Raw genomic sequence first — 72089 nt, 5'->3', positions numbered from 1 at the left:
GGCTGTGCAACAGGGCACGTTTGTTGTAGGAGCCTTCTGAAATGACCTCTGAGAGTGTGGACCCTGTGATGTAATTCCTGCCAAAGTGCTGCAGGATCTAATCATGGAAAAAGATCTAACAAAACCCAAATTCCAAGGCATTCCATTAAACCACCAGCTTATTCTCTTCACAAAGTGTCAGTGCTATAAAATGCAAGGAAGGAACCACAGCCAGTCCAGTGTAAAGGAGAGTAAAAGAAGAAGCAAACAGGCATAAAAACTAAGTGAAACATATAGTCTTGGACTTTTCGTTATTATGTAAAGAATATTGCTATGATAATCTGAAAAATCTAAATAGCAGCCATTGATTAGATAACATTTGATTCATATTGTCTTGATTTTGTAAATTCTGTTGTGGTGATGTAAGAATATTCTTTGTTTTAGGAAATATCCAGGAGTGTTTAAAAACAAAGAAATACTATGTCCATACATTATTTTTCTAGAGAAGAGATAGACAGACTTTTCAACAGAACCTATGTAGAACCTACATAAAGTACCTGAGAATTATTGAGAATGGTCTACTGTTCTTAAAACCTTTTGTGTTTAATTATGAAAAAGTTGAAAATGTAACTAGTGTAAGTCGTTTAAAACATTGTCCTGTTTACCTCCATGAGGCTACCCTGTCATTATAAAACAAGTAAAACGACCCTGACGTTATGTCACCTTCTCTCTGTCTATATATCCATTGGGAAGCCAAGGATGCCTGTTCCCAGAGCAGAGTTTTGTCATCAAGAAACTGATGTCTTGTGCATTATTTCTGAAGGCCTTGCTACATCACCACTTTTCTTGACCCCAACCCATAACATTGAGTATTGTGCAAAGCAATCTTCAATCCCTCTAGAACATTCATTTCTGGTTTTTCTAACGTCTTTTGGGCATTTCAGCGATAATGTAATCTTCTAGACATGGTTTGTGATGACAACCTTAGGACAGGTTTCTCTTCACATGACACCATGAATTCACCCAAGAGAAATTCCAGGATAGGTTTTTACTGTTTAAGGGAGTTTGATCCTTAGAACACATGTAGTGGAAGGGGAGAGCCAACACTTGCAAATTATCTTCTGACTATGTCTGCTGTAATACATATACACCTGGACACACACACACACACACACACACAGATTGTATTTTTTAATTTTTAGGTAAATAAATGTCATATTGATGATCACAGAAAAAGATTTCTTTGACAACAGATTTCTTCAAAGTTGGAAAAGGACTGATTCATTTCCAAAAGCTCCAGGTGTGCTTTGGCCCCTACCTTCCACTGAAGCATGGGATATGTGGTCTGATGGGGAACTTAGGGCCAAGGGGAGTGAAGCTCTGCTTCAGCAAACGCCCTCCAAGCTCCTGAACAGTTGGCTGAAGGTGCTTCTCCAGTCACTGACTTCCCTCTTCCTTAAGTAGAGGCAATGAGGCTTAAACCTTTCCCTAGCCTCTCAGAGGTCCTGTGATGGATGGAAATGCCATTTGCAAACTGCTGTGAGTCCTTTGCTACAGAGGTATTTAAGTAACAAAGCACCCTCATCAGCATACAGTCAGCAACTGCTACAAAGCCAGTGCCAAGAGACTGAGGCTCTTCATGTTAGCAAGATTTAGAATGTGCTGTGGATAGCTGTGTATGGGGCAGTGGGGGTGGGGTAGATTATTTCCCTTTCCTACACCAGCCAATCTTATCTCAGCTCTATTTTTTCATAGCAATTATACACTGTAAATGAACTAATTACTTGTCTGTAGTAATTATAGACAATTGTCCTTTAATAATACAAATCGGAATGGGGCAGGGACCAAGTCAATTTTATACTCCTGATATCCTATGGCAAACTGTATGAGCTCAAAAAGGACTGAACTATATACAATCTATGATGAAAAAAACTTCAAACACATTTCTGTTTTCATTAGCATATATTCATCAGACACAGTACTGTATAATCTAAGGACATTTTTTTTATAGTGCACATAAGAATTTATTTATTTATTTATTTTTCCATTTTTATTAGGTATTTAGCTCATTTACATTTCCAATGCTATACCAAAAGTCCCCCATACCCACCCACCCCCACTCCCCTACCCACCCACTCCCCCTTTTTGGCCCTGGCGTTCCCCTGTACTGGGGCATATAAAGTTTGCGTGTCCAATGGGCCTCTCTTTCCAGTGATGGCCGACTAGGCCATCTTTTGATACATATGCAGCTAGAGTCAAGAGCTCTGGGGTACTGGTTAGTTCATAATGTTGTTCCACCTATAGGGTTGCAGATCCCTTTAGCTCCTTGGGTACTTTCTCTAGCTCCTCCATTGGGAGCCCTTTGATCCATCTAAGGACATTTTTTTAACGTAAGTGTATAATATATTTTGTTCATATTCTCCAATTATCTCTATTTCTCCCCTTCCTGTCCATTCTCCACTTCCATTGGCTTTTTTGTTTTCTTGTCAGGCTAGTTTTTACTTTAGTGTCATATATGCATACATAATATCTATGTAAACTTTAGGTACCACAGATGAGAGAAAACTGATGATATTTATCTTTCTGAGACTCATTTATTTCACTTAACATTATTATTTCTGGCTGTATCTATTTTCCTGCAAATGACATAACTTCATTTGTCTTTATGGCTTAAAAAAAAAAGCCACTGTGCACAAGTACCACACTTCCTTTATCTATTTCCCTACTTGTGAACATCTAGGTTGGCGCCATGATTTACCTACTATGAATAGTGAGGCAATAAATATGAATGTTCAAGTGTCTCTGTGATACTTGATGTGGAGTCTTTTGAGAAAATACCAGGAATGGCATGGCTGGGTCATATAGTATGTCTACTTTTAGATTCTTGAGGAATATCCATGCTGGTTTCTGTAGTGTTTGGAACAGTTTGCATGCCCACCAACAGAGAGCACATCCATACCAGCCTTGTGATTTGTTTTCCAAATGACTACCAATCTAATTGTCATAAAGTAAAATCTCATCATTGTTTCAGTTTGCATTTCTCTGATGACTGGTAAAGTTGGACATTTTTTCATATATTCATTAGCCATTTATACTTCCTCTTTTGAGAGTTATTTATTCTGTTAGCTCATTTATGCATAAAGTTGTTTGATTTCTCATAATTGGAGTTTTTAACTCTTGGTATATTCTCTTATTCCTCTGTCAGATGTATAGGTATCAAAGATTTCTTTTTTTCTCCCATTCTTTAGTCCATTTCTTTCTTGGTTGTTTTCTTTGCTGTACAGCAGCTTCTTGGTGGTACGAAGTCGTATTTGTCAACCAGACTCCGGAAACTGTGCTTAAGAATCCCTTGCCTATGTCTATAACTTGAATTTTTCCCCCTATTTTTTCCTTTAACAGGTTCCAAGTGTTGATCTCTTTAAATGCAGAATGGAACTAGATCCCTGTATAATATCTCGCCCTTTGTAAAAATCCATTCCCAATGGTTCAAAGACCTAGGGGAACCACAATACCTTAATATTTGTGATGCATTGGATCTCATTTTCAGGTTGTAGTTCCATAGACAAATCGGTAATTTGCAATAAATGTGGCTTTTAAAAATCTCAGTTAAGGACAGCAATAAGTTAAGTTGCAAGTGCTACTTTATAAGAGGATATCTTAAGTGTGATTGTGAGCTTCTTCAGGAAACACAGTGTGGTTTGGTAGAAGACAAACATATGAAGAAAGTTAATTCTTTTTTTATTAGATATTTTCTTTATATACATTTCAAATGCTATCCCTTAAGTTCCCTATATCTGCCCTGCTCCCCTACTCACCCACTCCCACTTCTTGGCCCTGGCATTCCCCTTTACTGGGACATATAAAGTTTGTAATACCAAGGGGCCTCTCTTCCCAGTGATGGCCAACTAGGCCATCTTCTGCTACATATGCAGCTAGAGACACAAGCTCTGGGGTTACTGGTTAGTTCATGTATCTGGAGGTTATCATCCTTAGTGAAGTAACATAATCACAAAAGAAGTCATTAAATATGCACTCACTGATAAGTGGATATTAGCCCAGAAACATAGAACACCCAGGATACAATTTGCAAAACAAAAGAAAATCAAGAAGAGGAGAGACCAAGGGGTGAATACTTCATTCCTCCTTAGACTAGGGAACTAAATACCCATGAAAGGAGTTACAGAGACAAAGTTTGGAGCTAAGATGAAAGGATGGACTATCCAGAGACTACGCCACCCAGGGATCCATCCCATAATCAGCCACCAAACCCAGACACTATTGCATATGCCAGCAAGATTTTGCTGAAGGGACCCTGATATAGCTGTCTTGTATGAGGCTGTGCCAGTGCCTGGCAAATACAGAAGTGGATGCTGACAGTCATCTATAAGATGGAACACAGGGCCCCCAATGGAGAAGCTAGAGAAAGCACCCAAGGAGCTGAAGGGGTCTGCCACCCTATAGGAGAAAGTTAATTCTTATGTTTGAAATGGAGTCTGTTTGTCAGGTTAGGTTGCGTTTTGTTATTGCATAAAATGCATCAGTTTTATTTTTAAAAGATCCTGGGCTCCTGCTTTACTGAAGAATAACATTGTTCAAAACCCTTTTGTAGCTTTTGTACAATACAGAATGAAGCCCAGGACTTCATTGTGGCCCTTAGTCTTCTTCACCATTGAATTACTAAATACTATAGTGGTTAGAAGCATGGGATGCAGGGTTAAACAAATGCCCTGCATTTTGGGTAACCTTGAGAAAATGGCTTAACTTGCTAAGCCTCCATTTTCTCCTGTATAAAAGGTGGCAGGGTATGAATGAAGTCCATCCCCTGGGATTACTTTGAAGATAAAATGAAAATTCTGCATATGAAGCACCCATCCTTGTGCACAGAATGTTGACAAGGCTCGTAATATTTATCTTTGCCACATGTCTCCAGGCCCAGAAACTGAGTTCCTGGTATAAACACGGCAGAGTTCTCCATACTTTTCCTTCTCCTTCAAACTTTTGTTGCCTTATACTGTCTGTTACTCTGTCTCCACTTTCTGAAGGTCATCTTCCTCATTTTTGCATCCCTACTGCAGTATTGCCTCCTCTATGGTTGTTTTCACAAAACTAAAAATAAACACCCTCTTTCTGCTCTTCACAGTTCTGACTGATTTTTTTCTATATTTCCTTAAAGCCTTTTCTGAGGTCAATGTGACAGCCATATGAATGGAGAATACTCTTCCGGACTCCCGCATAGGTGGCTGACATCCTGCCGTATGTTTCTTCTTTTTCTATGAACCTCTATGATGAAGTAATGTCTGTCAGCTTCTTTTCCCTGCCACTCATGCTGACCAGTACAGATCCACTCTGTGGTCATGTGCTACACACAGTAGGTGTTCAATAAGTGGGTGGCTGCAACATGTAGCATTGCAGTCTGAGAATCTGGCTTCATTCTAAATGGGACTTCACCAGAAAGTTCTGTTTCATATGTAGAAATGAGACTCCAAAATCCTGTGAGCTTTGGAGCTGGGGAAGATTAATTGCATGTCACATATATTTTATGACTCAAAACTTTGAGCTAGTTTTGGGGAATTCTGTCTGTAGATATGGATCTAGGTATTTCCTTCAGGTCATTATCACACTTATTTATCACAGAGGTTAAAAAATGACTGCGTGGTATTGTGTGTGCTAATTTGCTCGATTTAATCACTCTTCAATGTAAACATATTTTAAAATAAACACCTGTAGTTATTTCTTGATTGAAAAATAATTGCAGGGGAAGCAGCAGTGGTTAGTATTTGAAAAGCTTGGGAGAAATTACTTCTATCTTGTCATCATCAAAAGGTGACAAGAAAAAGATGAGGTCTGATGTGTTTTAAGTGGAAAAATGTCCTTTATCTGAATGTATATAAGTGGGCTGGGAAGGTGTTACCACTTGGGGTTATTCAACACAGCTGATCTAGGAAGAGTGGTGGGGTTAAAGTAGAAAGGAACTTCTCACACACGGTATAAGAACTCAGAGCAGGACTTTTATAGCCACCACTGTATGTGATCATAGTTTATACACCCTCAGGACTAACAATAACAAGGTTTTAAAAATTTCCATGATGTGTGCTGGAGAATTTTTGGTGGGGGGAGCCCTTACATTCCTATTCCTGGGATTAAGAACTTAGTTCCAGTTAAACTCTTCTGCTCAGTGGTCAGGAGGACTTGATCAAATTCTTTTGTTAAGGCCCCAGTTTCTCCATCTACTATAAAAGAAAGCTGTGTAGAACTGACTGGTTCACATAGATTCTTTTTCACTTATTATCACACCTTGATGAGATAACCTCCCACAGTAAACAAAGAAGCAGAACTCATGTCGGCACTGTAAAGAATATATCCTACCCTAAGAGTGCAAAGCAAGCTTCTTAAATAGAGCATTTATGAGCTGATCTGTGCCTTCTTCCAACTCATGACCCATAATACCTAAGAGTGTGCTTCTATTTGTAGAGGTGATCAAGTTTAAATGATGTCATTACATTGGGCCTCGTCCAAAATACTAATGGCCTTTTATGAAGAAAAAGGACAAAAAGGACACAGTGGAAGACAATGGGACCTCAGGAGCTCCCCCAACCTAGGTTATCCACGGCTGCCACTGTTTCCTATTCTGGAAATTTTAGGGAATTAGATGCCTGCTACTTGGTCCCCATGTGGCATTTTCTGTGTTTGCTATGCCACTGTTTGGGATTTCCACACCAATTGTTCAACTTTTTTTCCCATTCCTTCCTTGTTATCATTATTCTTCCCCAAACTCCTCCATTTCTATATGTGACCTGGCCACCCACTGCTGCAGAATGCAAAGGAGATTCTGTATGAATTCATACTAATCATCTTTAAAGTTCAGGAAATGCTGGCAGCACGAAGACGGCTGGCTGTTTTAAATAAGACTTTCAGGGTTTGTGGAACTGTAAGCACACCCCACAGAAACCATAAGGGATGCAGATTTATCTTCTGAGGGAGTTTTCATGTCTATAGAATTTAGCAAGACCCGCAGTATGGTCCAGAAGAGTAAGCTGTTTGGCTGTGAATTTGGAACATCTTGGGGCTTGAGCACCAATCTGAATAGTCCCTGTTCCCCACAAGTGGTATGACCTCTGCAGACCATGAAGGTGCTCTAGATGAATGATTCCTACGACATGGGAATAGTTCAGGCAGAATTTTCAAGTCATCAAAATGGAGGGGCTGAGGGAGCAAGTAAATTCAAGCACTGTAGCATGTCTCCCCAATCAACCAAATGCCAGCATGTTCGCTGCAACTGTCTAAAATATCTGTTATCAGACACAACATCAAATAGAAAGATACATCTGGTTCTAGCAAAGTTTTGTTATTCACTGCAAAGCCGAAGTCATGAGTGGCTTCACCCATTCAACAAACTCCTTGGCTTTTGGATTCTCTATGTGTATTCATGTGTGTGTGTGTGTGTGTGTGTGTGTGTGTGTGTGTGTGTGCATGTGTTCAAATGGTTTGTTTCAACTTAGTTAATGAGAAGCTAATTATGACTTATCTTTCCAACCAGAGAAATAGATGGGAATTAAGATATTTATTTAAATCTTTCTCCAAAGAGAAACTGGTAATTCAGAGAATGGGTTCATGGGATCTGCAATAGGATTTGGATTCTCTCTCTGTGATAAAAACATCATCTAGTATTATGGCTGACAAAACACTTGTTAAGATTTGCACTGGCAGACACAACATTTCTGTCAATCTCTGCTGTTATAATTTTTAGTATCAGGATGTGATCCAACTAGTAACCCTGAGGAGATGGCTGAGGCAATGGCTCAGCTGGTACAGTATTTGCTAGGCAAGCTGGAAGACCTAAGAGGTCAGTCTGCAGCCATGTAAAACAGGTGTGCCTTTAATTCTAGCACCAGGGAGGAAGACACAGCAGCATCCCTGGGTCTAGCTGAATTGGCAATTCATGATTTAGTCAGAGACCCTATCTCAGAAAATATGGGCATGACCTAGGGAGAATACTAGATGCCAACCTCGTGAGAGTACAGGGACATTCAGACAGAAGTGCACAGTACACACACACACACACACACACACACACACACACACACTACTAAGGTAACCCCACAAGATTAGAGTTTGGTGTCACAGGGTGTTGTGGTAGGCTGTGCTACAATGCATTTGCTTTATTTTATTTTGGGAAATAAAATGGATGCAATATGTGGGCTTGAGGTGCAGATATCAAAGTACACCTTGTTATTGTTACATCTCTCTCTCTCTCTCTTTCTCTCTCTCTTCTCTCTGTGTGTGTGTGTGTGTGTGTGCGCGCGCGCGCGCGGCACTGTACATGTGTGGACAACAAAGGACAACTTGTCAGAGTTGTTCTCTCCTTCCACCATGCAGTGCCTAGGGCTGGAAGTCAGGCTGTCAGGCTTGAGTGCGCTGACCTGCATGTGGAACCATCTCACCTTGATCTTTATTAGTATTCCTAGATCAGACCTTGTTTGGCACCACACCACCCACAAAGCAGAATTTTGTTCAAGCAAATGAACTAGAGATATTCTGAATGGACAAGGGACAAGTCAAGGAGAGAGTTGGTTCCTGGTTTAACAATCCCAACCCCATTATTTGTTTGAATTTTCCAAGCAAGCACTATCTCCTCCCCCAACCCCTGGGAGCAGACACTAAAGGAAACCTACTCTAACTGTGGGACACTGTCTGGGACAGACACAGGCAATTAGAAAAGCCTCACATCTGTTTGATGCTCGTGTTTTACATATCACCGCTGCAGAGATTCCATGTGGATGCGCTAGGGCTTAGAAAGGTCAATCAAGCTGCTTTTGCACGCCATCTCTTTTCTCACTAGGAAGGCATGCCACCAGTGATTATGATGGATGTGAAAAAGGAAAGGGAGCATAGGTTCACTGGGACCACAGTCATTGTGACCCAGCTTCTCTTCATCATGGCACAGCTTGTTATAACGTCACCCTTATCTCCCACTCTCTACTTCTTGAGTCCTTTCTTCTCCCAGGAAAGCTCCAGCCCAGGCCCAGGCAAGCTGTAGCTGGACTGAAACCTGTTTAAACTGTGAGCCCAAGATGATAATCTCGGCTGTGTGTTGCAAAGGCTGAAGCTGAATAAAGCCTATGGCTGTATGTCCCCACTCCTGCCCCTGGATGTTTCTTAATGGGACTTTTACTATAAGTTTCAGTTCTGAGTTTCCGTAGCTCAGTTTGTAGTTTTATCAGGGTGTATCTTGTTTTGCATGTTATTTCATCTTCCTTTGGTTGGACATCTTTCTCCATGACTGCCACTGAAGGATATGGAAAGCTTAGATTCATTTTCACCCACCTAGAGCTTGATGTGAGATGCATCCCTAGAGTTAGTTCCAGGGGAAGGAATTGTGTGTGTGTGTGTGTGTGTGTGTGTGTGTGTGCGCGCGTGCGTTCACACACACACATGTGTTTATCTGTATATCTGTGTGTCTGTTTGCTATATGTGGGTATGAGATGCCTATGATCATTAATACCCTACTCTGCAAGAGAACTTAGTTATATAAGGAGATACTTGTTTTTTTGTCTAATAGCAAAAGTATATGATACCATGACATGATTCTAATTTTATATTCCCATGAGTGCATATTTTACAACTCTGTGTGTATATGAACTTACAGATGCATATATTCATGTTCAGAGAAAATGAGCACTGCACCAAATGCTCATTTTTTTGAGCCATGGAATCACATACTATTACTATTAATATGTTCTCCACAGTGACCATGCTACAGTTATGATAAGAAGAAATAGAGATCCACTAAATGGCTCAGAGGTGAAAGGTGATTGCTTCTAAGCCTGATGACTTGATTCCAATTCCCAGGACCCACATCATGAAAGAAGAAGAACTCCTGCAAGTTGTCCTCTGACTTCCTCCTGTGTGTCATGTGCGCACATGCTTCAATGAATGAAAGGCAACACCACATTTAAATGAATGGCACAAAGGATTTATCTTATAGTGGAGGCCAACACCCTGTGCCAGGTACAATAACATTGGTGAAATCAAGTGTTATTGACGAGTGTGTGAGATGTTAAACAAATATTCTTGAGGCTTTTGGCTTGTGGTTTCAGCAGTGGCGTGGGAGATATTACAAGCAATTTTCCTCTCAAAGGCAGAAAGGGTGATAAGAGTTTAAAAATCCAATGTGCTGAGATCACAAAACTGTTTTCCCTCGGGGTCTCATTGTGTTCCAGGATTATAGGCACTAGCTACTTTGCTGGTATAAAATTCTCCCGATAGTTCCCAAGGGAGGTTATGCTCTCTATCCAGTGTTGTCCAGAAAGATCAGATGACAAAGGGCAAAACAGTTCTTTGCCCTGGATGACATTATAAACCACACAGTGTGTGTGTGTGTGTGTGTGTGTGTGTGTGTGTGTGTGTGTGTGTGTGTGTGTGCACTGCAGTGTATGTGTGTAGGATGGAGGATAACTTTGTGGAGTTCTCTCCCTTTCATTACATGGGCTCTAGGAACTGAACCCAGGGAGCCAGGCTTGCATTGGAAACATCTTTACTCTCGGAACCCATCTTACCTTTCCTTATTTTCCCGTGGCGTGAAATACATTTAAGGAAGCTTTCATGGCAAATGCTTTTCAAGGTCATGAACTCACTTTCCAAACTGAATCAGTCATGGAGGTGAGAAGCCTGGCCTAGGACTCTGGTACTTCTTAGTTAGAGAGTAGGCAGTTATGGACCCCTGATGCTAACAGCCAGGAGGAAACTTTGGCCCTGTTACTTATGAAGCCTGAGCTGAGTGGGTTTCCTCACATCAAATATGAGGAGATGACTATTTCTTTCTAGTTGTTGGGAGATTCCACGTGATACCAAAGGTCAGGTGCTCATTTTGCAGAATTTACCAGGTTTCTATTGCCCACGTTTCTTGCTCTAATTTTTATTACATCCCCCTACTTTTGCAGCTTCTATTTCTCCCATTTTTGTCTTATGGAATTAGTATCACAAGCTTTTGAGTGTCTCTTGATCTTTTCCCATTGGCTCACTTTGATGTCCTTCAGAACTGGTTCTAGGACTGAGCGGTTATCAAACGCCACAGATATTTGCCTGTCCTATAAGAAGGCAGAGTATTTGTATAAAGCAGTGCACATTCTTGCATGCACTTGAGTCTTCAGATGTCTAGTACAAGTGCAACACTTTCAAAATCCACATTGACCCTCAGGATCCAAAACGCTAAGTGAAACTTTTTGAACCTTTTTTTTTTCCTTTTTGTAACATTAGAGAGTGCTTTGAACACTGAAAGACTACTCACACTTTTATAAGTGGTGTGTTTCATGTTATGGATGGATGATCATCCAGTATGAATCAGAATTGTGTAACATTAAAAAAAATTAAAAAGGCCAAACCTCAAACATGTTTGAAGATCTGGTGTTAACCAAGCATTTTAGACAGAAGGACACTGAGCCCTTAGAATTCTTTGGTTTGGAGGGCTGACATCTGTCTCAGGTTGGAATCCTAAGTCAGACCCTGTACTGGCCTCACTGGTGGGCATTGCTATCTTCAGCTCCACTGTTCCTGCTTCAGGCACTCATATATACTTGAATTAATGCATGAGCATGCATAGAGTCGAACGACTACACTATTTAATCATGCAGTTGAAGTTCTCATTTCTGATTCTTAGAGGCTGCTTGGTTTCAGGATCTTGTCCCACTTTCTGAAAGTGCTTGTGTTAGAGGATATGAGGTTTAAGTAAACCATCTAGCATAGTTCCTTAGAGATGTCTACATAGAAAATCTTCCTCATGTTTTCTTTCCTAAGGTGTTGCTCTAAATTACACATATTTGTCCATTATGACAAGGTCTTCAATTTCCTTGAGCTCATTATGTCTTTGTGTCTATTAGTGAGATGTGCTAATATGCTCTAGCACATTCAAAATGTCACCTTTTAAGATACCAGCTTATAAGGAATTTGTGATCATTCTGTCAGGGACCAGGATGGATCTCTCATCAGTGTAATCACACCAGAGCCTCTTGTGTGCTGCCTCTATCTTTAGCCATATGCTTCATCTGCCAGTCAAGAGATGCCCCCCTTCCATCCTAGAAGGGTGCTGGGCAGAGAAAACTGCACGTGAGTTTGTAACTCGCTGATACCTACCCGTAGAGGTCTTGCTATGGACTGTAAATTGGAAAGAATAATGTGAAATTTACCTGGTTGTTTTCAGGAGGATGTTTTCAGAATCCATGGTTCAGGAAGGTCCGTGATATACACCAACACTCATCTGAGGTATATTTATGAGTAATATCAAGTCTGAGAAGTTCTATGAGATAAGAACTCACTCAGTTCTGTGAACTTGTGCTGAAGCCGCAAGGATAAAAACATTAGCTCCCCTTCCATCTCATTTCTTAAAACCCTGATGTCCAGTACAAAGGCAATCTGTTCTCTCTCTCTCTCTCTCTCTCTCTCTCTCTCTCTCTCTCTCTCTCTCTCTCCCTCCCTCCCTCCCTCCCTCCCTCCCTCCCTCCATCCCTCCCCCCCTCTCTCTCTCTCTGTGTGTGTGTGTGTGTGTGTGTGTGTGTGTGTGTGTGTGTGTGTGTGTGTCAGGGGAAGGCTGTAGGGGAATCATGTATACACATTAGAGTTGTCAAGCTACCCACAGGTTCTTGGCTAAATTCGTTTGAGAGCTTTGGATGCTGATATTAAAACTTGAATATAGAAAAGCAGCCTCTGGGGGCTGGAAAGATGGCTCAGCAGTCACAAGCATATACTGCTCTTGCACAGGAGGTTCAATTCCCAGTAACTACATAGGACAGTTCACAACCACATTTAATTGCAGCTCCAGGGAAGCACATGTCCCCTTTTGGCTTTCACATGCCATTCAAATGTACACACACACACACACACACACACACACACACACACACACACACACATAAACATACACATACACAAAAACTTTACTATCAGCTATTTGCTTGAAATGTTTTTAAAAGAGCAAACCCACTTGTATTTTCCATAGTAAAAAATGTATGTATGCATGTGTATACATGCTCTGAATACAACCCACACTGCAATAGTCTCTCCTTCCCCATGTTGGTTGTTTCAAGAGAGCCTATACCTTGGAATTACAGAGTACTAAACCTTATAGATTTTATCCCCCACATATGCATATGTCATAACACTGAGCATAGCTTTCCTTTTGAATTTTTTAAAAGATTGGAAATAGGCTAAGATAGAATTGAGGTAGTATTTCTCAGTTGTACCTTGATTGTTATCAGAAGTTAGAGTCTCTTCTCTGCGAATCAGAAGGCAGAGCATATGTGTTCCTCAGCAGTGTCAGAAACACAACGAGCTTTTATTTCCCAAGTGGTGACCACAGTGGAGAAGAATGGGAACTGCTTGGGAAGGGAATGCCAAGACAGAAAGCAAACACACAAACTGTGCTGTCTTCAGAGATCAATAGTGAGAACAACAGACTTAGGTCCTATTTGCCAAGGACTGGTTGATGATTCCCTTTTGCTATACAAAGACAACTTAGAAACAGTAATAGCAAACATTCATGGCTCCACTTTGCTTTTGTCATTAATTAAATGAACAGATTAGGGAGTGCTTATTTTAAGAAATTGTCCAAAAATAAACCCGGGGAATTAGGTTAGAGGACAACTGGAAGCAAACGGGAAAATATGAAACTAGAACATGGCCTATAGCAGCCACGTCATGGGTAAAGATGAGAGGACTTCCCTTGTCTGACAGGATCTAGCCTGTTGTCCAATTTCACTGGCTGCCTAACTTACCAAACAAGCCAGAAATGAGTAAAAACTTGACTATAGAGAAGAGCACTCTACTGCCTTGTTTTCCATCAAGACAAAACCAATCGAGAGACATGGATAGGATAAAATAAGTTGTAGTAAATTTTTAAGCAAAAGAAATAATTACTCCAAACCGGCCTGGGAAATGTTGTTCTTCCAGTGAACATTTGGATTCCCCTGTGCTTGTCCTATTTTCAGAATGGAGGAATGGCAGAGTGGGCTTGTTCTGTGCCAGCTCAGAACATGGCTTTATGGGTAAATGATGTCTTCTTGTAGCTGCAGCAGCCCTAGGCCTTCTGCTTTGGTGCTGACCTGCCTCATGGCTCCCAGATTTGTAATTGGGTGATCTGATGCTCAGATGTCTTTAGATAAAGAATGCCCGAAACTGCAGTGGGGGCACCTTCAATTCTGTCTCACAGGTGAACTTGGCAGTAAAACAATGCAAGATACTTTGCTATTCCTCTGGATTGCATTTGTTCTAAACCTTAGTCCAGGTAAATGGGAGTTTATAGATATCCTGCATGTAGGAAGCAAGGGCACAGATGGTAAGAGATATAAAACCTCTGGGCCTAGAGGAATCGCTGGAGGGCAGAGGAGGATCCCTGAGGGTCATACAGCCTCACTGTGCCCTCTGTTTTTCTAATCAGCAAACGAAGTCTCTGCGAAAGGCTTTTCATTCTGATACTGGCTATATTTTGGTTGCAGTTTGCTTGAAGAATCTGGGATTCTCTTCCCTACTCTGCCTCTGTCTGGAGATGCAAAGGCTGATCTGACAAAGGGTGATTCACAAAACAAAGCTTTTGATAATGAAAGTCCTGTCCCTTTCTGCCTCATCTGGACTTTCTATTTGTTCTCTTGTCCTTTCTTCTTCTTATGTGGTACCAGTCTCCACTTAGTCCCTTTCTACAGTTCCGTGATTCCTGATGCAGCAGCGTGGCCACAGAAGCATCCTGGAATACAGCCGCCTCCTGGAACACAGTTTTTCTTTCTCTGTCTTATCAATACAGATGCTCAGACAGGTCTCTTGTCATCTACCTATACTTTTTAATCTGCTCTTTCTAACATTCATAGGATGCTGCGAACCTAATTTCTCCTGTTTTGAGCTTCATAGACATAGCTCCTATGCAGTCGTGAAACAATCAATTGAGATAAAGTGTGTGTAATATTTGGATGACAAATGCTGACCTTAGAAAATCAATCTCCTTTCTAGCAACCATCTTTTCCAGAAGACACCTCCATAGCGATTGATACCTCATAAGCACATAGGCAGCTATTAAATGGGATAGTATAGTAAGTTTTGAATCATTAGGGAATGTCATACTGTAAAACAAATAAAAGACAGAGTGATATATCCTATGTATTGTTATGCCTTGGTTATAATAGTATGTGGGTTTTTTCTTTATATAAAGACCTATCTGGGTTGCACTTTTTCTTTGTATGAACACTTTCTATAACAGCTTTGGTTCAGTGGAATTGAAAATATAGAAATCTTGTTCATTAAAATGTATCCATTATCTTCTTGCAATGAATTTGTTTATTGTATGTGTGTACGAGCGTGGATACACTTGGGTGTGCATACCATTAAGCATGACTGCCATGAGAGGACAACTCAAAGTCTGTCTTTTCTTCCACCATGTGAAGCCTGGAGATGAAACTCAGGTCAGGTTTGGAAGCAGGGACCTTTCTTCACTGAGCCATCTCTCTGGCCCAGGAAGTCTTAGTTGAAATGGATACGTCTTTCTTTACAAAAAGAAAGCAACAGATTTTAGGATCTGAATGTTAAGGGGAGCATGCAGACCTATGCTGTAGTTGTCCTTTGCATTGGTGGGAAACTAGCAAGAACTAATAAATGATACATTATTGCAAGTGTTCTAAAAAATCAGAACAAACTAATTTATTATACTTCTGTCTTCATTATACACCAAGTTGGTGAGTTAAACACAACAAAATTATCTTTTCTTCTTTAAAAGTGTCTACTAAAGATAAAAAGAATATAGTAACAATTACCATGTAGTTCATTACATTAGAAAATCTGATATACATATTTCTATTGCCTGTTAGCTTGTTCTAAGCCTCTTTAACTATTAAAAAACAAAGAGGAAGGAAAAGAAAGTTGTTGCTGAAAGGCAAACATTCAGTTCAGTTGATACAACATTACAGTACAGTCAACTAACATCATTCAACAAAGTAGCAAGTTTAGTCTTAGCTTGAGTTAAAGTCTGTAGACCAGATTGCTACAAAGGATCTAATGCTGCTTCCAAACCCTATGTTAGCTGTTGAGAGGCCGGTTCGGTTCGGTTCTTCGTATTGATGGCTTCAGAAGAAAGGGGTCAAGCACAGGAGAACCCCCCACCTGTCATTAATCATTGAGCATCGTAGTTAAGACAGCATTACTGAGTTTAGCAATCAACTAAAATAAAATAATGATGATAATAATAATATAATAATAATCATAATAATGATAAGGATAAAAACCAAACACAAACTGGAAGCTGAGAGTCACCACCAGCTGTGTCCACCCCCTTGCGATACGCTATACTAAAAAACTTTGAAATATCCACCCATCCTCTCCGCTCTGCCACAACTAGCAAAGTCAAAAGTACAAAAGTCTTCTTCACCTTGTTACTTTTGCAGAATAAAGCAAAAATGTCTTTGTGCTCCTTACTACCAGAAGCAAAACACCCACTGAGTTACCACATGTAATAGCTTCTGGATGTGTCAACCTGGGTTGGCTTGGTGTCTGCCGAGCCATCTTTGTCCTTGTCACTGTCAGCTTCCCAGAGGTTAATGAGTGGGGGGTACAGCTCGTTCAGTGGGATGGACGAGGTTTTTTGCATATACTTTTTCAGCGAATGGTGGTAATTTTTCCTCTTAAACCTTTTCGCGATGTAAATAGCGATGGATGCTAGACTGATGACGGCAAACATGGACCCCATCACCGCAGCAAGGGCGGTGCTGGTTTCATGGTCAGAGATGTCCAGGGCGAAGGCAGCGGTTTTGGTTGTGACATTGACACATGACTTCTGAGTCTGCTGATGGATGTTGGACACCGTGAGACACACTTCATAATCCGTAGAAGGCTGCAGATGTGTTAGGTTATATTCATGAACATCTACTGGCACCCTGGCTGTGTATGTTATGTGGGGGTTGTCGATCTTCATAGTGGCAGATGACCATTTCAAGTTCGATGTCATGACATTGGAATTAACTTTCCAAGATACTAAAATCGAATGAGATTCTGTCTGTTTGACATATATTTTCAGCACCTGTGCACCATCTAGAAGGGTTCCATTAACCTTGATAGTTGCCACTCGAGTGTCTGCTCCTTGGACATTCTGGGCAACGCAGGTGTACCTTCCTGAGTCTTCAATCTGTATGTTTGCTATCTCCAAGGTGCCCTCACTACTCAGCTTGTATTTGTCTGAAAGAGTTTCCACGGTTATCTTATTTCCAATGGGAGTGACCCAGTAAATCTCTGGTTCTGGCTCAGCCATGGCCCGACAGTCTAGGAAAAGTGTTGTACCAATGTCCATGTTTAGATGATTAGGGAATGTATCGTGCGATATCATCGGGAGGCACTGCTCACTTGAGTCCTGGATTAGGACCTCCTTCACCTGCTGCCCCCTGTATTCCGGTGGCATGGCACAGAACATGGAGAGGGGCTCCATGAAGCGAATGTTGGTTTTGTTGGAGTTGATCCAGTGGATGACACAGTCACACCTCAGCGGGTTGCTGTGGATGCTGATCTCACGCAGATTGGGAAGAGATTCCACTGTTTTTTGGTACACGGCATTCAAGGCATTGTTGTTCAACATTAAGCTTTCTAGAGCCGGCACACTACGGAAAGCCAAACGGTGGATGTATGACAGTTTGGGGTTATTGGTTGCTTCGAGCTTTGTCAATTCTGGCAAGTTATCCAGGGCATAGCGGTCCACGGAAACCAGCTCTCCCATGTTGTTGATTCCCAGTTCTTTTAACCGAAGCATATTTTTAAAGTCTCCTTCTTGGATTTTGTGAATAGGATTTTTATTGAGGTCTAAAAATTTCAAATTTGGAACTTTTTGCAGGGCAAGTTGAGGGACTTTGATCAGTTTGTTGTCATAGAAAGACAGGCTCTCGAGGCTATCCAAGCCTACCAAGGCGTTTCCGGGAACATCAGTGAGGTACATTCCTGCTAACACTAGGCTTCTCAGGTTGGAGAGAGGTCTGAAGTTCATGTCCAGGATTCCAATCACAGGGTTTTCCCCAATCATGAGAATTTCCAGGTTGGGAGTGGAATCAAACCAGCGGCTATCGATCACTTTCAACTTATTGGAATTCAGGTGCAGCCTCAAGAGATTTTTCAAGCCAGAAAAGGCGTTGGCAGAGATTGTGCTGATCTGGTTGTGGTTGATGTAGAGTTCTTGAAGGTTGCTGAGGTCTTGCAGACAGTAATCCGTCATCTCTGAAATCTGATTTTCCTCTAGATGCAGGGTTGTGAGCTGGGTCAAGTTTGCCAGCCCTACCTCTTTGATGTTTGTAAAGTTGTTCTGGGAGAAATCCAGCTCGGTCAAGTTGAAGAGCTGCTGCAGCTCGTCCACGGTCTTGGCGATGTTATTGCTCTGTAAGAGAAGCACTTGTGTGTCACTAGAGAGGTTGCCAGGGATCCTGGTTAGGCGGAGGTCATTACAATCCACGGTGGTGGCTTCTCTGTAGGTGGACTGTGGGGTAAACCAAGGACGAATTTCACAAACACAAAGCTGGGGACACTCACTAGTCAGTATGGAAGATTCAGTTAATGAAGTTATCAGCAAGCCCAGCACCACCTGGCAAGCTGCTTTCCCAGTGCTCAATCTGGCCATGGTGGCTTGCCAACCACACCCAGTTCCTGACCGAGATCTGAACACGATTCAGTGGCAAGGAGAACAGCAAGCAGATAGTGTAAACATTCAAGCAAGTCTCACTGGAAAAGAATTCCGGAGTCTGAAGGTTTTTCTGAACTTCCCAAGAGGCAGGAAGCAATCTGAAGTCCTTGAACCGTATCACTCAATGCCAGGCATGTGCACAGGTCCTTGTGGGAGTTACTTCAGCCAAATCAAAGTCTGGAGACGTGTCTGAAAATCAGATCAGGGGAGATGTTATGCTTATTGTGTAGACTGCCTTTTGTTTACTACAAAGGGTATAGTCACTCATATAGCTGAAGAAATGTGTTCAGAATGCTTGCAGAATATCCACGCAGACTCTGAGCCTTAGGATGCTCTTATTATGGCCCACTTATTGCACTAACACTAGCTAGAACTCCTTTATCTTTATAATTAGAACCGCACATACTTTAGGATAGGCATTAAACACACACTCATACTTGAAATACCCAGGAAAACCTAAAGATACCATTTATTTAAAAACCAAGATTATTTTAGAAAGTCCATGTTTATGTTTCTAAAAAGATGAACAGACACTCTTAGTAAAACCAAAACATGGATGGTAGTTCATGAAAGATTCTGGGAATCTTAAATTATCTGTGATATTTTCATTAATACAACATTTGTTTTCAGAGACTCTTTCTCCTCCAAATGCTACATTCTGTAGACACATTCAGCAAGACTGTTCCAAGTTCAAATACTTATATGTAAGAAATTAATTTAGCAAAGCTATGGAAGGAAAATAGCAACTATATTTTATTCTACTCTATTCCCCTATATTCTAATAACCATCTGATCTTGGCTGAATAAAGCAGTGACTACTATGCCTCTCTACAAATTTTTTATAAACACACAAATGTATTCAATATGTACATGTTAAAATATGTCTCAAGCAAGAAACAGATGTGTGGAAGAACACTAGCAGGGTGAGAATCTAACTTCAATCTCTAGCACTGAAAAAGAAATATGTATATACCTAATATCTATGTTTTAATTAGCTCCTTGGAATTTCACTGTCTACTTAACAGCCACAGGCCAAGGATAGGTTATATCGTCTCTCAATTTATTCAATTACAAAATAGGGTTTCTCAGCAAGGAGTCTTACATTCTTATTGAAGAACTGAATCTGTTGCAAAGCAAAAACTAGAAATTTATATAAAACTCTGTGTGTGCAATATTTGGCACATATTAAATGCTCATAAAAGTTGTATTTGTCATGTATTGTCATGTTGTTGTGTTACTATGCATGTGGTCTTAGCTAAATAGTAGTTCTCAGAGGACAAATATCTGATCCTATTGACTTAAGTATTGGTTTTAACAAAATACCAGGTAGAGTCTGTGTCTTGCTAGTTTATATAATACCAGTAGTTATTGGCTCTGGTGTTATGAATTCCAAAAATAATACAAAAAGGCCACTATATAGATAACTGGCAGTAATTCTGCTTTTCTAAGAGGAGACTGGGCACTTGCTAATTACACTAAGCATAGTTACATGTTCCCTTATATTTTTCTGTTATAATGGACTTCAGTTTGAGAACTGAAGAACTTCAGTTGGAGATGAATTTTAATCCAGCAACACAGCTGCTCTGGCAGAGGATGACATCCAAAGACCTTCTAGGTGTCTATGATCTTCACAGAAAGCCAACATGCCCTAGAGTACAGGGTGATTTGGTTAAAATACAGACATGCCCTTACTACACACCTTAATCCCTAACAATGAAGGTAAGGTTCATTTGTAGAAGGAAGCAGTCATGTTTGAAAATGATATCTAATTGAGAGGCAGACGAAGTGACAAATTAGAACAAGATTTGAGAAAATAAGTCAGAGATAGGACATGCCCATCTCTTAGGAGAACAGCACAGGTGAGAGAGACCATTTAAGAATAGCAAGAGAGAGAAAAGGTGGTGTGTTTCTGAGTGTGTGTGTTGTGTGGTGTGGTGTGTGTGTGTGTGTGTGTGTGTGTGTGTGTGAGAGAGAGAGAGAGAGAGAGAGAGAGAGAGGAGAGAGAGAGAGAGAGAGAGAGAGATTTACTGGGACAGTTTATAGAAACAGGTTACAGAGAGAAAACACTAGACACAGGTGAAGATATAATGAGCCAGAGAATGAGGAGAAAGAAGATTAGAACATATTGCCAAAGACAGTACGAGGCAAGGCAGACAATTCAGTTAGAAGCTAAGAGAAGCCAGATTTATTCCATCAGCTTGAATTGAACTGTATGGAGGCTAGAAGCTTCTAGGCCTACGCCTAGGGATAGTTAAAACAGGGAAAGAACACTCTAGGCTCAGCCCAGTATTCACACAGTCTGTGTGTGTCTCTCATCTCTTCCCTTCACCTGAAGAAATAAAAGCAACATTTACATTCAATAACAGACAGACACTGACTAGAAAAATGAGTAAGAAGACTGTACACAGCTCCAGCATTCAGGACCACAGCAAGGCCTCCCTCTGTGTCAGCATCCTGCTTTGTCTTTTTACACTGTAAAGCACGTGCTTGAACTGTAGCAAAACCCACGAGAATATAAATAGCCGGGACAAACAGGCGAATCATATTTTAGTACAAAATTTATAAAAATACCTAAAAGTTATTGTTTTACTATGTAAATCTTGTTACTAGCCTCACAAGGTAATGACCCTACCATTTAGATTGTGACAAGTCTGAGGTGAAATGAATTTGTGTGGCTTTGATGCTAGAAGCTTTCAGGCCTATGGGGAAAGCTCCTAGCATTGTTCTCTCATTCACCCCCAAATATGGTTACTTTGCCATTTACTATGTATTTGAAACTTTTCAAAAGTATTAAACTACCTGATTTGGATGTTTGTCAGTGAATTCTAAAGAATGCAACCATGCAAATAACTTTTTTCAAATATCATAAACTGCACAAATTCATTCTCTGCTAGTTTCTGTTTAGATCAGTAGCTCTTAACCTTCTTAATGCTTTGACTTTTAATACAGTTCCTTATGTTGTAGTGACCTCCAAACCTAAAAATGTTTTGTTGCTACATCATAACTGTAATTTTGCTACTGTTATGAATCATAATGGAAGTATCTGATGGGCAGGATATCTGATATGTGACCTCCAAAGGAGTTATGTCTCTCAGGTTGAGAAACACTGATTTAGATCAATTTTACAAGCTCAAGGGCATTATAAACTTTACAGAAGATCTGCTGGAGTTTATTCCTCTATCTTAATTCACACTAGAGAGGGAAATGTACAAATCTGTCTTTCAGAACTCTGGGATGGAATAAAAGAAAACTTTTATGTTTTGACTGAATTTAAAGAAATATGTTAGGAAGCAAAATATGCATTAAAATTATTTTGGAAACTCTACAAATAGTGTATTGCTATTGAGAAGAGCATTGATGGGTCTATAGTCTCACTGGTGTTATGAAAAATTCACCATTTAGTTTTAATTACAGAATATGACAATTATATTCAAGAGTTCAAATTTGTCTTTGCACATACATAGCCTCAACCAACTGACCAGTCATGAACCTCAGAAACCAGAGATCAAATTTCATATGAAATATGTCTTCCAACCCCGAATAGTGCTCCTTTGGCAGTGCACAGTGACACTTCTCGAATACAAAGGAAGACACAAGATATCTAGACCAATAGGGCAGCGAACCCAGAAATAAAAACAATCTCTGACAAGGACTGCACAATGGGAAAAGCACAGTTCTTCAGACAGAAAACACTGGCTGAACTGGATATCCACATGGAAAGAATAAGGCGGGGACCGTGGTTTTACATCGTCTTAAAAAATTAACTCAAATTAAATCAAGGGCCTAAGTATAGCCTAAAAAGTAATAAAATTCCAAGAAGAAAGCAGAGAGGGAAAATTTCAGTGTTGAGTTTCACAGTTATTTGTTGCGTATGACACCAGGAGCTTTGGTACAAAAGCAAAAATAGACAAGTAGGATGATTTCACAGTTACAGTCTTCTGTGCATGGAATAAATCAACAAATATAATGGCAGACTAAAGCATATGAGAAAAAAATGTGAAGTTATCTATTGGGTAAGAGCTTAAAAACAGTATTAGTAAGTCCAACAATTGAACAGTAGCCATAAAAACAAACAAACAAACAAACAATATAACCTAACTAAAGCTGGGTAAACGACTAAAACAGACAGTTCTTCAAAGAAAATATTCAAATGACCAACAAGCAATAAAAAAGATTAACATAACAGATCATAAGATAAATTTAGATGATAACCATAATGAGTTTATCATTTCATGCACATTAGAATGGTCACTGTCAAAATGTAGAAAATAGACAGAGAAACTAAATCCTTTATGCATTGGTAAGGATGTACAATAGTGTGACCATTATAGAAAACAATGTAGGATATTCTCAAAAAATTATAAGCACAATATGAAATTCTCAAGAATTAAAAAATATATATTTAAAAATTATATTATCATGTGAGGCAACAATTCTACTTCTGTGTATGGACACAAAATAAAGGCAAGATATCAAAATGCCTTTGCTTACCCATGTTCACTGCAAAACTGTTTATAAGAGTCAGGAGTTGGTGGCAACCTAGATATCAGTCAACAAGACTGATAAAGAAAAACATGGTATACACAATTGACTTTAAGCATCCATGGTGTTCGCATCACTGACTCAATCAACCTTGAGTGAAAAGTATTCAGAAAAAGTGTGACCGTACTGGATAAGTACAGATGCTTAACATTATTTACATAGAATTCAAATAACTTGAGTATTATAAGTAACACATAAATGTTTTAAAGTACTCCTTACAGGAAAGTGTGTACCAAATTCTAGGCAAATACTTGATCATTTTATGTTAGGCATTTCAGTATTCATTTTTTTCTTGGTATGTGGGGTGCTGAGTCATCCTCTGACCCATTCTCCTAAGGACAGGGGGTTAACATACAGATAATAGATGTGTGTGTGTGTGTGTGTGTGTGTGTGTGTGTGTGTGTGTGTGTGTTTCTGTCCACTTGACACAAAGTAGAGTAATTTGTGAAGAACCCTTAATTGAGGAGATGGCTCCAACACATTGGGCTAGAGACAAGTCTGTGGAGGCATTTTCTGGATTAATAATTGATGTGGGACAGCCCACTATGAGCAGTGCAATTCCTGGAAAGGTGGTTCTCAGAGTATAAGAAAGATTGTTGAACATAGTCCTGGGGAGTAAGAGAGTGAATGAGAATCCCCATGGCCAGTGCTTCCGTTACTGCCTCCAGGTTTCTACCCTGCTTGAGTTGCAGCCTTGGCTTCTCTTAAGGATGGACTGTGATCAGGATATGCAAGCTAAATATACATTTTCTTCCCAGAGTTGTTGTTGTTTTTGTTTTGTTTTGTTTTTTGGTCAGGGTCTTTATCACAGAATCAGAAAGCAAATTAGGAGAATCATTGCAAAGCCAGACATAAGGTACAATATGGACGAATCTTGGAGACATTGACAAACCAGACACAAACAAGTACTGTATGACTCCATTCTTAAAAAGTATGTAGTGTTGTTAAAATCGTAGAACTAGAAAGCAGAAAGATAACTATCAAGAACCAGGTGAACGGATTAGTGTCTAAGTGGTAGCTTCAGTTATGGATGCTGAACAGTCTTAAGATACTGAGTTAAACTGAACATGGAAATGGGGTAGAGTAAATTTAATGCTGTAAAAATGACAGTAATCACACTATAATTTAGTGTAACTTTTAACACATACATGAATTAACTATTTTAAATTCTGTAAAAGTAAAAATGGCTTGTGTAGATTAGTTAAAAACAAATGTACAAAACAAAAATCGGCTTTATTCTGGGACTGGCTGGTTAAATCTGTCAAATGTGAGAAGAAAATGTTCTGCTAATTATGTGAATAATGTTCCACAAACAAAATCTGGCAGTTTCAGGAAACAATCCCTTAAAGAACAAACTGTAGCCTTAAAGGCTCAAACTTGGCAAGGGACACATTTCAATAGAGGTCTTTAAAACAATTAGACGATTACATCTGATGCTCTTTTCTCCCAGTGAGATGTGTGTGGGACACTCTGCTCTGAATATACAATCCCAAGGGAAATGGAAGACATCACCACTGCAGAAATGACCCAGACTCTCATCTTCCCTATTTGTTTTAGTTTAAGTTCTGATGGAGTTGAGAAAAAAAGGAATACACATTTGCCATAGAATCGTAATCACACATATCTCTATTTCTGCAAGAAAAGCTAAGCAAACAAAGGCTCTAGGAATGTAGAAAGTCTCTCTGGGGAGAAGGAGATCAACTTGTCTATATCCAAATGCTGACTCCTCTCTTTTGCAGATGTATTGCCTGATGCAAACTTCGTGAAATCTTTTTTTTTTAAAGTCCCTGTTCATAGTTAAAATTAAGGCCATTTATATATTCCTCATACATGAAAATTATTTTAAGTAAATAAAGTAACCTATGTGGAAATGTTTAGTCTAAGGTCTAAGAAATAGCACCGCTCATGGTGGGCTCTCAAAACTTACTTGGATCTCTGGCATTTCATTAAGTCATTTCATCCCATTCTCAGCTCATGAGTGGGAAGTAAAGAATGAGCAAAGGTTGTGAGGACCTGGAGAATGGAAGATGTTTGGGAGCATCCATACAATGATAATTTACCACTTCTGTTTTCAACTAGTGTTAACTAGGATTAATAGCTAGAAAGCTTCAGACCAAATACTGCACCAGACCTCAATGAATGTCTGGTGTGGGTAAACAAAGTACCAACGGCAAGCTGAGAGCGAATGCAGCGCAGTGTAAGATTGCATTGTGTACATGGCACATCCAAGGTTGATCCCCAGTACTACAAAAACAAACAAACAAACAAACACAACCAACCAACCATAAATTCAAATCTTTTGAACCTCCAACTTGGAATTATCACCAACCCTGGGTACTCTAGTTACATCAATGGAAAACTACATTTGATTCCCAAATGAAGATAGAAGGACTTAGGACCTCAGCTTTTATATGCACACTTTCTTTGATGGACAGATGGTTACGATATAGTTCTGGCAGGCTGGAGAGATGATTCTCCAGTTAAGAGCTCCTTGTTGTTCTGTCAGAGGACCCTGATTTAGTTCCCAGCACCAACATGGCAGCTCACAACGGCTATAACTCTAGTGACAGAAAGTGCTGTCTGTGTTTGTGTCAACTTGACACAAAGTCTTCTGTGAGAAGGAAACTTCAATTGAGAAAATGCATCCATAACATAGGCTGTAGGCAAGCAACACTGTAGGGCATTAAGTTATTGATGTGGGAGGGTCCAGTCCTTTGAGGGTGTGGTCATCCCAGAGCTGGTGGTCCAGGGTTCTATAAGAAAGTAGGCTGAGCAAGCCAATAAGGAATAAGGCAGTAAGCTGCATCCCTCCATGACCTCTGTATCAACTCCTATGCAGTTCCTGTACTGCTTGAATTTCTGCCATGAATTCCCTCTTGATAGAAATATAAGCAAAATAAACCCTTTCCTCCTTTTCTTGCATTTGGTTATGATGTTTCCTGTTTCACGTCATCAATAGCAACCCCAAGAACCTTCCATAGGCACCAGGCATGGACATGGTGTGAGTACATACATGCAGGCAAAATGCTCATACACATAAATATTAAAGTTAAATATCATTTGGCTCTCTCAAGTCTGCCAGTCTGGACTACTGCAGTGCAACCTTTATATTTTCTCATAAGAATAACTTCAGTAATGATGAAGTGTGATTTTGTTTACTCTAGCCATAAAGGGTTAACAAAAGGATTATTATATCAATACAAATTATCCCAGTAACCCCTCCCCTGTGGAGGCAGTACTAATTCGATAATATGAAGTCAGCACTGTGGACTGACCTTCCGGAAGGATGTTTCCTGGACCTGAAGTCCATGCTGACTTCTGCTGCACACACAAGTGCTTACTGTTAGCACTCTCAAGGACTTTAAGCTTTCAAACCAAACAGGAACCTAACTTTAGAATTAAAAGTGCGGCTTTGAGAAAGGCTTGGTTTTAAATTCAGCCCTGTGACCTTGGACCAATTACCGGAACTTCCTAAGTCTCCGTTTCTTTCTCTTTTTGAAAATGAAAATCATAAAATCTATTTTGCAAGCGTAGTGAGAACTGGGAGAGCAGATGTAACAAAAGCCTGGCACATCACAAGCGCCCAATAGTTGTTAGATATTATCTTTATAGGTTTGTTGCCTCTTATTGAATCTAAATCTTTTTATTTGTTTGTTTGTTTGGACATTGAGGACAGAAGGAATCATTGAATAGGTGAATCAGCAGAGGATGCCCACTGATGTTTGGAACCTAATGTAGATGGATACCACAGGTGGAAACAGAGAAAGAGATGATAGAAAATCCCTTATAGGGCATCCGTCTTATTTCCCTTCTAAAGGAAACGGGATGTGACAAGTGCATCTGAACTGCTTATACACATCGGCTAGACATTAATTTTTCAGTCTTTTTATTTCATCTTTGACCCTTTCTCCTCTTAGATTTGTCTGGCCAGTTTTTATGGTGATATTTCTGGTTCAGACATTGTCCAAGGTGGACCACTCTGTCTTGTTAAAAGTCATCACTGTTGTTAAATCCAAACAGGAGGAAAAGATCTGTCTCTACAAGGCGTTAGCAAACAACAAAGCATATCCCATCACAAGAGCTGAAGGGAGCTTGCAGGGACTCTTTTGCATAGAGAACTCTCCCTAGAGAACTCTCTCTGGAGTCCACATTATTCATCAGCTAGCAATGCAGCAGTATGCCTCAGTGAGCCAAACAGCACAATGAAATACCTGCCAGAGAAAGGATTCCTTTTCTCTTCTCCACAAACTTTCTAGGTGACCTTGAACAACTCCTGTAACTCAGTAAGTGGAGAACAGAAGACCCCATAGCTTTCCAGGCTGAAGGAGACTCAGGATCCATTGGATCTATCCATTCTTGTGATACCCTAGAAAACAACCCTCCCAGCTATTTGCAAGAGGAATCATGTACCTTCTGCCCTCCTTTCCTTTCTTGTTATTAAACTATGAGGGAGAGATGGCATTTAATTTTCCAATATTTTCAAATTCAGAATGTCTTGGCTTTCCAGGGCCAGGAATGTTAAGGTTGGAGGGTCTAACACAGTAGAAAACAGTGGAAGAGAGAGTAAGCCAATCCCATTCAAACATATTTTAGCTGAGCAGGCTGCACAGCGTCAGCTCTCTGAGGCCTTTTATAGCACGCAGGCATGTTGTAACTTCTGAGTTATAGACCAACGTGATCACTGATACTGCTGAGTTACAGGGAAATTTTGATAGCTAAATGATTAGATAGAAACACCTGGATATTATTTGTAAAGACTGCATGTGTGAAAACCCACAGTTGTTAACATTAAGGTGTGAAGCTTTGCTCTGAGGAAAATGTCATTAGATTTTAAAAAAAAAGACATTTTACCCCATTTTTACTTTTTTCGGGGGTCCTATTTAAAAAAGAAATGCAGATATATATATAACTTTAGATATTCCCTAGGTGATCAAAATGACCCAGTTATTTGGTAGAGAGACAAAGCAAACCCCAAATGCTCTAATTCAGCATTTCTGAAGCTCACTTTAAATATCTGCGGTATTTTTTTCTGGCTCCCAAAGCAAAATATAATTGTTCTTTCCCACATTTTATTTTTTTTATGCTGTAATTATTATTTAATAGACTCCCAAATTCTCTGGTGGGTTTGAGTGGTATAAATACACTAGTGTGCAAAGAGGATGGGCACAAGTAATCTTTTGATTCTCTTCTTTCTCCTTCGTCTTTCAGGCCAGGGCAAATTCATCACCCTGCAGGTGCAGCCTCAGCCAATGTCTCTGGGAAAAGCTCAAAGGCGCAGCTGGTCTCCAAGCTAAGCATAAAAGCTGGGGTCACAATTCATTCAGCCCCTAAGAGGAGCTGAGCATGGCCAGCACCATTAGTCCTTTGAGGAGTGTTGGCCAGGCATGGTAAACAGGGCAGGGCTGGTCTGGGTGGACTGAAGAATTACCAAAAAAAATTATAAGAAAGGGGGAAAAAAACCCAAAACAAAACAAAAGAAAAATGAGAAGTCAATAGTCCAATGCCAGCTGGCAAGAGTTTACTCCACGTGGGTGGCTTGGCATGGTTGACAGGAGCTTTGGGGAGAGAGCAGTAGCCTCAGACTGTGACTGGGCTCCCACTAATCGAAGGCAAGTAGGCTGTTTCTCTGCAATCTCTGGTGAAGCCAAGTTGGAGGAAGGCTTCAGAGATGGCCAAGAGCATCTTAACCAATCTTTCCTTTCAGGTCACATATTTGGATAGGAACTCTGACTTCATTCCAAATCTCCAGCCACCTGCCTTTGATACAACAGTGTCCCCTCTTTATTTCTTAAAAAAAAAAAAAAAAACATTAAATTACATTTATTGATTTGGGAGGGGTATGCCATCCTGTATGTGTGTGGATCAGAAGGCAACCTATAGAAATTGGCTCATTTTCAGCATCTGAACTGAGGTTATCAGCCTTGGAGGCAAACACCCATGTCTCTAAGGCCTCTCACTAGCCCTGAATTCCATATTTCTTCACTTAGCTTATGCTAAGGCTGTACATGTTCTTTTGCTTCTCCTTCATTCTCAATCTTGCAGGTCACTGGCCTTTAGTGTCCTACTAACCAACTATGTATTAGTAACACATGAAAAATACCACACTCAGATTAGTAATAGTTTTGTGGTTTCTTAACCCTCTCACCATTACCTCGCCTTTAATTTGCTTAGGAAAATCAGGAGTATGGTAGATACCTCAGTTATTCATGCTGATGGCCAACAATTTACAAACAGTAGTCAGGTCAGCTAAACAATATTTATTGCTTTTTTTAAAATAAAAAAATGCAATAGAATTGATCATAATTGTTGATCTGTTTTATATAAGGAAAGCCAGATTACAAGTTTAATCTTCAAATTGCATAAATTAAAAACATTTGTATTGATGATTGCCCATGTGTTGCAAAGTGTGTAAAGACACAGAAATTCAAATGAAAGACAGTTAAAGAAAATATGAAAAATGAGGAGGGTGGGTAAAAAAAGCATGGATTTAAGACTGAAGAGCCTCAGGAGAAATATAACATGTCATAGCTAACTTTTATAATAGCCTTAATTCAGGGATGTCCCATGCACGGTATGGAGTGACTAAAATACAAACAGAGTAAAACATTAACTACAGCTTGCAAAATTTTTTGTGATCCATTGGTAGCTTAATCCCATAGCAGTAATATTGAGGGGAATTTTTAATCTTTAAGAGGTGGTTTTGGTGGGAGGGTCTTAGGCCATTGTGGGTACTGACCTCAGAAAGAAATATTGGCTCTCAGGAATTGTTTAAAAACCTGAGTCTGACCCTTGACCCTCTGCTTCCTGATTTATCACATGGTCCTTTCTGTCTCTAATGATCCATCATGAGTCTCCACTAGAAGCCAAACCAATGGGTTGCGCAGTCTTGAAATTCTATCCTTCAAATCTGTGAAATATACAAATCTCTTCTTTGTAATAAGGTTCTGAAACAGTATACTGTCTAAAGGTCCCGGTGTTTCAGAAACAAAGTCTAAGGAATCAGTGAGTCATGGAATAGGGGGCTTAGGGCCTCCTGCTACTGGAGCCCCAAGTCCTCTCTAGTTCTCAGGTAGCATAAGGTTTATAGCCGTGGAACTCCAGTACTGGACCAAAGTCTAAGCAATCCGAGTTTTCCCCTCTTGTCTTTGAGCTGAGTACGCATGTCTATTTCCTGCAGATACTCAGGCTGAGCAGAAAGAAGATGATGGGGAAGGATCCATCCTAGGATTCTAGGTGAGCATTGCTCCTTTCAGATTCTGACCCACATGGGTAGCCCCTTATGACTCTTGGCCCTGGCTTCTTCAAAAAATTGAGCTTAGTTGTTTATTTTTAAAGAATATCCAGAGAGGTCTCAAGAGGAGGGCACAGTTAGGTTCATGCTCTAGCACTACAAATTGGCACAAAAGACAAATTACTTCACTTTCCTGGGTCTTGGCTTCCTTCTCTGCCAGCAGGATAAATTTATAGCTCATGTGTAGTTATGCCTGATATGCATCTTGTGAGAACTGTATGAAGGAACATGTCTTAAGCAGTGTTTGGTATAAAGCAAGCTTCCCACAACGTATTTTCCTTTAGAGTTTCCATTATAGAAGATCTAAGTCCAGGCACTGCAAACACTAGTTAGTGTCTACTCCCCCCTACAAGCATATTAATGTGTCTCCTGAAAAAGTATCTGGAACAGCTTTTCCTCTTTTTCTACCTGACACTTGCTTGGCACCTATTTTTCCCTTATAACACTGTAGGAGGGTAGGGACACTAAAGAACTGACTCAGGCACGCGCTTCCAAGTGGTCTGTTCAGAAAGATACAATTAGAACGTCATTTGCCTTTAAAGCTTGTCATCTGACATCACCTCCCACGGGCGTTTGATGTTCCCAAAGGAGCCCTACCCCAATTGTGCATCAGCTGAATGGGCATACTGAAAATTATCTGTACAACAGACGGGTTTCTTGCACTGGGGTTGGGGTGGGTGTTGAAGACAATGCAGATTCCTCCCAGACGATTTATCTCAACAAATCACAGAGAAGACTGGAGTGCTCTCTATCCCCAGAAAATTCTAGAATATTAAAATTGTAGAGCATAACCAGTTTAGTTTCCATTGAACTCAGATGAGGATGTTGCCACTCCCAGAATTTAAATCAACTTTATCAAAATGTATGGGCATAAGCCAGTGTCTTCCTGGGCAGGTCTCAGGAAAGGTCAACTTGCCAACTTCCCATGAATTATGATTGCCTTTTGGGGACTGGTGAGATGCCCTGTGGTTAAGAGAAGTAACTGCTTTTCCCAAATGACCCAGGTTCAATTCTCAGCACCCACACTGTAGCTCACAACTGTCTGTAATTACAATCTCAATGGACCTGAGACCCTTAAATAGATATCCTTCAGGCAAAGTACCAATGCACACAAAAACAAGTAGTAATGGTTCGTATTACGAATATTAAAAATTCTGTGGCTCTGTGGAGTTTGATATTACCCTGAATTGCTGGTGATGTATATAGAATGTATTTGTTATTTTAAAAAAAAGAAGAAAAGAAAAAGATTGCCTCTTGAAAGCCCTCCCTTCCCCTTCCTACTTTCAGAATGCATTTGCAAAAGTGCCTTTATTTTGAAGTTAAGAAACAAGTCATAAAATGTTAATTAAATCTTCACATTTTAGTTACTTAGGATTTCAACTTTGTAGACCAACAGGAAATTTCTTTAAAGAAGTCTCCTCTGCATGCACTATGTTAAAATGCCTTTATATGCGTCTTTGTTGCAAGAGTGGTTGGATGACGGACAAACCATTCACATTTCTGGTTATTGTTAAAAATAATGTTGTCAGAGAGTTTCATTCTCTACCCATCTACCAAACAAAAACAGAACATAAAACAAAACTAACAACAGAAGCCAGAGATGGAAACCCACCCTATCTCCTACCCACATCTCAGCTATCCTAGATGGAAGCAATAAACTAAGGGGATTAACTTGTACGTTTGTGAAAAGACAAGATGACTCTCTTTGAAGTAATGAATCATTTTTTAACCTCTCAGACACTCTTAAAACATTTTCTTACAAAAGCAACAACAAACAAACAAATATCCGTCTTTCAATTTGTACAGACCTGGTCCACCCCATCCACACACACTTGTGACTGAGAGAAATCTACTCTCTAATCCACCCTTTTCTTTCAGTCTCTGCTGAAATCCAGTGTCAGTTTTCATCGGTACATCCACCATGATGGTACTGACCAAATCTGACTGACTGATTTCAGTTAAAAAGACCTTCATTGTTTATGATGCTACAGGGCCAGGAGCACGAACCAGATCTTGCCCTGAAGAGCGTATAGTCTTATGAGATAGAACAAGATATACATATATACCAGTGATGTATACCAGTGATGCTAGAAGACAACATATATCAAAAGAGAGGAGTGAATATGTTGGTTCTCTGAAGCATACATCAGAATTGCCATCCTGTGACCACCCTGCTCCATCAGTACCATCATACACTATGACTCCCTGCCATGACAGAGACATTCTGTATGTACATATCCCAGCATGGCTGCTCTTGAGTACCTATTCTGTACTTGAAATGTGCCTGGTGGGAACAAGAAATGGAATGTTTATGCTTTATTTTATTTTGATTGATTTCAATTATGTTTAAATAGCCAGATGTGACCAGCAACTACCATTGCAGACAGCCTGGCCATCATTCTCCAAATCCAGCTGTTCATTAACCTGGGATCATTATATAGCCTGTGAGTTCTGTTGCTTCATGGGAATTAGATCAACTACATCCAGATGGGTTCTGGAGATGCTTATGTATCTGTAAAAGTGCTTCCAAGACTGACATGTGGACTAAGTTTAGATACTTCAACCTTCTGCCTTTCTCTTAGATACCATACACAGGCCCTGAGGGGCTTACAGGCTATTGGCTGGATCCCAGTGTCAGCAAAGACATAGCTAGACTTGGCTTTGCCCCATGTGTTTCTATCAAGCATGAAATTATAGTTGACTTCATGTTCATAGAATGATAGAGAGGTCCAAGGTTATGTTTATTCATCACAGTAGACACTGTTCTTAACAGAGTGTCCAGTCTGCAAAAGTTTGATAAATGTAAGCTCAAGCAAACAAGGTGATCGATGACAAAATATATTTAGATAGTCTTCCATGGATTAGACATTTTCCATCTCTGTTACACAATAAAAACCAAAGCCTAAGGAATTTCTCAATGTCAGTGCAAGCACATAGAAGAAAAACAGGAAAGCCCAGATACTCTGCTAAACAGAAATAGTATCATACTGATGTTGAAGTACTCATCTTTCTACTCACAAGATGGTGACTAACACAAAGATCCATAGCTGGTAGGAGAGAGAGAGAGGGAGAGAGAGGGGGAGGAAGAGAGAGAGAGAGAGAGAGAGAGAGAGAGAGAGAGAGAGAGAGAGAGAGAGAGAACAAGAACTACTTAGCCTTAAATGGGGCATCTATATCATGCCCTCCATTCCAAGGTTTAGGGATAATTTGTGGAAGAGAGGGTGGGAATATTGTAACAGCCAGAGGCAGTGCTTGATTACAAAGACATACTGTACTCTGAACAAAACAGGGCAGCTGTACACAGAAACTCACAGTGGCGGTGACTACTATGTACAATACCCACAGAAAATCAAGACAGACAAAAACTCAGCATGAGGTTGGAGGGGCTTGTTATGCCCTGCCCAGGCTCTCTCCCAAGCTAAGGAGATATATTGATAGTTGTTGGCCAGGAGGTAAGGAAGAGTCAGTGTCTTTCAGTGATGTTGGTCCTGAGAACTTATCCATGTTCCAGTGATGGTCCTGTAGCCATGCACTTAATGGCAGCTCTGAGAAGACTGAATGGGCTTTAAAACAGAACACAAGACACTGAGCAGGAGTAGTGGTCGGGGAGTGATGGGGAATAGTAGTGGAAGGAGAGTGAAGAGAGCGAACAGGGGTCAGACACGATCAAGATACATTATATGCATACTTGAAATCTCAAAAGATAAGGTCACATTTTGAATTAGAAGGAAATTGAAAATCTTAAGGAGTGAATATTTTTGTCAGACTCTTGGGATGAAGAAAGCATAAGTCTTCACTAAAACTGAGGTGTTCCCATGTCAAGAACTGTAGACCACCATTGTTCTTCCTGATGCTATAACTGAAATAATAGAAAATATCCCTTATAAAACCCGTGGAGCCCTGTACTGTATGTCATGCCTCGGCAGAGTTTCTAAAGGGAAGGCTTCTTGAAAGTATTCATGAAACTATTCGGAATTTTTTCTGATGGTGTGCCCATCAGAGAGTCTAGTAGAGGCTATGCATAGAATGGGCACTCAGAAATTGTACTGAACACACACACACACATACACACGTTCATATTATTGTGAGGAAGATGCTTTTAAGAACTCCTGAAATGATCTCTTTATTTGCCAATAGCCAAAAAAGGAAGGGGCTGGGAAAATATGATAAATAAATATGATACGAGAGAGGGCAGCTCTTCAGAGTGAATCAGTACAGACTTGAACCAACAGATTAAGATCCGAACATGGCTCCTTACATATGTTGGTTCCCTATTCTTCCTGGCTCCCTCTGGGTGTGGCAGCAGTTTTTACAACCTAAGGTATTGTAAAAAGATGCAATGAGCTTACATATATAGATGCCCAGGTCTCTCTCTCTCTCTCTCTCTCTCTCTCTCTCACACACACACACACACACACACACACACACACACACACACACATCTAGACTTTGTCTAGGCTGAACTATGTGTTATGAAAGAAAAGTAGGAATATCAAGTTCTTAGATGGTGACTGTTTTTGGAAATCTGGTTAGAGGTGTACACAATGGAGTACTACTCAGCTATTCAAAATGATGAATTCATAAAGTTCTTAGGCAAATGGATGGAACTAGAAAATATCATCCTGAGTGAGGTAACCCAATCACAAAAGAACACACATGGTATGCACTCAGTGATAAGTGGATATTAACCCAGATGCTCGGAATACCCAAGATACAATTCACAGACCACATGAAGCTCAAGAAGAAGGAAGACCATTGTGTGGATACTTTGATCCTTTTTAGAAGGGGGAACAAAATACCCATTGGAGGAAATACAGAGACAAAGTTTGGGCAGAAACTGAAGGAAAGGCCATCCAGTGACTGTCCTACCTGGGGATCCATCCCATATACAGTTACCAAAACCAGACACTACTGTGGATGCCAATAAGTGCTTGCTGACAGGAGCCTGATATAGCTGTCTCCTGGGAGGCTCTGCCAGTGCCTGACAAATACAGAAGTGGATGCTCACAGCCGTCCATTGGAAGGAGCACAGGGTCCCCAATAGAGGAGCTAGAGAAAGGACACAAGGAGCTGAAGGGGTTTGCAGCCCCATAGGAGGAACAACAATATGAACCAACCAGTACCCCCAGAGCTCCCAGGGACTAAACCACCAACCAAAGGGTACACATGGAGGGACCCATGTCTCCAGCCCCATATGTAGCAGAAGATGGCCTTGTGGGACATCAATGAGAGGCGAGGCCCCTTGGTCTTGTGAAGGCTCGATGCCCCAGTGTAGCGGAATGCCAGGACAGGGAAGCAGGAGTAGGTGTGTTAGTGAGCAGGGGAGGGGAGATGGGATAGGGGTGTTTTCAGAGGAGAAATGAGGAAAAGGGATAAAATTTGCAATGTAAATAAAGAAAACATTTAATAAAGAAAAAAAAAAGAAGAGAAAAAGAAAAAAGAAAAGGTGGGACTGCAATGGGATAGGCTACAAACTGAATATGACTACTTTTCTTTAAACATAATGCTTTTACATTTAATGTGGTGTGTGTGTGAGAGAGAGAGAGAGAGGAGAGAGAGAGAGAGAGAGAGAGAGAGAGAAGAAGAAGAAGAAGAAGAAGAAGAAGAAGAAGAAGAAGAAGAAGAAGAAGAAGAAGAAGAAGTAGTAGTAGTAGTATATATCTAGGACATCTTGTGGAGTCACTTCTACTCTGTGAGTACTGGGGATTGAGACTGCTTAGGTTGGGGTCAAGCACATTCCCCTACTGAGCCCAGGGTGCTATTAAAGGAAGAGCGAAGTTGAAAAGGCCAGAGAACACAATGTTAACTATGAGGATCTGCAAGCCAAATCCCCAGAAGCTTGGAAGGGGCAAGCTAGCTTGAGCTTGCTGACACTGCAATAGCTTTATCTTGGTCTCTAGTCTCCATAACTGTGAAACAATAAATTTCTATTGTTTTAAACCATCCAGTGTGTGGTACTTTGGCCTTAGGGAACCAATAACATGTGTGGTTTTAATACACATAATAATTAGTTTGAGGCCATTTAAATTACTTGTCTATGATACTCATTTTATTAATACTTAAGGCACCAACTGTTCTTGTGTGCCTTCTCCCAATACACACTATGGATTAGGAAAGCAGTCTGTGCTCTGCACTGTCTGAGGTTCTCGTGGGTACAGATAGGGAAACCCCGTTCTTCATTTCAAGAGCTCCAGTAAACTCAACGACCCCTGCCCCTTCATTTCCAAGGAGTTCATGGCTAAACCAATGATTATTTATGAGCTGTCTCAGTCTATGCTTAAAGTATTCCTTCCAACATTTTGAAAGCCACATACCAGATATAACTTGGAAAACTCTTAAATCAGGTCTGACAAAAGAATATTTTATTTTTCTTTCTGGTTAAATCAGTTGTACAATTAAGGTTTGTTTTTCCATCGAAAGAAATGGGCTATTTGCATATCTTGAATTAAAGAAGCAATTTAACATTATTGAACTGAGGAACTGACGGGGGCTAAACAGAACCGAACCAAAACCAACAACTGTGCTGTTTATATCGCTGCTTTTAGCAATAACAATGATATTAAAAACTATCATGAAACTGACTAATTTTAGTCTTTTGCAGATTATTTTAATTTTCATCTTGTAATGTGTCTACATGAAATAATTGTTTTCAAATTAGTAGCCTGAGTCAATGTTAAATATATGCTACATCTTTAGTTTGGCAACATTGGTGAGCCTGCAAGGGCAAGGTTGTTACTTTAAACTCTTCATAGAATATTGCTCAGTAGTTTTAGTTTAGACATGGATGTAGCTTTCCTTGTGCTGTGTTAAATAAGTGGGACAACGGAGCAGATGGCTACAATAACTTTGAACACTCAACAGTATAGCAGAACCTATGACAATACAAGATTCACCATGGTCGATACAGAAAATGCCACGTACAGACTGTTAATGCTACGCTATAGAGTTCTACATGCTCACCAAGCTGAGCACCTCCTTTAGACTTCTTTAGAAATCTCCCTTAGCAGATTTGATTTCACTCGAAGGCAGAATTAAAGATTTGCCTGTAGTAATAATGAAAATACTCTCCTCAACAAAATACACCAGGCTTATCTTTATTTTAGAATCCTTACTGCATTTCTTTCTTTGCATTACTAGGGTTCTGCACTGTCTCCGATCATTTTAATCCAGCAGTTATCTGACATTTTAACTTTTTAACTTTTTTTTTAAATGACATATCCAATGAGATAGAAACTTATATCTCTGATGTAGTATCATTCTCTAGAGTCTGGCTGGCCACTTGAAATTTTCAAATTTCTAAACTTTAGAGAAAAGTCAAGAATGTATGTCTTCCACACTTAAGTGTTCCTTTAAAATCTGAAGCGAGTGCCTCAGCTACAGCTTGGTTGGAGTAGTTGGTAAATTGCTTGCTTCACATTCATGAAACCTTGGGTTCTGTCTCCAGCACTGCATTAAGTAGGTGTGCTGATGCATACTGGCAATGCCAGCACTAGGGAGGTGAAGGCAGGGAGATCAGAAGTTCATAGATCTTGGCTACTAAATAAGTTTATAGCCAGTCTGCAACACATTGGCCCTTGTTTCTAAGTAAGGAGGTAGATAGATAGATAGATAGATAGATAGATGGATGGATAGATAGATAGATAGATAGATAGATAGATAGATAGATAGAGTCAAATGTATGAAATTATATGTATGTGTCGCATAAAATCTCCTGTTGGTGAATATCAGTTGTCCTTTGGCTTGTGTGGAAGCCAGCACACTGAGCTGTACATTTTAGAGCAGCAAAACAAAGCCAGCTGTCCCTGAACTCTTAAAATAAACTTAATTTCCAATGCCTCCTCTAAACTATTTTTATATAACTTGTCTAATAGGATGTGAAGAACTGTGTGACTTTATCACATTGAGTGAATAAAGAAAACTCTATGCCTATAACTGGGAGGAATCGTGTGTTGCAATGGGTAAAGTCAGAAGGCAGGGCGAAAACCATAGAGGGACATTGGTGAGGAGGAACATGGTTGGGGGCGGGGAACCTACTCTATTGGTTCTGTTTTTGGAGAACTCTGGTTCAATAATCTATCATCTACCTATGTATTCATCTATTATCTATCTATCTATCTATCTATCTTCCATTTATCTACCTTCCTATCATTTATTTCCTCATTTACCTACTGGTTCTATGTTTTTCTTTGTTTGTTCGTTAGAGAGCCATGACTAATTGAAGTACCAGAATTCCCACAGGACAAGGGTTGAGTTTAAGCCAAGTTTGCTAGCTTTTGTGATTTTAGTATTTCATGTGATAAAATACTAGCTTCACGTACCTAACTGGATTTTAGTGAACACTGGGACACACTGCAGTGTTGTATTCATCACATAAAAGAAATCTAACTTTTAGTGTAAAATCTACAAAAATGGTAGGCTTGGGGAATTTGCAAATTTAAATTTCTGGTTGGCTCAAGTTTCCTAGAAAGCTTGTAGTTTCAACCTTTAATATTTTCTTTCTTCTCCATTAAAGTTTATTTTTAACATAATTTTCTTTAAAATGCTGATAATGAATTCCTAATGGATATATTTAACTAGAGCCCTTGTTATTTACTTTCTTACAAGTTTCCATTTTTGTTGCAAAAGTAGACTTGTGTGTGTGTGTGTGTGTGTGTGTGTGTGTGTGTAAGGGGTATCTAGTTAATGAGAATTTCTGTTAATCAGGTTTTTAAATTGTTTTTTAGCAAATTATAATCAGGTGAAAACCACTTCCATGAATTTGAAACCATTTCTTATTATAGCATCTCCTTGATACAGCTGTGTCCCCCATCTTTATATGCATTTGAAACTAATGGTCCAGTGCTCAAGAGTGCTCAGAGCACGGATGACCTGGGCACCATAAACCCACCAGAGCACTTTAGTGGCTGGTCCTTCATTATGCAGCTAAGGTCTTATCTAATCAGATGGTGCAAGGGAACAGCTGAAAACATTAACATGCCCACAGGTATTATAAATCACGCTGCCCATGCATTCTCTTCAATTCATGAGTTTTATTAAGTAGTAAGTAAAAAGAATAACCATCCTTGAATATCCAGTCTAATCCTTAAGCAATAAACTATAAAGCAACCCAGTGTTATTAGAAGATCATCTTTATTACGTACTCAGCCCCTAGTTTTCTAATAGAAATTACAGTTAACATTTTGAACTTTAAGAATAAAAGTCATTTTAGCAATGATGCAAAAACTAAAGTTATCTCTTAAATTAAAAGGTTCTTTCTTAACAACATACCATTTTGACTAATATCTCCTTTTCTCTGCTATTCTCAATGTGCACTTGACTTGCTTTTTCTGAAACAACCATGTCATCTCATGAGACTTTTCGGATCAAGCTATTACTGGAAAAGAAACAGCAAATTCATCTTGTTCCTCAGCAGGTTTGGGTGAAAATCAGAAAAAATCAGGCAAAACACAAAGACATTGGGAAAGAATTTTAAAGGAACAGTGTATGAAATCACATACATTTACACTGTATCTGTTTTCCTTCCATACCTCTGTCCCTTCCTTCCTAACCATATCAAGCCAAAAACATTGCTACATCTGGACAGTTGGACTTGACTTAACTACAAAAATTCATTCTCTTTGTTTTGGTGCTTTGCATCAAAAACTTCACTGTTATCTGATACAATCCATGATAACTATGCACCTTACAATTTTTCTGCAGGATTTTAGGTTTAAGGACAAACAAAACTATAGGATATTCAAATAATTCAAATGCTTACAACAACGAAGGAATATACATACATGCATATATATGAACGTGTATATATTCTCTGGTGCTGGGGATTGAACATGAAGCCTTGCACATGATATACAAGTGCTCTGCCACTCGCCTATATTCCATTATATTTAAAATGTTTTTATACAAAATTTCCCCAAGCTTGTTTTGAATTAATTCTGTAGCCCAGGCTGGCTTTGGACCTGTGATCTTCCTGGCCTTAGATTCTTAAGTGCCTCTGATTATGAGCTTGCATTACAGTGAGTCTGGCTGAATAAATGTTTAATATTATTCAAAGTTGTATTTAAAATTGGATAACAACAGCAGATTTTAAAAGAAACCCAGAAAATTGGTCCTTCCCTTGGAGAATCCAGTACTAGACTCTAGCATGTTGGCTAAGAATGCAAACGTAACTGTGTGGCTTTTATGTCTCAAAACCTAGGGAGCACACAAATTAGTATAATATTTGGAACTGATAAATATTATCACCAACATGTGCTCGTATTAGGTGCTCCATGCATCCCAGTTTCCTGAGGAATGCTTCTGGAGCAGAAGAGTGGAGGAAGCTGCACAGTGTTCTTCAGAGAGGGGAAGGTATGTGTGAAGTAGTGGTTTTGATGCTAACTGCTTCTTTCCAAATCTAGTCCATAGACACCCTGGTGGCCTAATAGCCTACAAATTGGAGCATCTAAAAAGAGGGTCAGCTGCTCGCTAGTGAATAGCACTCTACTGGTTAAAGTCCAAAGCAGACACCTGGAATAACTGTAGGGCCCAGGAATTATGTAACATCTGAGTGGGATTTAGGTTGTGCCACAAAAGGGATGGGAGTCAAGACAGAGAAGTAAACAAAGGGCTTTGAAGAGTTTGCTAAGGTATTTTTCACTTCTTATTGGGGAAACCATGGGATCATTTCTCTAATAAGGATCAATCTACTAGCTATGTCAAGGTTGAGGGGAAGAAGCAAGAATAAAGAGAAATCTTTGGGAAGAGGTTAATAGGCCTCTACACAAGCTAAATAAAAATGTAAGGAGACCTGGCCTGGGCATGATAGGGAAAATAACAGGGGTGTGGCAGTGATAGTAACAAAGAAGGGCCACATTTGAGGAGTATAAGGGAATGCAACTCCAGCAGCATCTATTAGGCACTACAGTTGATGAGATGTGAATAAAGGAGGCGTCATTAAATGCAGAGGCCACTTGGGATGTGGGTGGGTCCCAGGCTAGCAGACAGCCAGGCGAACACAGTTTTGGAAGTGAGTTTCCACTGGAGTGACAGAGAATGGGAAATGATAGTCTGGGTTTTTCCTGCTCTGCACCCATCCCCACTGGGCCAGCTCACAGTGCTGTCCCTCTTATGCAGAAAGCAAACTCTGCCACAAAGATGCACTTGATTCAGGATATACACACTGCTATTTCCTCTTGTACCTCAGGGTGAGAAGATCCAGCAGACATTTGAGTGAAGACAACAAGGAGTTTGGAGTGAAATTATTCTCACTTTTAGTACTGAGATTGAAATATAGGAGGCTATTTCATCAGTATCTGGCTGGACCCTTAAGATTTCAGGGTGTAAGGGAAGCAAAGGTGAGTAGCAAAAGGGATCATGTAGCAAAAATATGAAATATAACTGAACATTGCTTAACAAACAATGAAGTGGAAAAGACGGGTGATAACTGAGTCAGCAAAGTGTTTGCCTTGTAATCCCAAGGACCAGAGTGTGATCCACTTGAGTGTTTAAAAGCCAGGAGTGGTTGGTGGATATTTGTAATCCAAGCACTCAGGGAGGCAGAAACAGGTGGATTCCTGGACCTCCATGGTCAACCAGCCTAGACAACCTGGTGAGTCACAAATTCCATCTAAAACATTGCAGAGAGAACTGGTCGACCTGTAGCCTCTGTAGGTACCCACACATGCATTCCCATGTGCATGCATAGCTTCCTCCCAGCTTTTGCTCCTATATATTTATGAACATGTACACACACACACACACACACACACACACACACTGATTGTATCTCTACCATCTCTTAAGGTAACTACTTGGTGACACTATCTGATTATAGTTATAAGTAGATACAACAGTGACGATAAAATGATTACGGGGGCAAATGATTACGTCCTCATTCAGTGTGACAATGAGAGCTGTGAGCCATGGTGAGAGGGATTAAGCAGGGCAGTAGACCTTATCACTAAGGACAAATCTCTAATGAATACCTGTGGTCATTAGTGCTGAGGAGAAGGTAGTTTGCATGCAACGTTCACAGAGGAAAGTTATGGGCAACATAGGTGCTAGATTGTCAGTTAACTCAGCTATAAGAAAAGGAAAGTACAACAGAAGTAAGACGGCCATGAAAGTAAGTCAAAAGTAGAAAGCTAACTTGTAAGATACTGCTACATTTGACACTCAATTTAATTTTTTTATTCTTTTAATTCTATGCTATGGTTTGTTTCCTGATAAGATTTAGATAACTTAATTGATACACCCAAGGCCACACATAGTACAGAAGAGAGTCCCCAACCCCTGTGACCATTATTCTTAGATCAGGACATATGCTATAACACACATGTCAGACACTGGCATGAGACAGCCAGCAAGAATCCATGCTATTCTGTTACAAAGCAATTCAAGCCTTCTGCTCTTCCCCCGCCCCCCAGGACTACACACCATCCATTTTATTTACTATCATTATTATTGTTGTTGTTGTTGCATGTGTGTATTCTTGTTCACAGATACACACACTCATGCATGCATGTTGGCTTCCAGATACTGACATTTGAGTGTCTTCCCCCAACTCTCCCTCCACCTTTTGAATTTGGAGACGCGGTCCCTGATAGAACCATGACTTCACTGATTAAGCTATGGAGGAAAGCCCACAAGACACGCCTATTCTGCCTCTCAGTGCTAGGGTTGCAGGAGTGCACAACTGTTCCATGCCTGGCTTTGCCATGGGTGCGAGGGATCTGAACTCAGGTCCCCATGCTTGTGGGCCATATCCCCAGCCCCACCTCTTCTCAATGTCCTCAAACCCTTCTATTCCAGTTCTTCACACCAGCTCTGCCATCTCTGGTCTTCCGTCATGCTATTCTGTCTCCTGCTCCTCAAGCCCACCAAGCTCCTTCTCACCTCTGGGCTTTCACTGGCAAAGCTCTCCCTGATCCACACACCCTTTGCCTGGGTAACTCTTAATAGTCCTACAGGCTTTTGTTCAAAGATTGCTTCTTTGGAGAGGTCTTCTCTTAAACATCACTAGGTCATATTCTTCAAGGACCCATGTTCACTGGATGTAATACAGCCATGCTCTCATATTTACATATGTAATGGCTGGATCGCTGCTTTTCTCTCCCAGCAGCTGGCAAACTTCACATGGGAAGGCAGACTGGATCAACCACTTTGCTTGCCACTGTATCCCCAGCTTATGGGGGAAAGAAGGAGAATCTGCTCGCAAACGGTGCTGTCACTGTTTGCCAAGTGACTGAACTGCAGGCTGTCAGGCTCTGAGAACTGTGCCAAGTTCTTTCCCATATATACTCCTATCTGCAGACGAGAGAGGGTGGGGAAAAAGCAGTCTTTAAAACCAACCAAGACTGCACAGCCAGTATGTCTTATAGGGGAGAGGCAAACCTAAATGCATCTGGCTTCATCTTCTGTTTTAGCTGATTTGCTCAAGAGCATTGACTGAGGGTCACTGAATTATTTTGCCTTGCTTCCACCGACTATATCTCTTTGAGTCTGGAAGTTCATTTAGGATGGGAATAATACTGTGTAATTTTACATATCCCTCACATTGCCTTCCTAAGAGAAACTCTGAATTGTATGTTCATGTAATGAATAACTGGATTAATGACATTCTTTAGTAATAATATCATGAAAGCTTTCTCAAATTAAGTTCAATGTATAACAACCTCTCTGAGAGAGACACGCACACTAACATCTGAGTGTAATGCAGGCACATGAAGGACTTATCTTCTATCCGAGGACAGAGGAAATAACTCAACATTGTTTAAAGATGCAGCATTGGCAAAATGAAACAGACACGCTATGGACATCTCTTCTACTCACTGAATATTTGCTGAGCGCATTTTCCCTATGCCAAGTACTCTTACGGGTGCCAGGAACCAGAGACTAAGTTGTGGGCTTTTCCCTTATGGAGCTGAGTGGTAGTGACGGCGTTACAGTGATATAAATAAATAATCTTAAATTAACAGCATGGCCTATACTTGAGGCGAGGACAAGGAGGAGACTCGAGAAAAGCAAAGGCAGCTTGAGTAACTCAGACTGGGGGGAAACAAGGGTAAGAATTCCTGTTCTTCTCGATTTATTGACACATGCTCGGCATGTCGGGTTTTTCTTTTTTCTCCCCCGTTCCCACATCTACAATACCTAACTTTCAGTGTTGCTGCAGGATCCTCTCTACACGCTTAGAAAATCCTACTCATCAGCCTTCAGAGGTAGACAAGTAACCATCCGTGAACAAGACCAAGAGCTAAGAGTGTGTATAATTTTACCAATGACCAGGAAATTCACCCACTGTCAAACAGACGACCTGTTTATGAGATAAACAAGACAATGTATGTGCGGCTCTTTGTAAGTGATCCTTGTTTCCATGACCTTAGACACACACAGAATTCAAAGACGATATTTCAGACTTCCCCCATTCAGGTGCCAATGAAGATCTGCTAGCTGTAACTGGAGAGGCTGTGAAGTTAACCAGACTCCAGTGAAATGACTGCTCTGAAGCAAGCTCACTTCCCTGCCCCACTTGTCTGACGTCCTTGTTTACTTATAACAGTGTCCACGGAGGGTTTTCCTGCATCTTATAACACAATGGGTGGACCACGGTGTAGTAAATGACCCCACTGTGCTATGTGGACTTTCCAGTCAGCAGAGTCAGCAGAGTCATCAGCCAAATCAGCTTTATTAAATATACTGCCCAGGATATTTTGTTATAGCTACAGGAAATGGACTAGCACAAGATATGATCTGAAATTAATAACAACAAAGGATTGAATGTATGCATCTACTTGACAGTTCTTAAATGTAAAGTTCCCTTATGCTCAACAACAAAAAGTGCCAACCTTGTAAGCTAGTGACTTTACAGAACACCTATTCTGAAACTTCTTGTCCCTTAAATTATTGTCTCAGAATTAGCATCCTAAGAATGCAGACATATAGAAAGCAGAAAGGTCAGTTGTGGCATAATCCCTCTTCTATGCACTGCTACTATGTACTAAAGACCATTTACTGTGCACTAAGAGAAGGGCTTTGTATGCATATTGGTGGTACAAGGCAGGTTTTACCATTACAATCCCGATTTTGCAGATGGGGATACCCAGGCTCAAGAAGTACCTCCAAGCCTCATAGATTGTTTTAAGCTTTTTTTTTTCCTAATTCTAAAAATTGTTATTGCACCTACCCTACTGACTTTGGGCTGTACATCCTGAAACACTCCAGTACTGACTGGCATGCTCTTCTGATGTGTCACTATGACTGTGGGGCACCTTAAATGAGTACAATCTTTAGAAACAGCTCAGGTAGTTGTTTTAAACACTGCTCACAGCTTGAAGCTCTGGGAAAAATCATTTAACACTCTTCCCCAAGATTCCACAACTTACCGCGGCAAATGTTAAACACAGTAATCTTTTTCAGTGTTAAATACTTTATATCTGCCTTTTCTACGTGTAACAGAACCGTGCCTATCACTGGCTTGGTTGTTGGTGTCTGTATGTACATGATCATGCGTATGTGTAAATGGGTGGGAGAATGTATGCACTTGTGGTGTGCATATAAATGTGGAGGTCAAAGGTCAGAATTGGATGTCTTCCTCTGTTGGTTTCCACTTTAGTTTCTGAGGCAGCCCTTTCATTGAGAATGCAGCTCACTGTCTGAGCTAGAATGATTGGCCAACAAGCTCCAGGTATCCCGGTATTTTGGCTGTCCCAGCTCTGGGATCACAAGAAGTTTGGGATCCAGATTTGGGTCTTAATGTTCATACAGCAAGCACTTTACCAATTGTGTCATCCTCTATCCCCTAAGTTGCCAATTTTTAGAAACCAAAATTGAGCCAGTGATTATACAACAATATACACTGTGATAATGATCAGAAGAACATAATCTTCAAAGATGCATTTTCATCCATTCCAATTATTTTAGATGTAGTTTAAAAATACGCGGTTAGTAATCTCAATATAATTTTAAAAGACAGTTCAATAGTTATTAGGTAAGTAAAATATGAAACTAGATTTGAAAATTAAAAGCAGTAAAATATTTTGTTTTATTTAAGTGTTACTTTATGTGAAATTATAGAATGTTGTAGAATATAGATAGGCTACTGGAGTTCACCTAATCTAGTATTTTGCTCTAGACCTGCAAACTAAAGAGGGAGAGATATAGCAAGAGCTTCACATGTAAAGATTTATAGTGAGATGGAGCCAGGTTCATATCTTGACTCTGCCTGTCGCCAGCCCTGTAAGTCACAGAAGAGGGTCTTAAAATGCTAGGCTAGAAAGTAGAAATGCTATAATTGTAATAAAGAATTCTCCTCAAAAACCTAAATCACTCATTTGTTATCCATCCATCCATCTATCCATCCATCCATCCATCCATCCATCCATCCATCCATCCATCCATCCCCTCATCCAACAAATATGTATTAAGATCGCACTAGTGTTGTTTCAGGCAAGTTATTTAGCATTTTCTGCCTTTGTTGCCCAAAGAGCCATAAAGTAGAGATCTATGTGACAATGTCAAAGAATCTATGTGACAGTTGTAAATAAGTTAATGTATATGAAGTGTTTCTGGTTTCTCCTGGTACAGTGCAGAAAGCTGAGAACTAATATTGGAGATTATTATCATTCTCCTACTACCCTGTGTGTTGGGGAAAATGATGGACTCTGGGGATATAATTTAGGAGCCCTATGTAATATTTTCCTTCCAGTTACTAAGCATCTCATTTGCATAGACCCAATCTCTCATTCTAGTGCTCAGCTGCGAGAGCGAAGCCATTTGGAAACTTCTTCACGATGGTATCTGTTTTGACAGTACTATCCTTCGTATATGAAAAGAAAAACACTCCATATGGAAAATCTGTGCATAAAACTTCGTGCTTTCCTGAAAATATCTCTGCAGACTCAGTTGGCCTCCTGGGTGAGAAATGATGAGCTTGTGAGTGCATGAGGAGGTTAGCTGTGTCCCCAAAGAGTAAAGCAAAGTTAACTGGTCCTCTGGAGGATTGAGCCTTGCCTGTCGTCCTGGGCACTCAGAGCCCTAATCAGCAATAACAAGCCACAGAAATCCAGTAATGGTTAGTTCATTGTCCTCGGTTGTTCTGTGATAGTCAGGTGAGTTAATGAGAATGCAGATTCCATAACTCATTTCTGATGAGTTAATGCAGATTCCCTTAGCAGTGCCTCGGAACTCTCAGGATGTGACAGAAATTCTATGTAATCTTACTTAGGATTGTGTGTATCACAGAGAATGCATAAAGCTTTGAGTGACCATATAGCTTAGCTCTCTTCTCCCAAGAAAACATTACCGTATCCAAGAGTAGCAAAGGGTCAATATACCTTTACGGTCTTGAAAGAAAGCTCTCTTCAAAACTCACTTTGATGTACTAGTCTTACGAACAGGAAATGAAAAGGCATAAGCTTTTAAGTATGCAATCTCTGTCTCTCTCTCTCTGTCTCTCTCTGTCTCTTTCTGTGTGTGTATGTACATACATATGAACGCACTGGGGTGCATTCACGCACATCTTGGTCATCATTTTCTCATAAGAAAGCTGAACTACTCCTGCCCAGGAAAAGAAACAATCAAATCCAGAAAGCTACATTACTGAGGCCAGCAAGATGGCCTAGCACATAAAGGTGTCTGCTGCCAGGGCTCTGGCCTTTTCTTCAGGTTATTATGTACAAGTTCTTCTAGCATCTGGGTGGTGTTTCGTCCCTGGGATCTACATCATAGAAAGAGGGCTGAGTTCTTAAAGTTGTTCTCTTATTTCCACACTTCATGGCATGGGTGCACAGGAAGACACACTTGCAAGTGTGTGAGAGCACATGCACACACACAGACACAGACACACACAGATACACACACACACACACACACACACACACACACACACACACCTTAGATTGTTGCCCATTTTCTCAGTAGGCCATCCTCTCTTTGTTTTTTATTCATTTTCTAACCCTGCTGTCATTCTCTTATAAGCTTTCTTGCCAATTTATCCCTGGTATTTTTTTTAAGCTGCTGTGGTCAGCTTAAGACCTTAGAAAGTGACATCCCCCAGCCCCCATTCCTCTGCAGGGGGTGGTAACCCAGTTTAAATCCCTCTGCTTAATTCCTCTTCACTAAAGCATCCCAGCTCTTGACTTTGGGAACCAGGAGCTAGAGTGCTGAGTCACCCTCATAGAGTTACCTGTCCTACAGTCAGAGAGGAAGAGGCAGTGGGCATGAGAGAAGCAGAGAGCCTTGGATCTCCTCTCGATTCCTTCCCTCACCATGCTACCTTAAAGACAGTTTCAACCAGGGCTAAGAAGCAAACCCTGTTCTTTTACAGAAAAAAATATCATAGAGATATGTTAAGTGACTTGCTCAGCATCACAAGGAAACTGTTCATGGTTCTTGTTCCTTCAGTTATTAGAGGAAAAGAAGAATGATCATACTTACCATTTCCAACTCTTCCGGGTCACGTGAGAGGAATTTTATGATCGTGCAAAGTTTAAAGTTCGAAGACCTGAGGGCATTCTTAGCTTTTATCTTCAACTCAGCCACATCTTCCCTCTATGCAAGCTTGTGCTGTGTTACTTATTACTATAGACTTTCTATTTTGCACCTCATGTGTTTACAAGACACACTGAGTACTTAGAGTCCTAGAAGGAGCAAACAAGCAGTCTCCAGTTCTTCATACACTAAGGGAGCCTTTCCTCAAGCAAACCTGTGCTACATCCACTCAATGGAACTAGACTTCAAACTACCTTTTGCACCCCTGTTCCTGATGATACCTCATTCTTCACATTAACTGGTGTGATTCGCAAAGCCTTTTCTGGCCGCAATTATATGAATTAAAATACATCGTGAACTTCCACAGTACACTTTGCTCACTTGTCAGGGTCCTTTCTGGAATCCCAGTTGGATATAAGTTGGAGGCAGAGACAGTCTATGAGAAGATGGTTTCACATTCAGGGTCCTATTGATGTCAGATCAGGTAAAATCTTCATTGAAGGAGACCAACCTAAGCATTTCAGAATGCTTAACACCTTTGGCTTCTTCACACTAAATGCTTTCAATTGTTTTAAAGATAGACTTGAACAATTTTCCAGATACCCCGTGTATATGTGTGGAGCTTGCCACTAGTGGAAATCTGCTAAGACTATCTTTTTCATTCTGGGCACTGAAAAGTACCAATGACTACAATGACTGATAGACACAAGATACTTGTGCTAGCTTTGATATATGAGCTGTATCTTTACTTGGGTTCAGGGCCTAACGGGACATCTTGCATGTACCTAGTGTTCAGATTGTACTCATCAGGTAAGCTGATGTTTAGGAATCATAACCATCTTCCTATTTCTTCCTTTAAACTCTTGCCCCTAAAAGGGTCTCTCAGGCCAGGGAGTATGAAGCTATCAATATTGGGGGAGATTATATAAGTTTGTTTTAACTTAGGTTTATGGGTATTTTACCTGCATGTATATATGTGCACCACCAATGTGCTTGATGCCCATGGAGGTCAAAAAAATGGGATCGGGTCCCCTGACATTGGAGCTATAAGTGCTTGTAAGCCACCACATGTGTTCTGGGGACTTAATCTGAAAACCTCGGTTTTCCTCAAGAACAAGCAGTGATCTTAACCTTGGATCCATCTCTCCACACACCCCCAGAATTTTTTTAAAAAGAAAAACAAGAACAATAAGAAGAAGAACAACAAGAACAACAAGAACTAGCTTAGCTGTAGGGCTAAAGTCCAAAAAAAAAAAAAAAAAAATCACCTTATAAGAAAAAGGTGCTGTTGTTTTCTTGACCATTAGCTATCAAAAAAAAAAAAAAAAAATCACAGCATCGGATCAGAAGTCTGGTTCCTTGCAGTAACAGTCCTAGAAGCATCTAGCAGCTTCCCTGGATCCTTTACAACAGCACTGTGACAGGGATAGAAAGCATCAGGATATTTGCAGGACATCATACATCAAGGAAGGTCATACATCCCGGCATTAGTATCAGAGCTGGGAACTGCTCTGAGCTTTCCTGACTGTGCACTGTACTTGATTATGCTTATTATGATGGATACAAATGAAGACTCACTACTATTGTGATATAACAATGCAGGTTAATGATATTCTTTATTCCTAAAGGGGGAAATTACAGACATGAAACCAATTAAGCCACCTTTCTTTCTTTGCAAAGCTGTTTTAGTTGTCCTAAATGAAGATCCTCACATTGTGCTCACTGCTAGTAAAGAGAGACTAATTTGTTCTCCTATCTCAGATTTTACTGAGATAGGCACTGATATTGGAGCTGGGCAGGTTTTCCCTGCTGAGTTGAAAATGACTATGTTAATATGCTAGCTCACAAAAGGCAGTGCTAAATGGGAAAACCAAATATTTTGAAATGAATATTCAACAGTTGATCCCTTTTCAGAGGTCCAGCAATGGTGCTCTTGGAAATCTCTATTAGGTAAAGGCTCTTGATTGCCCTTTCCTGAACATGGCTATAGGAAGGCTGTCCTCCTGTGATTGACAAGGTGGCTCCAGAGAACAATGGGACACTAATTTATGTGTTCCTCAAACTTTAAATAGTTGTACTTTAACTCCAGGGCTTCAAAATATCTGCCACAAAAACCTTTCACATAGAAGGATGTCATGTCACATGTACATTGTTAATGTAACTATGGTAACCCCCCAAAAATGCCACCAATGTGTCTGTTTCATACACAAATGAGGTGACAGCTGTGGAGTTCATGTCTGCCTGTAGTATAATAGACGTGAGCTAAGACAGCCTGGGTCAGAGATTACAACTCATTTACAGTTATCAGAGCTTTCAAATAACATCATGACTCTAAGCTAGAAAGAGTGTAAATGGAAAGTAAGAAGCTACTGGAAAAGAGGGCTCTACTCCATAGCTCTCAAAACTAGATGCCTTAACCTAATGCATTTGTATTTTTAACAGGTGCTCCAAAATTAGGGTGGGCAGGACCTCTGATGTGTTTTCCAAGTCAGCACCTATTTTCTCTGCTTCTTAGGGGCCATATTTCAGTTCAGTGGGTAAAAGAATTCCATCCAAGTTAAATGTTTTATGGTAGTAATGGTACTGGATGAAAAGCTTCTACAATCATTCTGACTGATTGTGGTAGTTAGTCCTTTCAACCCCATTTGCCCAGACACTCTATGTTACAACTAAGGAATCTCAAAGTTGGCAAGGTAAGGAAGACATACCAGATCATTTAGGTATAATTGGTAATAGCCTATTTATCAATCAAGTAACTGGTAAAATCATACAAGGTCAATAAATTATTATGTCTATATCTCTTGAGACATAAAAACTAAACCCAGAATGGTGATATGAAAGATATGAGAGAGGGAGAGGGAGGGAGGGGAGAGGAGGGAGAGAGAGAGAAAGAGAGAGAGAATGTTTTAAAGTGAACTTCATTTAAAACTTTAATGACAAATAGTTCACTTGTGCTCTCTAAAATCTTGCAATTTACTGAGTTTAGCCTTTGTTCTTTGAGCCAAAACAAGAGAGACTACATGTTTTTCTGACTTCATCTATATAATTTTAATTTTATTCTGAATAAAGTATTAATCAAAGCTCTATTCACGAGTTAAAGATATTTCCATTGTTCTCAGAAACCAAAATATGATTCTAAAATGGAAGCAGCTTTATCTTCAGATTGGTTTAACCCAAAATAGATGTTCAGCATAATAATTTTAAAAACTTAAATACAATATTGGAGCAGCCTTATATTAGTGCCAGAATGAATCAGAGAATAACTATTTGCAGCTGAAAAAGAAATTGCAACAAAGAACCATGAAAGCCTAGTAAAAGCAGTATCTATGCCTGTAATGTATCATACTTTATAGACAGTTTATGGCTTATTTAAGGTGACATAAAAGTCTCTAATATGATAATTGATGATTATTTATAGTTAGTTGAAAGGAGAAAGAAATATAACTGTAATGGTAGATTTATTTCTTAGAAGTAGCTTTAAACATGTTATATTCTCTGGCTATGTCACTGAGAGAGAATATTTGTAATAGAACAGTTCAGTTCAAGAGCCCAGCAATATCAGACTCTACACAGAAGCTGGGGGGGGGGCAGTTTTCTCGTGTTTGCCTTACTTGTTAATACACAGACTCTCACAGGAGCTACCTAGGACAATTTTGTTAGAACTACCTCCTGTGGTTGGCTCTGGCTTGTGTTTCTTTTATTTAACAGAGTAATCTTTTCTAATAAGCACCTTACTGCTTTTATTTACAAAGGAATGTTCACTCAGTCTTTCCTGCATGAGACTTGTGCAATAAAGATCTCGCCCAGGGAGGCCAATGGTTTGACAGTTCAAAGATGTGATATTGTGCCATCTTAGTTTGATTTCAAAACTATCCTGTGATAATTTTTACAACAAAGGGGCATGTGGGCTCAGAAAAGCCATGTCTCTCTCTCTCTCCCTCTTTCTCTCTCTCTCTCTATCACTCTCTCTCTCTTATTTTAGTCATGCCTCAATTCCATCGTGAGGACAACAACGCCAAGTTTGAAAGTCCCAGAAGAGCTCAGCACACCAATGCTACTTTCTGACTTCTGCATAGCTTCTAGACACCAAATGCACCAAGCCATAAGATAACACTTCTCACTCAGCTTGGACTCGATTCATTTTTTTTTCCAATGTGAAGTAGGTGGCTTTAAAGATAAAGGGCACTGGACAAGAGTATAATAATTATAATAACAACTTCAGAAAATATGGGAAACAGCATGCCAACTTTTGTTGTCCACTCCTATTCCCAACCAAGCCCCTCAAAGTAATATGGTCTTTCTGTAATAGTTTAATGTCTCCTTTGGTGACTATATGGAACACAGGGGCAAACACTGTTCAGTGAATACACTTCTTTTTCCCTTCAACAGTGTTTAGGACTGACAAAAGAAGAGTTTCTGGTGCTGGCTTGTCAGGGGTTAGGACTGCAAGCCTCAGATACAGCACAGGATGCCCTGCTTTTGTTCCATTGGTCTTAACACTATCAGGAGGTGAACAGCATAGCAGACTGGCTCATACTATACAAGATAGAAAGGTCCTTGCTTTGGGAGTCCATTGAATGACTTCCTCTGCTCGCTGTTCTGTAGTGAGACGTCCTCACACACAGAGCCAGGTCTGTTTCCTTTGCTGGAATTGGATGCCCATCACCTGCAGTTCTCTAACTTTAGCACCTATGGAACCCAAATGAGGTTAAATGGACAGTGATCATTCTAGTAAGATCTTCCAGATGATCAGTGACAACTACCTGTTCCTACATTACTTATCTTACAGGACAGGGAGAAAATGTTGGCCAAGGCAAAACATCATTCAAAGAAAAGGAAAAAGAACTTTAAAAGTTTCGAAGTCTGTGAAGACATCACTTCAAAGCCCTGGAAGTGGACTGATTACAGTTACCGCCTGCAGAGAAATAGGCCCTATATGTAGCCGGCACATCTACAGCCAGGTAAGAGCCAATGTAGCTTTCCATATAATACCACACTACAATTTTGGCTCGTGAATAAAGGTATCAGCAAGCCATGGAGTCCCCAAACAGAGAAACTCACACTGCGCCTTTATTCCACGTTCTTAAGGTCTATTGTTAACTGAAGACTCCTTGTCTTTTCAAATTCCTTCATGTGAATGGATGAGGCCAGACATCTGCCAGGATCCCCTTACATTTGCATGCAAATTAGAGACTTCATGACACACAGGGCCTTGGAGCCAGTAATATCACTTGGACTCCAGCTTTATACAGGTCAACGTATAAATCTTCCTGAACTTTCCACTCAAGTTCTGCCTTTTAAAAATGAAGTAATGACCATTCGTGTGTAATATTAATTGCCTAGATGGCTGTGGTAAATTGAACTACAAAACAAGATAACAGGATAGACTCAGAAGACGCTACAGGAAAAAGTCCAAGTCAGCAGTTGTTTCCTTGGCAAATTTGAATGCATCCACATTTGTTTTATTATCTGGGTCTGCGAATGAACATACTAAAGACAGGATGCGATCTAGGAGCGTTTGCCTACGTGATTCAGGCACTCGAAGGCGTTTACACTCTGATCCCTCACTCTTTGCTCAGTTGGCTTTGAGGCTATTGCTGTGGATACCGCAGACAAGGTCCCTCTGGAGCAAGTACTACTACGGAATCTTCCAGCCTGCGCATCCGTGCCTGCTGTCCTGTCCGGCAAAAGACCCAGGACGAACTTTCCAATCTACCCAGTGTGCAGGGCACCTCTTGGCTGCTAGGCTTTCGGTAGAGGGTTGGGGGCGGGGGGAGGAAGGGAGGGAACCCAGCCAGCCAAGGACTTCCCTCTGAGGTAGCGGTGACCGCAGGAACCTAGGAAGCACCGAATCAGTAGGCAGCAGCCCACACCCCTCTCCTTGCAGCACAAAGGACACTCGCTGGCAAACTTTCCTAGTCACTGACCCCAGAGCAGAATGCCTGGAAAAGATCAAGACTTCCCTGAAATTTCCACGTCTGTAGCAAGCCTCCTTAAGGGAGCTACCCCTTCTAGGCTCAAAACAGTTTTCTCCTCCTTGGACCACATAACAGTTGAGTATGTTCTCCCCAATGCTCTGACTTCAGTATCCTCAGTGTTTTGTTAATTACACTCCTTGCTCTTTATTCTTAGCATCGTAGCCTCTGCCGAGACCTTTTCCTCTCCCCACAACCTGCCACCTTTCTTTCCTTTTGACCCCATTTCCAACTCCCTGGGTCTTCTGTCTGCTCTCTTCCCAGGTCCCCAGCTTCTTTCCCCTGATCACAGCACCAAGCCTTCTCTTCTCTTTCCCCCTCTGATGGGTCCCTGAGATCCTGGGGCCTCAGCTCCAGTCACTGCCTTTTGCCCATTTCTGTCTGGCCTTTCTTCTCAACTATTGCTCTCGCTCGCCCTGCTTCATTTTGAAGGCAAGAGGGTGATCGGTAGATTCTCCTTTCCCGACTTCGTTTTTCCTCCTTGCTCGAGAAACCGCGCCCCCTTGTTCCCCTTAGCCCTGAGATCTTATCCCGAGGTTTCTCAAACGCAGTAGGGTCCGCCAAGCTGCCAAGTTTGTCTCTACTTCCTCCCTGCTGCCTCCCACACCTCCCGCTGCCTCCCACACCTCCTGCTGCGGCCCAGTTGGTCCGGGCACTTACCCTAAGGCTGGGCTGACAGGGGTGTTGGGGTGCGCACGGAGCGGGTGGTGGTGGCAGCAGCAGCCACTAGCCGGAGGATGAGGACCGGCAGAGCAGCGCCTCCACCCAGCCCGCAGCGCGCACTGGCTCCTTGGGGGACCCCCAGCAGAGCACCAAGATGCAAGGCGAGACAGCCGCGGGAGCAACAGCTGCTGCGCGGGGCTGGGCTAAATCGCGTTCTTGGGGGTCGTGGTAGAGACAGGCGGGAATAGGAAAGAGGGTAGAAGAAATGGGGTGCAGAGGGCGGGGCAGCGAAGGATCGGTCTCAAGGAAGGCGCCCGAGGCGCCTCGGAGTGCGGTGGCAAGGATGCCACTGTCTGGGAGGACGCCGCGGGCCCCGGTCCCCGCCCGACAAGCGCTGCAAACCGGGGCGCACGGCCCTCGCCTGGCTTCACGGCTTGCTGCCGGCGCCCTCCGTGCGCCCCGCTTTGTGCTCCCCGCAGCCGGCGTGCACCTGGTGTAAGCAAAAGCGGTCAGCTGATGGGCTGCGCGCCGATTGGCTGCTTAGCGGTCTCCTCCCCTCCCGCCCGACCCCCTTCCCGGCCTCCCCCTCCCGCCCTCCCGCCCGCTACGCCCGCCTAGGCGCAGTCCCGCGCTGGGGCACCATCTGTAGCCCGCCCAACAAAGGGGCAGCTCGGGCCCGCCACCCTGGGCCTGCCAGATCGCTGCAATGCCACTACAGCCGCTGCAGGGAGCAGAGAGCCACTCCTTTTTTCTTTTTTTCATTTTCTTCTTTTTTAAAAAAATAGGGACGAAAGACTGTGACTGGGAGAGGAAGGCAAGGACAGGGGAAGAACCCTTGTAGGAACGCCATAGTCTCCATGGGACTGCAATGGAGTTTTAAGTATGAGATCTGACCCATCCTTTGGAGATAGTTGGCTATGTGGTGCATACATACATACCCGCAGCTGAAATGGTTAATGCCCTTGCCGAACCCAGGGTAGTTCTGTGACCCTTAATTGCGAGGCAAAGCCACTGTGAAATTCTGGAGGCTTTCTGGAAACAATTCTGAAACTTTGAAACTGTGTAGTGTCTGTTTGGTTAGGTGTGAAACTTGTGTTCACATTAGCAGAGGATTGATTGAAAGTGCAGACTGCAGAGCGGTGTGAGGGCAAGGGTGGTGGGAGGCAGGCAAGAGTGTGGAAGGGAGGGTGGAAGTGGTTGAAGACTAGACCTGAACCAGGGTCTCAACTTCAAAGTGACAATCCAAAGCAAGGTTCAGGAAAAGCCTTTGATAAGTGCTATTGGGGGAATCAGCTTTAAGAGAGAGAGAGAGAGAGAGAGAGAGAGAGAGAGAGAGCATCAGCAACTTTGAGAAAGAGAACCTGATTTTATTTCCCCGGGATACTCAAGTCAAGAAATTCTGGGGAATTTGTGAAAGGATGGACCATGTAGAGACTGCCTTATCCAGGGATCCACCCCATAATCAGCATCCAAACGCTGACACTATTGCATACACTAGCAAGATTTTATCGAAAGGACCCAGATGTAGCTGTCTCTTGTAAGACTATGCCGGGGCCTAGCAAACACAGAAGTGGATGCCCACAGTCAGCTAATGGATGGATCACGGGGCTCCCAATGGAGGAGCTAGAGAAAGTACCCAAGGAGCTAAAGGGATCTGCAACCCTATAGGTGGATCAACATTATGAACTAACCAGTACCCCGGAGCTCTTGACTCTAGCTGCATGTGTATCAAAAGATGGCCTAGTCGGCCATCACTGGAAAGAGAGGCCCATTGGACACACAAACTTTATATGCCCCAGAACAGGGGAACGCCAGGGCCAAAAAGGGGGAGTGGGCGGGTAAGGGAGTGGGGGTGGGTATGGGGGACTTTTGGTATAGCATTGGAAATGTAAATGAGCTAAAATACCTAATTTAAAAAAAAAGAAATTCTGGGGAATTTGGAAGACTACGTTATCACAGAAATTACTTTTGAAGTCGTTAGTGCTAGGAGAGAGATTCAATAACAGTAATCCTGCATTCTTGATCCCTATATCCCCCCCCCCCCACCGTCTTGCATAGATATCTGAAAAGTGTTTGCTTACACTTGTCAATCAGCTTCATATCGTCCCAATAGTATTTTGTAGCCACTGGTAGTCAAATGGGGCACCTTAATAGGTTCTAGGGAAAGACACTGTTAGTATGAAGGTTAAATAATGAGTGAATTGTAGAGATAGCCAGACAAAAGAAAAAGAAAAAATAAGTTGAGTTTAGATTAGACTAGATTATGTTTTTTTTTCTCTTCATTTTTCATGTAGACTGCATGTAGGATAGAGTTTAAAAGGAGTTACTGGTAGACATAGAAACGTGTATGTGGCCTTTCAAGAGGACTTGGAAAGTCTGTATGTTCTTGGGAGATGGAGAGAGATGATACTGCACTGTGTGATGCAGGGTGGCTCCTAAGCGGCGGAGAGGTGGAGCTTGGATGGAGAGGGCTTACTCCAAAGATCTGTAAGAGCATCCAGGTTTTAGAAGACTCCATGAGGATGGTGGTGTGAATCCGGCACCAAGGTATGACCTTCGAAAACAGGCCAATATGGTTTTAAAGCTCAGAACTGCAATTAGGGTCTATGTCCCCATGGGAATGTCACTTTGCCGCTTTAAGCCTTAGTTTTCTTGGCTCTAAAGTGGGACTAATCACAGTCCCAGTCCAAGGAAGTGTGTTGCTTAAGTGAGAATAAGTAAGTACAATCCCTGCAGATGTCTTACTGTGTGGCAGATAGCAAGCACTGACAGACATAACCAGTAGGCATGATGTAGCCAGGTTTTACAGATTAAAAGAAAAAAAGAAAAAAAAAAAAAAAGACATCGAGTCAGATGGGGGATTGTGATGCCAGAGCTGTGTACTCCAAGAAACTGGCAGAGCCAGCAAGAGAAATGCTCTCCCTGCCATTCGAGTCATTTCTTTTAAACAAGCATATCATTTATTTACACCAATTTCTCTCTTCCCCAAAGTAAGAGTGAGGAAGGAAGCCTAACCTACTTCTACTTGGTCACTGCATTTCCTTGGCTCTAGTCAGAGGAACACTAGGAAGACCATGTGTGCCAGCAATGGGGGCAGGAACTTGAAGCTGGAAAATGGTTACTGCTGAGTGGAGGTCCAGAAGACATGGTGATGATAAAGTTGGGGATGTGGCCTAGTTGTTGGATATTGGATGGATTCTTTAGATTGTTAATGGCTCCACATTTTACAAACTGTATTCTTATAACTGTGCAAAGGGTGTTGGCAAATACTGTCTGCGCTGCCACTTAAAAGCCTTTGGCCATTGAGATGAGTGAAGCAGAGAGAGTACATGACTAAATCTAATTTGTTCCTCACTTAAATCCTCTAGTACATCCCTAAGTGAAGCCGTGGTGAATCCATCCTGTGCTTGGGGCCAGAATTTATTTGCTGGTCAAGTAAGTGCTTGGAGGGCACTGATGAAGACTGGCATCTTCAAAATGGAATGGAGTTACAGAGAGAGGAATGAGCATCCCCTTGAGGCCTGGGTCTTCATGTTAATGCAAGCAGTTGCTCTAGCATTGGAGTTGGCTATGTTGAGACACTACAACCTCCATGGTGTTCCTCTCAGTCATTCTTGAGTTTTATTTGGCTTTGAAAAGCAGTGTTTTCAGTATTCCCCTAATTATACTAATCTATGTGGTCAATGCAGAGGAAGGAGAGACAGCACTGTAAATGGTGGCCATATTAGAATATTCTTTCAGTGAACACTGCATTTTGAGAACAAAATAGGTATATGTCACTTAAAAACCACATTTTTTAGAAGTCAAAAACTCTAACAGGACTCGATTCCTTCCACTCTCTAGACGAGTATTAAAAGTATTAAAACAACTGCCACTCAGCTTTGAGAGTTTGCTGCATGTGAAACCCCTAAGTATGTAAGTCTTGTGGTCATCATTAACTTTCATGCTAAATGTGTTATGTGTCTAAAAACATTGGAAAATGGAATGAGTTTTTACTAATATACACAATCCTTGTTCTTTTGTTTTTTTTAAACTATGAAGTCATTCTAATACAAAAAGTCACTAATTGAAATTTGTAATTATAGTTAGTTTTAACATTTAAGGGTGATTATTTGAGATGAAGCTAAGGAGTCTGAACATCTGCAATTTGCTCAGAACTCTCTCTGCATTAGATCTAAGAGTCTTACCACTCAAGAAACCCCCTTTGTCTTGGTTAAATGAAGATATTAAGCACTTTAAGTAAAACTAACATTAATGGGTTTATAGCGATGAGTACAGGTTCAGTTAAGCCAAAAGCTTGTATATTTACCAATTGGTATTTTATGCTCTACTGAATAAGGGATTCTATTTCCACATGCAGAATATAATTGCCCTAGAGACCATAGCCATGGTCTCTTCTAACATCCTTATTATGTACATAAAGAAGCCAAGCCCCAGGAAAGCAATTTTGTCAGTCTTTTGAGAATGCCTATACTAGAAAGACAGACCATACACCCATGGAGGCAGGGCCCATATGGCCAGATGCTAGGTTTATACCTAGCATGTAATTGGTACCCAGCAGACACTTTTGAATGCCTGATTTGCATTAATTAATAAACTTGTGTAGTTATATAATTGACTCTCATTGTATCATAGGCATTTCTTCGTGCCATTAGAGCATCTTCCATGCTTGGAATCTTAGTGATTATGGAAGTCCACAAGTCTTCTCTTGGTGAGAAATAACAGCTTTGTCAATTATTTGCTATTACAACAGATATTCTTACAACTGATAACCCCATTTTTTTGTTATTGAGCTATAGAAATTAATGATGATTTAGGCTACCAATTTAACATTAATTTAAAATTTTCATCATCTTTTACCTTTATATTGTAGATCTTAATAAAAACAAAAAAGGAAATGTTTTCTTTACTTTTATAAGTTTTATTTAGGACTTTAGAAACATATTTCTTGGTTTTCACTTGCTTGTCCTGCATTCTGGATTATCTTTCTGCTGTAAAAGGATGGCTAACAAAAATTAAGAAGTAATTTTTGCCAGGCAGTACACCTATATGTATTTCCTATATTGAGAGAAGTAGTGAGGCAAAATGGTTAAGATCCTGAACCAGTTTAACAGAGCAGTGTACATTTGCATAAGTCATTAAGCACTCTGAGCCTCTAACAACACTTACACTGTGGGGTTTGTGGGGACTGAAGAGGTGCATGTGTGCCTAGCACATAGTAGGGCTTCATTAAATACTGAGATATTTATTAGTGTAATTCTAACAAATAAATGTGGGAATATTAGTGACTTAAATAAGGTAAGTCTATTTCACCCTCTGTAACTGTGTCCCTGACTTGGTGACTTCCTCATGGTCAATTCAGGTCCAAGAGATTTCCACATTGTAACTTTCTTTTAAGTCTTCAGAATCCTTCCCCTTCACACAGGATGGGGAAAGAGTAAATAAAGAATCATCAAGGAAACTCTGTGGTCTGCAGTAAGAAATGGCTCCACGCTCCTCTATCTAGATTCTATTGGCAAATTCTCAGTTAAATAGTTACCCTTGCTGATAAAGGAACAGAAGTGGTTACTACCTAATGTGTCTAGAAGGTAAAAGAAGAGATCTCTATTAGAAATATAGTAGCATATATCATAAATGTAAACAGTTCTCCTAAGATAACTCATTAGTTTACTTAGTCCCCAGAATAAGTTTGGTAAGAGAAGAAATGATAGCTCAAATCAACAGCAAATAAAGGGATGGTTGTGGCAATACCAGCGTGGATAGAGTGGATAGAACAGAAATTGGCTTAGGGCCTTACCACTCAGGATTTCTTTTAAAACTTGAGCCTTAAGAGATGCTCAGTGGTTAGGGGTGCTTCCTATTCTAGCTGATGACCCGAGTTCAGTTCCCAGTTTGCATATTAGCCTACTCACAACTGCCTGTAATTCCAGCACTAAGGGATCTGGGGCATTTTTTTCTGGCCTCTGAGAATATCTGTCCTTACATTCCTGCATAGGGACATATACACATAATTGAAAATAAAATAAATAAAACTGAATCTTTAAAAAAAAAAAAGTTCTTGGCTGATTGCTAACCTATTCGTTATCTACACCTTGCCTTGGCACCATTCCCAGAGTCTAGGCAAGGACAGAGCGGCCTGTCTTCTGGTACTGACATTACCTTTATACACTTTTTGGTTTCTGTTCACATTAGTTGCTCTAAGAAAATGCTTAGAAATCACTATACTAAAATTCACTACCCCAATTTTCTTTTCTTTTTTAAAAAATATTTATTTATTATTATACATAAATTCACTGTAGCTGACTTCAGACATACCAGAAGAGGGCGTCAGATCTCATTATGGGTGGTTGTAAGCCACCATGTGGTTTCTGGGATTTGAACTCAGGACCTTTGGAAGAGCAGTCAGTCCCCTTACCTGCTGAGCCATCTCACCAGCCCCCCCCCCCCAATTTTCATAAACCTAACATCCACATTTAGTTTTAGATCTGGAGCCTAGGAGGCTGTAACAGAAAGATTGGGACATAGGAAGAGCATACAACTTGTTTGATGTACATTTTATAAACATGTTCACAAAATTTTCTCTTTATTTCATGTAGTTTGCCTGCCAAGTTTGTCCCCATTTTTCCTGGACTTTGTTTTCTTTTTATGAAAAAGGACTCTCATGCTTTTTAAAGCACTTGTGAGCACTTGAATAGTGTCTTCTGATAAATCACTAACCACATTCCATCTCATAAATAACAAATACCTCATCTGTGGAAATCCTCCCTGTCCTGCTTTCACTTCCCATTCTACCCTTGGCTATCCCTGCTCAGACCTCGCCTTTACCTGCAAGCTGTCTTGTACACCTGAGACTTAGTACTTAAGTTTTATGAGTCTGAAGAAAGAGCAGTCCAAGTAGACATGCAGTGTAAAAATTGTAACTTAGCTAGATTTAGCAGCAAGGTTACTGCAATTCAATTCAGCAAGTGCCATAGGGTTTGGGATCTGAAAAAGGACTTAAGATATCATCCACCTTGACCCATTTGTTTTATAGATGGGTGACTGAGGTTTCCAGGAAGTGCTTGCTTCTGTGATCTCAGAGGATCTAAGAAACTTGACTGCATTTAACCTTTAGAGAAGTCTGCCGGTAGCAGAGCCAGAGCCTGAGACTGAAGTTTCAGATTAGAGTTCTTTCTTGATTATCTACAGAACTTCAGCTGGATCCTTAATTCTTTTTAATGTTCATGCATATTTTCCCAATCTCATTGGCTTAAAAATTGTCCCATAATTGTTATATTTTAAGTCTGTCTTCTTCAATATTTAAAAATTATCATACTATACAGTCTGCTCGATTGCTGTGTGTGAAATCAAGACATCAGGCAACAACCTCAGACAAATGGTAGACAGACATACATGCAGGCAAAACATCCATCCATCCATACACACACACACACACACACATACACACGAGAGGTGGAAGTAAAGGAGGGAGAGAGACAAAGTGGAGGTGGGGGGGGGGTATTGAGAGAAAATTTTCAAGATGTCTCAGCAAGAGATGGTGTTTGCTGCCAAGATTGAAAACCCAAATTCAATTCTTGGACCCATATAGAGAGAATATCTGTGTATTGTATGGAGCCGTCACCTGTTAATTAAAAAGTCTGTGGCCTATAGCTTAGGCAGGAAATAGAAGTTGAGACAGAAAGAATTCTGGGATAGAGCCAGGTGAGAAATTTGCCTGGCAAGATGTGTGGAAATGGATGAAAGGTACCTGAGCATAGGTAAACAGCCATGTGGGAGAATGTGGGTTAAAATGAATGGGATGTTTTAAGTTAGTCACAGGAGAGCCTAGCTACTACATAGCCAAGGTCTTTGTAGATAAAATTTGAGTCTGAGTCTTTTTTTCTGGTAGCATGTGGCTGGGAGGAAGAACTGGACCTAACTTCTACAGACCCACATGATGGAAGGTGAAAAACAAGTTCTTCAAGTTGTTCTCCGACTTCCACAGGCACGTAGGAGTACGCATGGCCCCATAAATAAATACATGTACTTTTTTTTTAATGATGAGGGGAAAACTAATAAATGAGAATGTGAAGAAAATGGAGCCTTTATACAAAACAGATAGGAATTTAAACTATTACAACCATTATGGGAAGTAAGAATGGAGGTCCCTCAAAAAGTTATCAATAGAAAAACGTAAAATTTAGCAATGGGGCAGATAAGTGTATAAACAGAAGATAATTCACCTTTCACCCTGAAGGGTGTTTGAATGTATAGGCTCTGATATATAAAGTACTTAAGTATGATAGTCCAAATATGTGATTGCTAAAGGCGAGATCTTAAATGTCTCTCCAATGGCACATATATGAAAGGGAGACACCAGCTTGGTGCTATCAGAAGGTGCTGGAAACTTGATGGACTGAGTGAGAGGTCTTCTGGTGATAGAAGGCAAGAGCTTCAAAGGAGGAATAAGACCCAGTCTCAAGGAGCTGGATCCAGCCTCTTCCTACCCCTTCTTTCTTGTCTTGTCCATGAGGTAAATGGCTTTGCTCAACCACAAGATCTGCCACAATGCGCTGCCTCCCCACAGACCTGCAGCAACAAGGTACATTCACGGATTTGAAATGTTAAGAAGTATGGATCCAAACAACCTCTTTTTCTTTAAAAATTAATTTTCTCAGGCATTTTTACAGTAATGAGAAGCTAGCCAACACAGTTACGCACTTTGTATGCACACCTGTTTAGAGTCAGGGATCAAAATATCATTGATCAGCCTTGCTTGCACAGGCCCCCTGGAAAGTCAGAATAAATATGTGTTCAGTCTGTATTCACGATTTCTAATAGTCTAAGAAGGCACTGTACAAATGATGGAATCTATAGATAACTTTTTAAAAATAATGTCAGGAGTTTTTTTAAGTTGTCCTAGAGGTAAGCTTGCAGAATGAGGTTCCCAAGGATTCTGGCAGCCTACAGCTTGGGATGATGGCCAACAGAGAATGTACTGACCAATGCTACCAACTCCATTTTCACCTGAGTTCCTGGGCAGAAAACTACCAAAGAGCCTGAGAAAAATGACCAAGTGCTCTGTAGGCTCAGATGCCTGAAAGAATAGGATTAGTGTGCTGGAAGCAATTGTCTATGGCACTTTTTTCCCCAACATAGATCAAGTTTCATGTTGATAATGATGATAACAATGACCATAATTTAGCATGTATTCAACATGTGCTAAGCACATACAAATTTTTCATAGGTCCAACATAATTCTTAAAACAATCCCATTAACTGGGTATTATTATCACTGATACTTATCAGACAAGCTAACAGAGATCTGAGTGAGGATGGACATCTTGACCCAGGTCATCAATTTGATCCCTTCAGGATCCTAGTCACTTAACTGTTACATGATCTACAGTCTTTGGTGCTTTCTGCTATAGTGCAATAATCTGAAAATTCTCTGCCATTTGAGTATATACACATAGATACTGCAGTTTGGTGAGGAAATAACTTATAATCTCAAAAGCTGAAACAGACTGAATTAGTACCCTAGAAGCTGTCCCCAGGTACCTGAGTTCTTTCTTCAAGGAATGGCATTCATATTTTATCACAATAATGGTGACATTTACAAAAATAGCAAGATTTGAAAGTTGGCAGCAGGGGATTTGGAGAAATTTCTAATGTAGAGGCAACAAAGTTTCCATTTGTAACACTAGTATATAAGAAGGACGAGCCATCGACAGCTTGTTTTTTTCTTTGGGGATAAACTTGTGTATGGGACTTGTTTGACCAAGGCCACTTTTTGGAATGTCATCTGTTGAACCTATAAGAACTGGACACTAGATCTTTACAGTTAATACCTTCATTATTTTTTTGTCTCAAAAACTTGGCATGTAAAATAAGGCATAGACCCTTGTGAGGTTCATATTTTATTCTTTCCCCCGGGTCTCATTGGTTAAATTAACTCACAAGGAAATACCAGGTTATGTTTAAGCAACATTCAAGGTGTACTAGGAGCTAGAGAGAACAAAATAAAACACAGTAAAATGCTGCCCTAGGTACAATTGTTGCTTATCACACTAGGTACCCAGAAACCGTGTACAGGTCACCAAAACGGTGCTGCCGTTGTCCTTGCTGGGAGATCTATAAGCATAGCCTGTAGGAATCTGTGGCTGTAGCTCACCTGTCCTTTATATTGCTTAATCACACCTAGCTTCTCTGCTCGGTGCGAATCCAGCTAGGAAGGAGCAGAGCTAGACACAAAGATATTTAAGCAGTACTGGGTGGGGCTCGTGGTTCCTGCCCTCTGTGCTCACTGAAAGTGCCCAGAGTGGTAGCCCTTACTCTTTTCTTTCCTGGTTCTTTGGGTATTGATCATGTCTCAGTGGGTAGCTCTTCACTCCCTGAATAGGCTTACAAGATCAAATTAGAAAACCATCAAACTAGGTAAATTTTAAAGTTCTCTTTGATGCTGACATCCCTTGATTCTATGCATTTCCAAAGTTAAGGTTGAGGTGTTTAAACAAGTATTTCCCTACATTATTTATAATTACTAATATTCAAAAATATTATATTCAGGGGATGCGGCTTTATCTGCATTCATGTTTTAGTTGAAATCTTAATTTCCATATATCAATGTAGAAAATCTAACTCAAACTACAGGGAAGGGAATGGGGTTAGGGGAGGAGGTGGAAGGAACACTTAACAAAGATTTTGTATAGTCTCTCCTTTCTGAAGCTTGTATTTTGGCCTTTCAAGAGAAGTGTTTTTTTGAATCAGGCATACTTGCAGATGTAGTTAAAAGAAAACTGCTCACAGGATTTGGCAGAGATTCAAGTTTATAAGCTCCAAACATAAAACTCCAAGATCAAAAGAAAGAGTAGGCAAATATAAACTACCTTGAATTATACAGATAAGTTTATATAATCTCTCACTCTTTAATGTCTCTGAATCATCAAATAATAATTGAAGTTATCACTAAGTCACAAAAACATCAGAAAGCAGCAAAGTTCTATTTTCTATCTTTATTTACGTATTTATGTGTTTGTGTATTTATTTATTTATTTATTTATTTATTTATTTATTTATTTAATGTACAGGTATTTTGCCTGGATGTATGTCTAAGCACCATCTGTGTATCTGGTACAACGTTGAGGCCAAAGGAGAGTTCATATCCTTTGGAACTGGAGTTACAAATGGGTGTGAGCCACCATGTAGATGCTGGGAATCGAACTTTGAACCTTTGGAAGAGGAGCCAATGCTCTTATATACCAACCCATCCCTCCAGTCCTCCATCTTCTAAATTTAAAACAGTCATTATTATTGGGGCTAGAGAGGTGGCTCAGTGGTTCAGAGTACTGACTGCCATTTCAGAGGACCTAGGTTCAAATCCCAGTACCCCTATGAAATCTTTCAGTCATTTCTAATTCCACTTCCAGGGAAACGAAATCCTCTTCTCCCTTCCATGGGCACCAGGCCTGCAGGAGATGCATAGAGGTATACATGCAGGCAAAACACCTTTACACATAATATTAAAACATTTAGGATACTTGAATTATTCGTTACTATTGCACATGTGTGTATGATGTATGTGTGGAGATCAGAGGACAGCTTTGTGGAGTCAGTTCTCTCTTTCCACTTTCACATGTGTTCAGTCACTAGGCTTGTACAGCAATCACCTTGCCCACTCAGCCATCTCCCTGGCCCCAAACTTTATTTATTGTTATGTATTAGGGCACATGCATGCAATAGGACACATACGGAGATAGATGACAACTTTTTAGAATTGATTCTCTCCTTTCACCCTCATCTGGGTTCCAGGGATCCAACTTAGGTCATCCAACTTCCATAGCAAACGTTTTACACATTGAGCAATACTGCCAGTCCCAAGGTACCATATTGTTAGTCATGGCATATCTGTCAGTTATTTTATAACTTAAGATAAGCTATGCTACTATACCCACAACCTTGGCCTCTAGATTCAGTCTCTTGATTTCTAGGAACCTTTGTTAACATACCAATAAAATGGGAATAGTCATGAAATGGTAACTGTATCAAGGATACATCATAACAATGCATGCCAAGACATGACAGGTGCTATGTGATAAGATCACTTGGCACCTTGTCAGTTACGTTCTGTTATCACAAATGCCTAATGTGATAAACTTATAAAGAGAAAAATTAGTTTGGCTTCTCATTTTTAGAGGAGGTTCCAGTCCATCATTGATAGGCCTTGTTGCTGGTAGAACTTTATAGTGGGGGTGTATGTCAAGACAAAAATCTCTCATCTCTTGGCCAGGAAGTAAAAGAAACACATAGGTCTGGGATTCCTCTGTTTCCTTCTAGGGTATGCTTTCTGTAGCTTGAAGATCCACCGTGGCACACCTCTTGCAAGCTCCTCCACCTCCTAGTACCATTTATCTGAGAACCAACCTTTTATTGTAGGAACTTTTGGGGGATATTCTGGGGTCCAAGTTCTAGAAGAAGTCTCTTTTGATTTCTGGCCTTTGTGGGGCCCAAATGGTCTTGTCAGATGAGGAGAGGAAAGTACCTGCATCCTTGTCCTTTGAGAAAAGACACATGCTGCTTTCCCTCAACCCCCTATTCTTGGCCATCAGCAAGACACACTTCTTTCCCTTGGAGTCTTCCTTAACGTTGAAGCATCATCCCTGATGTTTATTATGAGTGGTTTTCGTCTACCATAGTTGATCCATTAAATGTTGAGGAACATCAGTGACATGTAAAGTTAACACGTGTGAAATGGAAAGATAGACCAATCTAGGCACCAATTTGAAAAAGTTTTGTTAAGTTTGTTTTGTGTTCTAAGGACTGCTTTTAGCTCTGGGCAGTAGCTAGGCCAATAGGAAATTATTTTTAAGAAGTATGCATTAGGATTGACTGTGCTCACAAATACAGTAAAAAACAAAACAAAACAAAACAAAACAGAACAAAACAAAAACTACACATAGTAGAATTGATGTATCAGTTTTCTTGGGACTGAGGGGTTATCTGAGACATAAAAATTTATTTCCTTCAAACCAACTCTGAGTGATTTCCCAGAGTACAGTATTTTGATATTGAAACCAGGAATTGTGTGGCTTAACTAGAAGAGCTTGGTAGTGCTAACAGGTTTTCCCTGTTGGGCACTGTTCTAGTTTGCTTTCCCATTGCTGTGATAAAACACTTTGACCAAAGCAACTTGGGAGAATAAAGAGTTTATTTGTCTTAGATTCACAGGTCATAATCAATCACTGGGAGAGAAATCTTGGCAGGAACTGAAGCAGAAACTGGAGCAGAAACCATACAGGAAGGCTGACATACTGACATATGCCCAGCTCTGCCTAGGGATGGCGACACCCACAGTGGACAGGGCAATTCAACAACTATCAGCAACTTTGCAGACATGGCCATGGGCACGATGATTGAAGCAGACCTTCCAATGATATTTCCTCTGTCCAGGTGACTCTAGGTTGTCTCAACTTGAAAATAAAAAGTAGCCATAATAGACAGCCTTTTTCTATTCTCAGCCTTGAGAAATGCCATCCTTGAATTTAAAATCAAAGACATTTGGGCTGGGAATCTAGTCAGCCATAGAGCATTAACTTAGAACATGTAAAGCCCTGGGTTTGGTTCTGACTACATATATATATATATATAATCAATATATAATATATTAACTAACATACACATACTATATTAGAACTTATGTTTATATATTAGAGTAAACAATAATTATAGATACATTGGGCCAGCAAGTGACTCGGTGAGCAAAGGCATTTGGCAAAAATGTGTAGTGACCTGTGTTCAATTTCTAAAACTCATGCAAAGGCGAAAGGAGAGAACTTCCTCTAAGTCATGGCATGTGCACCATGACATACATAACATGCATACACACATGTGCAATAATAATAATCAATCTTTTTAAAAATTAAAGTGATTCCAAACAAAACGCTCTGAGTTGGGATCCTGAGGTGACTAGGATGCATGATGACATGTGGAAAGCTGTGGAGCCGAGTTAGGCTAGAGCAGAGTCTGGCTTTACTTCTCCACATTGTGATTTCCTTGAGACATCATGAGCCTCTCTGAACTTAGTGTCTTTCAACAGTAGATGTCCTTAAAAGTAAGAAGCTCTCTATCTACACATTTATCTGTGCTAACATCCATCATGTATGCTATATAACCCTGAAAATGCTATTTGTGTTTCAGCTGAGAATGTTCCAAAGTTAACCAAATTTGTTAGCTCCTTGGCTGCTAGCATGGCTATGTCTTGGGTGTCTCCTAAAGGCTTATACACCTTAGTATAGTCAAATTCTGAAGAGTACCGTGTTCTGAATTTGGTATGCAGTGCCCTGGGGAACATTTTTTATTATCATTTTAAACTACCCATCTACCATCATGAATGTTAATTTTATATAGATAAAAGGAGCTAGCTCAGATCATATCCTTTGAAGCCCCTTCCGTGCCTAAATCATTACAATTAAATCCCTTTATCTGTGTGACTCCTTGTCTTGTGCAGATTCAGTGGCAGGAGAAGGTGGCAGAGAAGAGGCAGATGCATTCCTTGCCTTGCTAACGAGGCAGAAATCCTTCCATGCCTCCAAGCTTGAGAAAGCACAGTTGAAATGTCAAAGCTAACAGTGTGAGTCCATGAGTTTATAGGCAGCAACAAGCAGCCTCTTGCCACCCAGTTGTCCAAATAGAAGTAAACTTTGTAATTTCAGATTTTCTGCTAACATACTGCTAGTCTGCTCATTTAGAAACTTCCAAGAACTTTCTTTTAAAGTACCAGTTGGAAAAGAAAACCTCAACCATCCAGTAACCTTTACTCTTCCCATTTTAACCCTTTTCTTCCCCTTTCCTACTTTTCTCTGTCTCCTAGTTCTGGCAGTTTCTGTGACTGGCTTCATGCCAAATGTCATCTGATATCTTGCTGTTCTTGCTGTTTGTTTTGTTGAGACAGTGGGGTCTCATGTATTTTTCTAAATTTTTAATATTTTTATTACATCTTTTCCTCAATTACATTTCCAATGCTATCCCAAAAGTCCCCAATACCCCCCCCCCACTTCCCTACCCACCCATTCCCATTTTTTTGGCCCTGGCATTCCCCTGTACTGGGGCATATAAAGTTTGTGTGTCCAATGGGCCTCTCTTTCCAGTTATGGCCGACTAGGCCATCTTTTGATACATATGCAGCTAGAGTCAGGAGCTCCGGGGTACTGGTTAGTTCATAATGTTGTTCCACCTATAGGGTTGCAGATCCCTTTAGCTTCTTGGGTACTTTCTCTAGCTCCTCCATTGGGAGCCCTGTGATCCATCCAATAGCTGACTGTGAGCATCCACTTCTGTGTTTGCTAGGCCCCGGCATAGTCTCACAAGAGACAGCTATATCTGGGTCCTTTCAGCAAAATCTTGTTAGTGTATGCAATAGTGTCAGCGTTTGGAAGTTGATTATGCAGTGGATCCCTGGATATGGCAGTCTCTAGATGGTCCATCCTTTCATCACAGCTCCAAACTTTGTCTCTGTAACTCCTTCCATGGGTGTTTTGTTCCCATTTCTAAGAAGGGGCACAGTGTCCACACTTTGGTGTTCATTCTTCTTGAGTTTCATGCGTTTTGGCCTTTCAACTGCTTTGTAGTAGAGGATGCCCTTGAACTTCTGATTGTCCTGTCTTCACCTTTTGACTATGGAGATTATACATGTGAACCATATTGTCCAGTTTCTGCCATGCTGGGGCCTAAACTCGGGACCTCAGAGATACTAGCAGACCAAGTGTGCTACATTCTCAGCCCTTCATCTGGTATCTTTAACTCATGTTATCATATGATGGTTGCAGAGCTCTCTACTCTGGTCTCTTGTCTATTGTAGCAGCTGGGTCAGGTGCTCTGTCTCCTAAACATACAGCATATTCTGACAGCTAGCTCATTACCAAGATGTTGAGTTTCGCTTTGCATTAGGGTGGAAAGTTCTGTGAAAACTGTATAATGAACATCCTGTCCTCCTCTAATGCTTAAAGGTGCTGGCAGGGTTGTGTCTGGATTCTAAAAGGTGATTCTCTGATCTCTGGAAGGTTCTGGAGGGATGAGGGAGGGTAACTGAATGTTTGTAATTTCCCAAAGAGCTAATGTGACCCCAGGTTTCATTAGAAGTACTGCATTTGAAAATGGGAGCGCTTTTAGCTACACATGCACTATCTTCAAACTAAATTATTCATTTCTTCAACTAAAATGCATGACACCTAGTCTGTGAAAGGCGCTGTGCTGTGAGAGATATGAAAATAATAAGTAGCACAGCTAGGCAGACATAAATCCTATCAAATGAGTGCTCTGTCTGGGGACTACTGCTGCTCTGGTTTGGCTCACGGAACTACCGTAGATTTTTAGCAAAGCAGTGCACATCCCACATGCCTGTAGAGACTTGGCAGAAAAGAGGAAAGTGGCCCAGGAGAAATGGGGCCAAATTGGAGAGGATGTGCTCACCCTGCTTAAAGTAGGCAGCACTTGTTCCCTTCTCTTAGAG

At 40.7% G+C, this 72089-nt stretch overlaps 1 protein-coding gene across 1 annotated transcript; it reads right to left on the bottom strand.

The window, feature by feature from the left end:
- Positions 1–15615: 15615 nt before the first annotated feature.
- Lrrn1 (leucine rich repeat protein 1, neuronal) lies at positions 15616–56118 on the bottom strand. The gene is made up of 2 exons (NM_008516.4): positions 55601–56118; positions 15616–18853 (listed from the first exon to the last, which is right to left on the bottom strand). The coding sequence occupies exon 2, from the start codon at positions 18599–18601 to the stop codon at positions 16451–16453; it is 2151 nt and encodes a 716-aa protein (NP_032542.1). The 5' UTR covers positions 18602–18853; positions 55601–56118; the 3' UTR covers positions 15616–16450.
- Positions 56119–72089: the final 15971 nt, after the last annotated feature.

Source organism: Mus musculus, chromosome 6 (assembly GCF_000001635.26).
Source record: "Mus musculus strain C57BL/6J chromosome 6, GRCm38.p6 C57BL/6J".
NCBI lineage: Eukaryota > Metazoa > Chordata > Mammalia > Rodentia > Muridae > Mus > Mus musculus.
The sequence above is the reverse complement of the archived record's forward strand: the minus strand, read 5'-3'. Positions and strand labels throughout refer to the sequence as shown.

Coding starts and splice junctions, on each gene's coding strand:
- Lrrn1 (NM_008516.4), bottom strand. CDS start 18,601: ATGGCCAGATTGAGCACTGGGAAAGCAGCTTGCCAGGTGGTGCTGGGC.